This window comes from Haemaphysalis longicornis, unplaced genomic scaffold (assembly GCF_048455015.1).
Source record: "Haemaphysalis longicornis isolate Haplotype H1 unplaced genomic scaffold, Haemaphysalis longicornis Haplotype H1 scaffold_19, whole genome shotgun sequence".
Taxonomy (NCBI): domain Eukaryota; kingdom Metazoa; phylum Arthropoda; class Arachnida; order Ixodida; family Ixodidae; genus Haemaphysalis; species Haemaphysalis longicornis.
In genome coordinates this window covers 4,372,985-4,445,073 of record NW_027526288.1, presented here as the reverse complement: position 1 = coordinate 4,445,073, position 72,089 = coordinate 4,372,985, and the positions used below count along the sequence as shown (strand labels likewise).

The 72,089-nt window shown below is 46.8% G+C and overlaps 1 non-coding gene across 1 annotated transcript; it reads left to right on the top strand.

Moving 5' to 3' along the window:
* Positions 1-1,871: 1,871 nt before the first annotated feature.
* Positions 1,872-1,944, top strand: Trnat-ggu (transfer RNA threonine (anticodon GGU)). Its single transcript has one exon. It is a non-coding gene; the product is annotated as a tRNA-Thr (tRNA).
* The last annotated feature ends 70,145 nt before the right edge of the window (positions 1,945-72,089 follow it).

Sequence of the window (72,089 nt, the reverse complement as noted above, 5' to 3'; positions counted from 1 at the left end):
GGTATTTATGTGATCATGCTTAAATTAGCGTTACTTTGCATTGTATTGTCCTTGCATTGCATGACCTCGTGGACGCCTCGTGGCCGGCTGCCACGTTTTTCGCAAGAAAGCGTTTCCGCGATTTCACGCCATGTGAAACCACGTGTTTTCTTCGAACCTCTTTCATCCCCGCACCCCCCTCCCTCTGCGGTTTCCGCGTCCCTCCCGCTAATCCCAATCCCCCTCTTCCTTCCCTCGTTTTCTTTTTTCTTTTTTCCATTTGTTTATGTGTGTTAACGCTTGCACTAGGCATCCGTAATTACCTCTGGGCTTCCCACCCTTTTCTCCTCACCAGTCAATTTCCTCTGGTTCTTTGCATATTTTCTGTATTTTTGAAACTCTCACACCCAGCAGGTTGCCCTACCTGGCACCTGCCGCCAGAAACAGGTCAACAAACGAGCTAAAACGAGCCCCTCCTTAGTTCTCACCTTCTTGCTTTCCCGTCGTGACTTCAGTACCTTGCAATGCCTTCCTCTTATCCTATAGCTTCGCCTGCCTTCATTAGGCCCCTTTCCCCCCTGTTCCCCGGCAGCACTCCAAAAGCCCTCAATCCCCCCCCCCCTTTTTTTTCCACCTTGTGCGTTCTGCGGCTTTTTTGTGTCGCGTAGAGCCTACGTTTTTCTTGCCCCGCCCACAACTGAAATGTATTTAAACCCAACTGATGTGCACTATTTGTATCTTTGAAAAAGACCGGCCCCCGGTCGAAACGTTAGAATAAATGTTATGTTTTCAGTTTGACTTCTCTATCGTATATTTATATGTATATATATATATATATATATATATATATATATATATATATATATATATATATATATATATATATATATATATATATATATATATATATAGCGAATCAGAATAGGAAATGAGGGGCTTGTTGAAAATAAGACAGAATTAAGAATTGGCAGTCAAGAAGACCTCGGAAAGCAAATGGGAGGATTTAGTAGCTCAAGATAAAGAATTTGGAAAATAAGAAAGTGGAGAAAAAATACCCGCCAGGTGGGATCCGAACCCACGACCTCAAGAATACCAGTGTGGTGTGATAACCACTACGCTACCGGCGGGGCTACTTTAGCCTCCACTTTCTTGGGTATTATATGTTCAGGTGTTTTTGTTTCCTGCGCTTGGGGGTGGTAGCCAAGGCCACTCGGAGTGCTCGGGGTGAAGGGGACCTTCTTTTTAACCCCCGGGCCGTGACTCGAGCGTCTACGACATGTCGAGAGTGGTCGACCAGCATTCAACAACCTTAAGCTCCCTATGGCACCAAGACTGCCAGAACAGAGGCCCTCGCTCTGCATGTAGCGAATCAGAATAGGAAATGAGGGGCTCGTTGAAAATAAGACAGAAATAAGAATTGGCAGTCAAGAAGACCTCGGAAAGCAAATGGGAGGATGTAGTAGCTCAAGATAAAGAATTTGGAAAATAACAAAGTGGAGAAAAGCAGGCGGGCATTTTTTCTCCACTCTTATTTTCCAAATTGTTTATCTTGAGCTACTACATCCTCCCATTTTCTTTCCGAGGTCTTATTGACTGCCAATTCTTATTTCTGTCTTATTTTCAAGGAGCCCCTCATTCCCTATTCTGATTCGCTACAAGCATAGTGAGGGCCTCTCTTCTGGCAGTCTTGGTGCCATAGGGAGCTTAAGATTGTTCAACGCTGGTCGACCATTCTCGACATGTCGTAGACGCTCGAGTTACGGCCCGGGGGTTAAAAAGAAGGTCCTCTTCACCCCGAGTAGTACGAGTGTGGCGCTGGCTACCACCCCCAAGCGCAGGAAACAAAAACACCAGAACATATAATACCCCAGAAAGTGGAGGCTAAAGTAGCCCCGCCGGTAGCGTAGTGGTTATCGCACCAGACCGGTATTCTGGAGGTCGTGGGTTCGAATCCCACCTGTCGGGCATTTTTTCTCCACTTTCTTATTTTCCCAGTTCTTTACCTTGAGCTACTACATCCTCCCATTTGCTTTCCGAGGTCTTCTTGACTGCCAATTGTTATTTCTGTTATATATATATATATATATATATATATATAATGCTTTTGGTCACGTTTCTCGCGATGACTGTATGAAAAAAATTATGTGTTCCAAGTTTCCTAGTTTCTACAAAACTGCAATCATACTGGTTTACGACGAGGATCCATTTTCTAAGTTTTGACAGTCCGAATCAGGTTTCCCAGAGCGTTAAGATTTGTAATCCTATTATATTTATTTAGAATAATTGACACAACATGTAGAATTCTCCAGACCACACACGTCTAATGATGACACCTTTTTTATACGAAAATAACTCGTATAGAATGTCAATAATTTTACTAAACTATTCATTAGGAACGTTTGTTATTTGTACAACTACTGTACCGCATTCCTTGTGTATATGTTTTAAAATAACTGGTATGTTTTAAAATAACTGGTATGTTTATGCTCTCCGAAATAACTGGTATGTGCATGATGTCCCTAATTTTACGTAATTATTCATAAGGAACGTTTGTTTATGGTACCGATATTTTTCCACAATCCAAGTAAATGAGGGCAGTGTCGTCTGCTTGCCTTCAGTGCTCAACTTACACCATGTGCCGTTTCAACGGGGGCACGTCATCGAGAGTGCAGTAACCCGATAGTAGTCTAACACTCCGAGAGTTAGGACCGAGATTGTGGAGACTCACACCCGAAATGTCCATCAACCATCCTTCTTATTTGGCAACTTTTGACAGAGACGCGATGCCCAGACCGAATTGGCACATCGAGGACAGCAGGGGAAAATGATTCAGTGATCACATGTTTTTACAGTGAGCAACTACCTGGCCTTGCTAAGACAGGGGCTAGTTCGGCACGTTGGTGCATGTGATACTCCCTGGACGCTAACAGACGCCATGTCAATACTGCTTTGGTTACTCGAATACTCTGCAACACATGTTGCCGGACTGTCCAAGCATGCGAAGTGAAAAGGATCAACTTTGAGATAGGAACAATCAGGCAAATGGAGTATTACGTAAATAAACTAAGCAAGTGACAACAGACACGTGTTATGCATTATTTTGAAACAGTTCTAAATCTATAACCTTATGTTTAATGCTTAGAACACAACACACTATTTATGGAAAATTATTGGAGCACCCATAACTAGCAGGACACGTATGCCATTCACTGAAGAAGTCTAAGAAATCTGGGAAGGGCCACTTAGATGAGAACCTTTTATCCCAAAAAGGCCACGAAAGCTATTATTATAAGAAAACAGGATTAACCTTAAGGCAACGTCACCAAAACCAAACTTTCCAGAAATTCTGATCAAAGTATGCCATTAAAAAAGCCTCATATAGGCCCCCAAGTATGCAGATTCTTACAGCAATACAAACGTCGTTTTTAATATTACCAAATGAGATGGTTGAACTCTTGCTTTCAATGATCGCATCGCAGCGCAGACACTGATGCCAGTTCGCAAATTTGCGCCATTCTTGCCTTCTAAGCCCCAAAACGTAGAGCCTTTCGATCACCTAACAGTGTACCTACAGCGGGCTTTGTCGCAAAACGCGTAGCTCCTGCCATAGCCTATTCATTAAGCCCATTATATTCACTGATTCTTTTGCTGCACAAGGCGTCAACGGTACGCTTCGACGCTTCGTGAACTGCTAAATATAACAAAATATTCTAAAATCAGAAGTTCATCGTGGTGCCCAGGATACTTCCACTTTTGTCATGAATCGCAACGTGAAGTTATTCTCCTTGAAACATCTCGCTGGTGTTTGCTCAAACCAGCGTCACAGACTACTACTTCTTGCTTAGTCGAGTAGGGTTCATACATATTGCCTGAGCTTACCTAAACCGCCAGTCGTAAGCAAACAAGAAACCCATGTCAGCAAACTTTGAGTTGCGTTTGCGATACATTTTCTGCCGATTTATCCCAGAGATGAGGTTGTTTTGTACTTTTTTATTGATCAGTTTCTGAGTCTCTAAAGTTCACAGAAAACGATGCACATTATTCTCTACAGCTCAGACTGAATGTAAATTTTATTCCTGAGTGATATGTGAACATTTACATAGCGCCAGGCCTATGTGCTCTTGGTGATGCTTCATTTTACGAGCGGGGTAGTAATCCGGTATTGCATACTTCTACAACTCTCTTAACATACTTTATTGCGCCACCTATTAAAGTGTCAATTGGATCTGTAGTGAAAGAATTTCATTTTAAAAGCGTTTATTGCTTCATTAAGCTCAATTACATCATCCAGCATTCAGCGTGCTGGATAGGAAAACGGCTTCCACACTCTCTAAGACGGCGATACAAAAGAAACGCAGTTTTGAATTGGCCTGCGCTTTCGGCAGGGTTTTTTGCTTTGTGTCAATATCGGTGGCAAAATAATGTTACTCATCCACATAGCTGCACAAACCCACAAAATATGACCAGGCCGGTTGGTTGAAGTGGAGGAATGTGCGGCGCGTCGAACCCACGGCTTTTTTACGTCATGTGGCTGCCAACGTGGGTTATTACTTACTGTGGTCGGATGTGTGGTTTGTGTTTTTTAAACCATCGTTACTACAGAGCGTTGAAAGTGGCAGTGCCTGCAATAAAAAGTCACCATTGTAGTAAGTGGGTATACATGAGTGGCAAAAGGTGGTCTGCGAACATGCAAGTATAGCAGTAGAAGAATTCGAATAGTACTTAGTTAAAAAAAACGGTCGGAAATATACAACTTTTGTTAAGGCGTAAAACATGACACGAAAAACACACAAATGAATCTAAAATTGTACAATGTCAGCTGCTCTGTTTGAATGATGTGTGAAGACCAACGCTTGTGCTTTATCCATGAATTAGATAACACACGACTGAAAGCCTCGGTATAAGATACTGAAAATGTATATTTTGTTTTTGCAACGGTAGACACTCCACTAAAGTGATCCACGCAGGAACAGATACAACGCCAATGCGGAACAATCTTTAATGTAGGAAGCCGTTAACCAGAAACTTTACGTAACTGACAGAGACAAGAAATCCGACACCGGGAAGAAAACGTAATTTAAGGCTGCATTTTTGCGGTGTTATGCTGACGGTAGGATAATTGCAATAACCAACCAAAGACGGATATTCCGCGCCATTTCCAGTGATTGTGTTAAGTTCTCATACTGTGCGTCCATATTCGTGCAGGATGTCTAAGTACGTATTAAACTGCTGCCTTATGCATTTGTATTTACAGTTCACGGAGGTTTGGATATTTGCGTGGGGTATACTAACGGCCAATTTCAATTGCTGATTTCATCCTCGGAATGAGAGTTTTATGTCAGAGCAGCTGAAATCTGAAACCCATCCTAATAATATTATTACTCAAGTGTAACCCCGAGGTATGAATTGAGTCTGTATTGAATTATACGCTAATCTGATAGCGCGTACATGCTCACATTCGCATGCGCTTATTCGCATGCGCTTGGTTTTGTGAGCCAAGGTTCCCACCAGGAAAAATGTGTTAAAGTAGGACAGACGGAAATTTTTTTGTGGTACGTGTATTCGCTGATATCGGTGCCTAAAAGCCCAGTAATTACACTTCACATATTAGGTGATCGAGCGCGGCGTGACTCCGCATTTACGGCCTAGTTTATTTGTGTCAGTATACGTTTCGATAAAACTAACACGAAGGCTGCTACCATGAAATGACCGCGCTCTTGAATTTACGGTTTTCGTAGCCCTAATGGCGGTCTCGAAGCGCGCCCGCAAACATCTACACCCAGCCATGGTCACTCGCTGCCGAGCAACATCGCGTCAAGCATAAAAACTGTGACGCGTTGCAGAAGGTGGAGCAGCGTGTGCCACGAGCAGCCAGCGCATTGGCTACGTCACGTGAGCCTTTACATCGGCAATTCAAGGTGCGGTGATAAACGCGTCATGCTATTGCCGATGCAAAAAAAAAAATTTCGTTCTGGACTTCTCTTTGGCGCAAAGATTAAAATTGAAAAAAGTAAGTTATACTAAACGGTTTTTTGTTCGGACTTCTGAGTAGAATTTTTCATTTTCAAGAAAAGAAACATGTTTATGTGCGCTTTGAAATTTCGCGGCAGTATTCCTTTGGTATCAAATTTAAGAGCGAATATATCCTAATCACCGGTTTTGGCCTGTAGGCACTGCAGTTCGGCGCGAATTAGTGAATGTTGTAGAAAAGAAAAGCTAGAAAATGGTTGAGGAAAGACCGTACCCATCACTAAAACTTGCGGCAAGATTTTCGGACATATGCAAATACAAATTCAAATTATATTGAAAGTGGACATTCTGAGTGAAAACGAATTGAGAACAATAATAGACCATAATATAGACAATAATAGACAATAATAGACAATAATGACAGCAGGCAAAATAGTGTTGAGTGAAGATAAAGCGCATGCATCTTGCACTTCAACCATTTCTAACACATCTATCGAAATGCATCGAAAAAGCTACAAAAAATAAACAACCGCAAAAAACTAGACGAAATATTTTTTTTATTTTATCGATGAACTACAAGCTGCATTTTGCAGCAACCCGTTTTTGAAGCCATGTTTTGGACAAGACAAGTAGAAATTGAATTCAAAGCATTCACAGCATTAAATACAAAGTTTTTATGCGGAACTTAAGCTCAAAGGAGGCACGCACTTTCAGCAAATTCTAGAGCCTGAAGCGGTTGTTTGTTTCGGTAAGCAAGTGAATCAGCCTGGTTGTGCGCGGGCTCATCTTTCTCACGTTTGCTGCTGGATTTCTAATCGCCACTGTCCCCCTTTTAATTTTCCTTTCTAACCGTCAGCTGGCGTTTCCCGCGGAAATGATTGAACTTTCACATATGTCAGCAGTGACATATACCGTTACCACAATAGTATAGTAAAACCACATCCCCAATCAAAATACATTTGAGAAGAACGTTATGAATTGATTTCTGAATGTTGTTAGTGCTATAGAATGCAAATTGGTGCTATATATAACTTTAAATTAATCAAGGCACCAACAGGGGCTGTGGTTCCATCATGCTTTGCCTCCACAAAAAAACTCTTGTAACTGGAGCCATCTGACTGCAGTATTATTGGCTAGGTGATGGCAGCAGGACCTGAGTAGGTTTAGAAAAGTTATGCATAACCATTTTCTACAAAACTTTCAGACATTTGATAGCTCAAATATAACTCACTACAACTCGACGGGCTTTATTGTCGCCATTTTTGTGGGGCCATATGCGGCCATTTTTGGATTAGTAGCTAATTTCGCTGGAAGTGTAATATTCACAAATCATCTCTACCTTTTTTAGGGTACGGATGTAATTTTTAGATGATGCCCTGTGTTTAGCCAAGAGAAGAACACAAAGAATGCCCTGCATTATAAAGACGCCTCCCTCAGTCAGATATGCATTTTAAAGCGGTAAAATTCCATGGCGCGGTATATTTGCAGGCCATGCGGCGAGTACGATAAGCAATCAGTTTTTTTTTCATGGCAGAAGATGTATCCGATATTTTGTACATAGAAATTGTCAGAGTCAGTAAAAAAGCTGTCAAAGAAGCTGAATATTTTTGTTGCTACAAATTTGCTTCTTTAAAATGTTGAATTGTTTTTGAAAAACTTTTTGTATGGCAGACGTAGTAAGTTAGTAATATACGGTCACGTGGCTATTCAAGCAAAGTAAGTGAACTACAGTGTAACCCCGGGTATATGTCCCGGATTTTATGGCAACCCCAGTTTTACGACGGACTAGTCGAGTCTAGAGGAGGGTCTCGCAGAATCAGTTCATTAAAACTATCATTATCCGGCGGGCTTTTATACCTGCCTCGCCTAATCCGACAATCCACCCGAAGTGCGCGAACCGCCGCAGTACGAAATGAAAGTGTGGCGGACCTGATCCGCGGACCTTCACCCCGATCAATGTCTTCTCTCTGGCGCAGTTTACTTCTTGGTATCATTTCTTCTTTCTTTTCCTTCAAACCGTCACCGGCTTTTTTTACACTAGCGCCTTCCAAATGTCTTCACTGGGGTGTCGTCTTGTTGACCAGCGGTCCTGGGAGCTTGCAGGTGTTCATTTCTCCCACTCAGCCGTGAATCGCCAATGAGGTTACGCTGAGAGGCTTAGGCTTCCGCATGTGTTTGTCAGGATTCTGTGTTTTATAATTCGCAGTGGCTTTTGCCAATCGCGGCACTGGTCTGCGGAATAGAGGGATTGGCACCTGCATGGCAATATCTTTTAGCATTCACTTTTATTTGTATCTCCGAGCCCTGCAAAGCGCTAGTTTGTAGTTTACACTGAAGGTTCTTGGATATCCATCGTGCAAAAGTGTATTTATATGCGGAATTGCTTTTGTTGGAATTTTATAACGCCTGCATTTCACAACACTTTTTCACGGTCCCGAGAAATTCGTGTAGCCGGAGTTCTACTGTATTTTAATCGACTAAAGAGTACGAAAACAGCGATGCACAAAACAGAGTGAATGAAGTGATCGAGGACATGTGTTCTGGTCATGTGAAAAAGGCCCGACAAAGCGTTAGTTGCCATTTGACTCAGTTCCCTCAAGGCGTGTAAAAACGTTACAGGTAAAAGCTTGCTTCGCACGCGCTTTGCCAAATCGTTTCTCACTGCCATGGTACCAATTTCCAAAAGCCATTGAGCTCCTGCACTAGGCCTTGTATTCCTCAAATGTGGTATGTGGCGTGACCTAATATATGCTCGGAAGTATGAATTCCATCGAAAAGGTTTTTGAACAGACTCCTCAGAATGAAAAACTAGTTTTTCAGACAAGCAACGGTTGTCCACTACCTTTAAGAGATTTGATAGCACTCAGTCGTCAGGTTGGTCTTTTCCCACCCCAGAGGGACTTTCCAGAATACCAACAGAAAGGAATCCCAATCCTAGAAACGGTGTGGTGTGCCCCAAGAAAACTTCCGCCCGTTCATGGAGTGTGTAGGAGTTGTCGTGTAGTCCTGCCCACAAACAGGAAGAAATACGGCGTTGGGCATACGGGAAGTCTCCGGAATATGCCCCAGGGTGGTACAGAAAACCTGTCTAGCACAGCATGTAGCCATCTATCAATGCGTTTCTTTGATTTCGGCGGCACAACCCTTCTTACAGGGGTTCTTTTACTGGTGGGCACGGCGATCAAAAGGTTTTTGGTGGTGTGTTGAGACCCTGCGTCATGGTGTGGTAATGGTCAGGCAAAAAAGAAGCTACGTGCTCAACTGAGGCGGAAGCAGCAAATAGAATTTCCGTGTCCTTTTACATTGTGAAGAAGGATGACGATCTTCTGGGAGCGTTCAAAGAAGTGCGCGAAACGAAACACTTTTGTGTGTAGTTTCCAATTCAGTCTCCTTCCTAGCCAGTTGGCGCAATGAAACTTGCGGTTGTTCGAGATTTATTCTGGGTACAAACATGGGGCTCTCCGTTTCCCTCCCGCGTCGGAGGCGTCTTACTGTCGGTGTAACATTCTAATCGAAAGTGTTCGAAGTTATAGCACACCAGACCGCTCGTAGTGTGCCGTAAAATGCTACTCTCAAAACTTCCTAAAAAGCGCACCACTTAGCGGGGACGGCTTGTCGTCGTAGCCGGGCCGCGGTCACGTGTCCCGCAACCGGACGCACCGAAACAAAAGGCATGGTAATGTACCCGCTTGTCGCTCGATTCAGCCTTCCTGCCAAAAGTTACGAGTTTGCTTCGACGAGGGGATTATGTTGGTGAAATCATTCTAAACTCCTAGAACCGCTGGTACTGGTCATTCATGTGCCCAATATTTAGCTTAAACAAAACTGCAGGAATATGTTAATCGACATTTAGGTATTCGCCTGGCTGTCCCCGTGTACATCTAGCGAGAAATGATTGATGGGTTCGTTTTAACTATATTCAGCAAGAAGTTGCCGCGGAAAAAAGGACGCGTTCAAAATGCGACAAAAAGGCACCGGCACATGCGCGATAAAAGCAAGCACACAAAGAACAGATGCCTCGCTCGTGCTATTCCAGGAAGAACACCAAACCAAAAAAAAATTACACCATCTTCCCGTGGGGAACCCCGATGAGGATGCGAAGCATCGTGGCGGTTCCGTGTGGTTCCATTGTGTTGCCGTTTTGCTGAGTGATCTGGTTTTTACTAGCGCCAGAGGGAATTCCGCGTCCGGGTCCACCCCGGTGGCAAAGGCCAGCAAGTGCTGTTGTGTTACGGTGAGTAGGCAGTGGTTCTCGAGGCGCCGAAACTCGACCATCATGTTCTTGTCGATGTTGTCTCTGTGGTAGAATCGGTAGTCTCCATCAGCTTTGGTGAGGTAAAGGTTGTTGACATTGGTGCACCGGCTGAGAGCAATGTACACGCCCTCCTCTTCGCAACTTTGTCTTCTAGTTCTTCTTCTTCTTCGGCGGTTCCCCTACGGGAAGATGACGACGGTGGTTAAACCCGTGCCTATCTCGTGATGGATTCTTTGGTTGGCCAATCCCTAGGGGCATCTTGCCACAATCAGCATCAGAGGCGTTGCGGACGGTGCTGGTTGAGCTGCAAGGCACGTGGCGCTTCCCGCCACAGCTTTCCCACGGGAAATTCAGCATCCCCTTCTAAAGTTTTCAATTCGTCGTTTCCGTTGACGTTCAGCTTCGCGTGCCTTTGTTGTATCAGCACCTTCTTGACGTAGTTTAAATGAGTCAAGGACATAAGGCGCGTTCGTAGCACTTGCTCCTGTCCCGGATTTGTAGCGTAGTGGGAAGAGCACCGCGTACCTCCCGTTGCGGCCAGAGAGTCGTGGGATCAAAACCGGGCGCCGCTAACTATACAATAGGTTTTGATACAAACCATTATCTAATATCCGCATTGCTCTTGCTGAATATCCGAATTCAATAAAGCAAAATAATATAGCTTAACACTGGTGTTTTATTTCCGAAAGAATCTAGTGCTCAGTTAAAGTTCTGTAGTTGTCCGAGATGGATTTTTACAATATCTTATAGAATGAAATTCTAGGAAGCCCTGAAAGCTGTTTCTTTGATATCAGAGCGCGTTAAAACATAAGCATTTCACATTTCATGACGATCGGAGTAAATGAATTGCGCAAAGTTTAGTGCGCACTTCAAACCCTTTCATGATTAGGTCACATAAATAGTCTCTATGTTAGGCTCAACATGCTCTTTCTTGTACAGGCGTTGTTGGGAATGTTTAGAAATCCAAGCAAACTTACAACAATTCCCAAAGGGTTAGTCATGTCATCCCTCTTATTTATGGCTGTCGAAAGAACGAGTCGGCACCTTTCCGTCTGCTGCCGTTCGGGCGGTTCGTCGGCGAGTGTTTAGTCGCGTCACCCACAAGTTTGTCGCAAGTGTCGACTACTCCAGATTTTTCATTTGCTCACATCAGAATTTTACCCTCACCTTATCATGTGATGTTTCATTTATTTTTGAGATTCAGACTTTGTCGAGAATGACTTTAATTGCCGGATAGGGTGGTTCAAACCAATATCAAGTCAGTGCCTTTGAAGTCAAGTACAGAGACGTTGTGCCTTTGTTTTTTTTATGCAGAAGTAAGACCTTTGTTACAAACAGCTCGGGGGGTGAACTTTGGAATGATGTTCTCCTGCGGCACACTCTTCGCTATCACCCGATTTACTACTACACTACGGGTTATACAAATTTCAGCGATTACGCAAAGATCCCAGAGTGTAACGGTGCTGATAAGGTCTTCCCCGCGACCACCGGAGCCCGTTTTCTCTCATGATTGCCTCCGAAACTGTTCTGCTGCAAGTCAACCACTCCTGGTTTGACCACGCTCAAAATAAGGCCGTTTTCGTTTTTGAGTTCATGACTTTCGGTTTTTATCAAGACAGTTTCTTTCCTAAGTTCTACTACCTTATTCTTGCTTATAATCTTTTTTTCGTTGATGAAATCCATTGACTTCGTGGCCTCGTCGAGCTGATATATGGACACAGCTTTAAAGTCTTTTGTTAGTTCTGGGTTTTTCTTTTGTAGTTGAGCGGACAGGTCAGCCAGCACTTTTGCCAACTTTTTTAGGGTGTTCATACTGACAGCTTTCTATAGAGAACGTCTGGAAAAACTTTAGTACAAGCAATAGCGTATAACTCTCAAAGATATGTGTAAGCGCCAAAGCAGATAGCGGTTAATTACAGTAAACCGCTTCAGATGGAACCGCTTTCCGGCCGCACCTCGCACGCGTACGGAAATAGAGAAAGCGGGCCGCAGTCATACTGGTCACAATCATTGTGTCAGACTCATGAAATCCTACACTACAAAACCAAACAAGGCCGTTCCTCCCTCCCTCATGCAGGCAAGCCAGACGCAACCCGCAGAGGAAACGGCGAGCAGCGGTGTCGCTTCTCATCCGATGTCGCAGTATCACAGTACACAGACATTCTTGCTGCTCCGTTTTGCCGCCGAGGTGTGTCGAGGATTGTCATCAGAAAGATCTCCAAACTATGATGGCGCACCACAAATGAGAGAAAAGGCAGCAGCGATACGACGTCGGCTAGAGGAAACCTTTCACCTCCAGGGAAACGCCTTATTGGCCTCGAGGACATACTGTGGCGCCGCCTCCGAGTAACGTCATTTGTAGGACGCCAGGTCGTGTTGTCGTCTGCTACAACATATTTCCTGGCGTATGCGGAAGCGCGTTTTTTTTTGTGGCCACCATCTCCCCCCTCCGGGTGGATTTGATGCAAATTACCAAAAACGTTTTCTGCAGACTGAATAATTCGGGCATGCAGTGCGCGAGTGTCGCGTTTAGGTAGTTGCTACCATCGCGACGCACAGCTCGTACGCAGCCAGCTAACGCCAAGAACGATGCAACTGATGCCGAGAAAAGTACGCTGTAAGTTCATTATGAAATACTTGTGACGAGACATGTACGAGACTGTGTGTGTAAACACCTTATAACAGCGACGAAACGCTTCGTTCACTTGCGATCTTACTGCGCGAACTGATCGCATTGCCTGGTAAATGAATAACTAAACGAGAACGGTGATCGGATTGCTTCGCCGCACATGCTTAAAAGTATTTTTATGGCCTGCAGTTTGACTTAATCAGTGCCTATTTCCCCTACAATGTTTGTTGGACGCCGGAGTTATGATCGGATTTGATTAATGATCACTGCCGTAGCCTGTAATCTGCGCGGCTCATGATTACTTTTCGCGACACCTTGTCCGCAATGTATGAACGCGAATTTTTAACGCCTTAGAGCGGGTTTGGACATGCTATATTTAGTTTTCATTAGGAGCCCGGCGCGGGAATTCATAATTGCAACATGGGCTTTTGTCTGTCTACAGTACGCCGGCCTTTCTCAAGCATCAATTTTCGAAATTCACGACTGCTCACAGAAGGCGAAGCTGTGTACGAGGCGAAACGCGTCGTTAGTAATTTGGGGTATTGGGGGGATTTAGAATAGGAGAACCGAGCTTTGGGGGCCCCGAAAAAGTTAGGGGAATCCAAACGCAGCACGTACGCGCGCGACGGGAGGGTATTCTCAAACAGCTCGCCGCCGGCTTCGGATGCTCGTTAAGTATTTTGGGAACTTTGGGCTTCGCGTCGCGGCAGATATTTCATCCCGGCTATCGTTACAGTTGCGAATGACAGTCCCTAACACAACTTTTAAGTATGTTGGGAACTTTAGGCTTAGCGTCGCGGCAGATATTTCATCGTCGCTATCGTTACAGTTGCGAATGACAGTCCCTAACATAACTTTTCACCGCACTGTCACCCCCCTTCTCGTATGTGGAAATCTGTAACGGCGGTGATTTCCGCTTAAGCGGTCAATGATCAAGATGCCTGCCACGGCCTCGGCCGATAATTGCGCGCAGGTATCGCCACCCTTCCTTCGGCCACTCGCCACACTGCGAGTGAACGCGCCGGCGCTGCCGGGACCGACCTCCGCGGCCGGTCAGCGTAAATCGCGGCAGATATTTGAACATCGCTTTGAAAACTACAGCTGATGACCCTACCTAGCACAATTGTTCATCACACTAGCATCCACTTTCCCCAATCTGGAACTTCTTCTCCACGACTTGCGTGATTTTAAACATTGCCTCCATCTCCCCGCGAGGGAACCCTAATGTGATGCGCGCATCTGGGGGTTCAATTGGCGTTTCCATTGGGTTGATTCTCTACATCGCGTGAAACGTATTGTGAACGCGTAGGATGTCTTCCATCACATACGGATGTTCTCATACACGGGACGATGGAGGCAATTTTACATTTTCATGCACATGCATAGGCGAAATCAGAGAGTACACGTGTTTTAGCGGCCACCACCCAGCGCTATACCCGCTTTATATTCACAGCGCTTGAAGTAGAGGAGGAGAGTCACGCATGCACGCACATGCGCACCGGAGACACTGTTAACGCAGCGTTAACGCAGCGAAGCGCGCGCCAACCAAGCGCGCCAGCTGTCGTTATGCTAATGCGCCGGAGTGAGAGTGTTGAACACAGCCGTGGGAGAGGCGAACGGAGGAGGGCTGCGGACGGACGCCGCCGCCGCCGACGACGACGACGCAGGAGGGTCATGCCTCAGAGTAAGAGATGCGCCGCATCTAAAAGCGGCGACAAGTGTTGCTGCCGCGACCTGCGTCGGTTCGAGCTGCACCGTCGACCGTGCGGGCAGGCACGGCAGGTACGTGTGCTTCTGCGAGCAGTAAACGCTTCATGATTTTCTGCTTTATACATTTCTTGCAAACAAGGGGAATCTAAAAACTTGACTCGGCGATCGTCGTAGCCGACATTGTTGATCGGGGAAACAAGCCGCTGCATACGCTTCGGTCATATACGTCATACACCATCACGCCTATAACGTTTGCGGATAATGTACCACAGTTGATACAGTTATAAGGTCCCCATGAGGTCAAACTGCGCTTGCCGCACTGAAAATAGCTTCAATTTAGGGAAATCAACACGAAAATATTTTTAGAACGCGCTTCCTAAGCGAAGTGTCACTCGCTGCAAGCCACCTACGCAGCAAGATAGGAACGGTGATCCTACAAGTGACGTAAAAACAATCGCAGCGCCGGCATCTCCAGTGGTGGGCCTCGCGGCCAATACCTCAATGCCTCAAGGGGTGACATATCCGAGCTATTTAACCTCTCTTCAACGACCAGAAAAGCAGCGTTTAAAATACTTATATATTGTCCCTTTCGATCGCCAAAGTAGCACATTGTTTGATGAACGTCGAATGCTTGCGTTCACATTTCGATGGGACTACGAAACTGTGTTTTCAGTCAAAAACATAGTAACCTTACCGTCTCCCCTGCTATTAACTTTCTTTTTGCTGGCTGGTATGAAAAAACAAACTGCAAATAGAAATCTCAACAATCTTGTTTGTAATACTTGTACGGTGAAAGGTCGATTGAGTTGTTTTGTCGTGGTGAGAAATGTAGTATCATTCGAAACTAAACTTCAAAGAAATTTTCAATGGACGTGTTAAATTTTTCAATTTTATTATCAACGTGAATGGTATTCTCTCGTTGCGTAATGGTTTTTGTTTTTTTGTGCGATTTACATTGTTTTGCTTTCATTAATGCGTTTCTGTACTGTACACGACACTAGCCTATTGTATCGGTGAAAATATGGATTGACCTAATTTCCAAACCCCGTATCAAGCGGCCTGTTTTATGGTAGACGCTAGGATGCCGCGATAAAGAAGCCAGTGCTGAAGCGCGAGGGTGGGGGCTATGCGCATGGTTGATGATGTCTAGACGAGCGGGATTGTGCTAACCTGGTATCGCAAAATAAAATAGGAGTTTAATTTTTCATATTTGAACCTTTATTGAAATTTGAACCTTTATTTTTTTGAACCTTTATTGAAATTTGAACCTTTAAAATTTGAACCTTTATTGAACCTTTATTGAAAGGTATACGCACGTTAACAAATTTTTGGCTCAGGAATTGTTACAAAAATTAGTAGCAGATAAACATTAAACTAGGTAATGGATGTAATTGAAACAGCTCTTACAGGGTTAGTCAGTTCAGCCTTTGTCAGTTCAGCGAAAATCCCTTCCTGTACTTCGTCGGGCGACCGCGTGCATCGTTCAAATGACCGGCTAATTTTGACGTTGCACAATTTAAATGTCGTTGTGCTCACCGACAAATTTCGCTTTTTGATAGAAACCCAATAGGCTATTAGTTCCTTCAACAATGTTAAAGTGCTTTCCTTCCACAGCAACAAAAAACATAAACTGCTCTGGCACTGCTTGACTAATTGATTGATTGATTGTAGGCTTTAACGTGCCGACGCAACGCAGGCGATGAGGGGCGCCGTAGTGGAGGGCTCCGGATTAATTTTGACCACCTGGGGATCTTTAACGTGCGCCGAAATCTCGTACACACGGGCGTTTTTGCTTTTCGCCTCCATCAAAAAAGCGGCCGCCATGGCCGGGAATCGAACCCGCGACCTCGTGCTCAGCAGCGCAACGCCTTAGCGACTGAGCCACCGCGGCGGGTGGTACTGCTGGACTGCCTGGGCTCTGTACTTTTGATTTGATGCATGCACAGGTGGATATTATCCTGTTCTTCAGGTGATTAATAGCAGTCGGCGCTGTTGCGAACAGTCTACCTTTCATGAATCCTGACATAAGCGCCAAGTAGAGTGGAGAAAGATTAAGGAATTTTGGTGGTCAAAACATCGCTCATTCGCGCCCTATTGCACTGCCCTGGAAAGAGATTGTCTAACCAACTTTTTGCGGAGCTGGGAAACTGCAGTAGAGGTATGTCATGCTGGGATCATACTTTGAGAAAATAGTTCAAAGGACATTATAGGCAAAGTTCATGATGACAGCACTTTTATTCCATTTTATTCTTACGTTCAAGGTTGCCATAAAAAATAGGGTTCAGTAATTATTTATAATTATCATTTTTCTTTACGAGTACCTTACAGGCTCATTGGGTAGGGCATTGAGTAAGGGGGCAGAAAAAGAGAAAGTACACGTTAGCCAGGAAGATACAGATGTAAGGCGTTTTTTAAAAAGTACTAACAACAAGGAATCAGTGTAGCAAAAAAATGCATGAATCAGCATATCGCTTCAAAAGTCCCCATGTACGCCACACCGCACATTTACAATACTGCGTACTTGGTATGTTGTCGGAGGAAGTGTGCGTTTTTTCTGAACAATAATGGGCATTGTGAACAATCACGGTGCCATTGCGGCAGAACAGAGCATATTTTGTACAAAAACTGTTTGTAGGAACTCATGGTCTTCAACGATGATGTCTCCATTGACGGTTGCCAATCTCTATTCCGTCGCCGACGGTGGACAAGATCGCCGAAACGTGGGTATGAGAGTTTGTGTATGGAAAAGGTCAACCTGGGTGCGAATCCACGTTCAGCCGCGTCGCAAAATACGTTGTTTTCATTTTCCATGGTCCGCAAAAGTACCACCTCAATTTTTTTCTGTTGGCTGCCTCTTTCCAATTCAAGCCATGGCAGCACAGTGTATCCCAACACTTTTTTTATTTCGGCCCACGAACACCATAATCCAGGAGCAGTGTACCGCAACGACGCCAATACGTTGACGAGATATAGTCGCAGGGCGAGCTAAAACTGTACACAAAAATTGCCGTAAAATCATTTGCCGAGATTGGCTATTACCCGGTAAAGTTCAATAAGTACAGCCCATCATGCCATTGTTTTTATTGTTTCGGGATATTGTCATTTTTATTTCTTGGCTAAATGTCTTGGCTACGACTAAAGGCGGACGTGGCCTGACAGAGGCCTCAGCGACCCCATTTACAGTGTAGGTAATAACAGTGCTGTTCACAATACAAGCATAACAGCACAATCGTAATGTAAAAATCGCACAAAGCCAAGTCATTACTGCACTTCCTATGTATTATAGAAATCATACCCGCCGCGGTGGCTCAGTGGCTAAGGCGTTGCGCTGCTGAGCACGAGGCCGCGGGTTCGATTCTTGGCCGCGGCGGCCGCTTTTCTGATGGAGGCGAAAAGCAAAAACGCCCATGTGTTCGAGATTTCGGCGCACGATAAAGATCCCCAGGTGGTCAAAATTAATTTGGAGCCCTCCACTACGGCGCGCCTCATCGCCTGCGTTGCGTCGGTGCGTTAAACCCTACAATCAATCATCAATCAATCTAATATAGAAACCATAGGTCTAAAATTGACAGAAGGATCACAATATACACACAAACGCAGTATTTCGTATGAATCAACACTACTATCTCACAATTGCGTATTGATGTATTTTAGAGATTTTGAGGGATAGCCTTTATTACATCAGGAAGACGCTAGGTAAAGTGGGGGAAGCGGGAGTAGAACGTGGTATGTTCGTAGCTTAGGACGTCTTGAAAATGGACGGTTCAAGTTGAAGCTGGTTGGCTCTTTACGAAGGCGGAAGAGGCCGCTTGGGGTGAGGAGAGCGGACTCGCGGTTCTAAACTGGTCGCGCTAGAGCGATTTCTAGACAGTATTGCGCAATTAAAGTGAACGTAGAGGATTGCAGTGTACGAAGCTCGATGTATGAGGGGGATGCGTTTGGAGGAGGTTTGAAGGTTCTGTTACACGTAAATTTTGGACAGTGCCAAATTAGGTGCTGGATATCTGTGGGTGTGAGGGAGGAGCAGAAGAGACATATGAGGCGGCAGGGAAGGGGTGTACCTTTTTCGGAATATCTCTGGGGCTAAGCTAGCACTGGCATAATACTTGCTTATAAAAATTTCGGCTTATCTTGGGAGGGGGGGGGGGGCAGAGCAGGTAAAAAGACTTTTAATGCGAAGATGGATGCCGCTAGATTTTCGGATCTACATCTGGTGCAGGATTTTGTTCGCTATGGGATTGGTCAATGTTGGACTTTGTACAATCTTTAGAACTTTGAATGAGTCCGTCAGGATGCGAATCTTTGAAGTGACGGAGGAGTGAAATTCGAACATGAGAAAGACTATGACTTGAATGATGGAATGGAGTTCCGCTTGGAGGATGTAGCACATGGAGGGTTCGTTTGCTTTGGATGGAGGGGAGATCAGGTGATGTCCATGCGTTGCCAAGTATTTGATGAGCTATGCTTCGTCGGATTAAATATCAATTTCGTGAGGGCGTTTACTGTTCCGGAGGCCGTTTATTCGTCTTGGTGGTCACATTTGATCACATTAGGGGTCCAGGTTTACGCATAGGCACTCGGTGAGTGGCATCTACATCACCCACAGACACGTCGGTCTCGAGACAGGATCCCATTTTAGTAAAGATTGTGTGAAGGTCGGCTTTGTCATTTATCGGAATGCCTTTCACTTCTACGTTCTCCCTCCTACTGTACTGTTCCAGTTCCACTAGCTCCTTTTTTACTTCCTTAAGTTCTCTGAAAATCCTAGTGCTTTCTTTCAGCACCTCTAGTGTCTGTTGTTTTGCTTCCAGGAAATCTTAGCGCAAGCCCTTGACGTCTGCCCTACATTCTTCAAAACTTTATTTATGAATGTCATGAAGCTTTCACAGACGTAATTTCTTCCTGGATTAAAGTGTTCGAGGAGTCAACCTTCTTTAGCTCCCATCCTATTTAAGTCAATGCTTCGACAAACTTCGTAGTCATCTCAACTATACCTTGGTTATTTCTTTTATACAGCCAGGGGCTTTTCCCTCAAAGCCTTAGCCACATCGGACACTTTCCCGCAGCATCACACTTTCCCGTAACCATTTGAATAGGAAAATGTCAAAAAATCGATCTGAGCATCAGACAAGTCCAGGAGCCGCCACAACAGTACCAAATACAAAGCCGGGTAGCAACCCCAAACCCACCCGCGGTGCGTTGAATTTGTGATTAGGGTATGTTTCGACACGGCTGCTTGGACCAGTCTGAAGTGTCTACTGTTCTCGCTGTTCAATTTATGTAGGCGTCTGTGATGCCTCCCCCGCAGTGCTGAGCTGCAGTTTCCGCTGTCGGCTTGTGCGAGCATCGTTCCTCCGGTAAAAGGATGACAAGCTGAAGAGCTTGGTTGCATTGAAATTGTGATTAGGGCATGTGTCGACCCGGCTGCTTGGACCAGTTTGATCCAGCTCACGATGAAGAAGATTTGGATCTCTAAGGTGGTAGCCACGTGCAATCTGCACCACTTCAACTCAGGACTCCTTTTAGCTGCTACTTCTTTTGAAACCTACCTCTAGAGGAGGCACATCAAGTGGCCGTCATTATACTGCAATGTTAGGAGAAAAGCGGTGTGAATGTCCTAGGCAAAGCATTTCGGACGAGCAGGCTTTCCGAATGCACAAGCTTCCAGTCCCTTCTCTTCCACAAGAAGAGGGGTGATCACCGCCCCTCTGAGCTCTGTAGTAGTCTGCGGCAGCTTTTGGACGGAAGTAACGCTGACAAGAATAGTGCAATCAGCATTGCCGTTATTCATTCAGTGCTTGCCTTGGACCACCTTCGTAGTATTAGCTGCTGTAGGGCACTTTAGCCTCTACTTCAACAAGACGTGCTCTGGGATGACGTGCTGGAAAGAGGAATAAACAAATTTGTGAGCCATCTTTTTGTGCCTTTTTCTGCAAACCCTGTATGATTCCTTCGTGTTTAGGCGAAGCGTCACAACCAAAGTGAGCGCTCACCCTTCAAAGCGTCTTTGTACAAAGGCCGCTGCTGAATATCAATCAACAATTACGGGTTAGTGCCATGACTGCAACAATGATACTGTACAACAAACTGTTTCTTCTTTCAATTTAAATTTGCAACATCCTTTGGGGACTCATCTTTCAGCACCCTTTATTAAAAAGCACAGCAAAAATGTCAAACTTGAAACTTACGTACACTTAGCTAGGACGTCGCTCAAAATTTTACATCCATGCGAGAACTTCATGAGCCGCAAGTATTTCGTTGCGAAATCTAAACAACTCAAATATAGCTATCTGTTTTATAAGGTTGGCGTGTCAATCCTGTCATAACAGGAATACCAAACAATATTCAGTGTGCAATTGAGCAGAAATTTTTTATCCTAAATATATGCTTCTTGACAACTTTTGGCGGGGCCTGCACTATAGCGGCGAATACGGAACATGGAATCTGGCGATGTGTTTTCATAGAAAGTTTGTAGAACATCTTCTACGTTGAGAGAACAAACACTAAATATTTATTATAAAGTTCGCTGAAGGGGCAGTAGTTCTGAATGTTCTCGTCATCAGGTTACTTTAAAAGAAAAGAGAGAATCGAACTCTGACAGAACAAAGCGTTTAAAAATATCCACAATGAAAAGGTAACTGAAGAAGGTATCGTCGTCACCATCTCTACCACACTTACATCCACTAAAGGTTAAAACCGCTTCAGTCCTGCGCTGCTCGAATCCATTCTTTGCCTTCAAATTTTTTAATTTTTTCTTCTGTTGAGTTTTTTGCCTTCCCCGTGCTCTGTATACGACTCTCAATATCGTTCTGATGTCCTAGTGGTCGATCGGTTGTAACATCGTCTCACTACATGTCCTGGCCAGGGTTTTTTTTAAATTAACCATCACATTCATCTATCTCTCACCAAGGCTGGTCACCGTGTTCTCTTACAATTGCAGATAAATACACCTGGCTGCAAGTGCCCACTTCTAGAGCCCCTGCCCCGACCTACTAAAGAACTCATTCAAGTCGTACTTTTAACCAGTAACACGCACCCTGAAAACCACAGTGAACGGTTTAAAGCTCTTGCAAAGGCCATCTTGTGACATTCCAGTCAAGATGCTGATGCGGTCTTCACCGACGCGGTAGCAAGCCACTCTTACCTCTCCCGCGTTGCGTCGGTGCGTTAAACCCTACAATCAATCAATCAAAACTACTCCTACCCAGCGTTCGTTCTGCCATTAATCCCTAACCAAGGAGAAAAAATATCACTGACTGTATCATTACACGCGCACCAGCAGAAGCTGAACACGCGGCCATAGCGCTTGCCATCTTCTCCACCCAAGCTACTACTGTAGTTATGGAAAGCCATAAGGCCTGCAGGCAGTTGAAGGGCGGAGTGGTGCCCGCTGCGCCGCGCGGAACGGTTCGCGCCAACTTCCCGCAGCGGGAAATCCAGACCGTATAGACTCCAGTGCATCTGGATTTCAGAGGAAATCAGACGGCACAGGACCTTGCTTGAAAAACGATGTGCAACACGAGGGAGTGGAAAAAACGTTACCTCGGAAAATTTTGCTCTCCTCCTTACCTATGCATCAATGACCCAATATCTACGACTGACTCGATGCACCCTTTCCCAACTACATCGACACCAATATACTGAGCAGAAACCCAACTACCATCCCTTGCAAAAGAATACATTTTCTTCCACCAATCCGCACAAATTGACTCCCCTAGCTCCGTTTTCTGTAGAGCGGACGGCACCCTGTTCCAACCAAAGAATCCATCACAAGATAGCTTCGCGTTCAACCACCGTCGTCATCTTCCCGTACGGGAACCGCTGAAGAAGAAGAAGGAGAAGAAGACAAAGCTGCGATGACGATGACGTGTACGTTGCTCTCAGCCGGTGCACCAACGTCAACAACGTCAACACCAACGTCACTAACGCTAACGGACACTACCGATTCTACCACAAAGGCGACAACATCGACCACATGATGGACGAGTTTCGGCGCCTCGAGCACCACCGCCTACTCACCGTAACACAACAGTATTTGCGTGCCTTTGCCGCCAGTGCGGACCCGGACATGGAATTTCCTCTGGCGCTAGTAAACACCAGATCACTCAACCTAACGGCAACACGCCAGCTGCGCGATAAGCGCGCATGCGCGTCTCCTCTCTCATCTCCTCTCCACTCCATCTGCTCTTTATAATAAACCCGGTCCGCGCGTTGCTTTCCCAGTTGCTGCTTCGGTTGAGACACGCTGCACCGTCCCATGAGCTGAATGGACGCCCACAATTCTGCTTTGCGTCACCACATAGTTCCCTTTGGGGATGTAATTTTTTAACGTGCGCCGAAATCTCGTACACATGGGTGTTTTAGACACAAAGCATCTCTTGCTCGGGGCTATGTCCGGCGTCCGTCCGTTGTCTGCACCTCTCCCCCTACACTATAAAAATAGAAATAGTTAACGGCGCCCGGTTTCGATCCCACGACTCTCTGGCCGCAACGGGAGGTACGCGGCACTCTTCCCACTGCGCTACAAAACCGAGACAGAAGCAAGTGCTACGAACGCGCCTGATGTCCTTGACTCATTCAAATTACGTCAAGAAGCTACTGATACAACGAAGGCACGCGAAGCTGAACCTCAATAGAAACTACGAACTGAAAACTTTAGAGGAGGATGTTAGCGTCTCTTGGTCGAGGGGATGTCCCGCGTCCGTGCCCCGCCCGCAGCGCCTCTGATGGTGATATTGGCAGGATGCCCCTAGGGACAGGCCAACCAAAGAATCCATCATAAGATAGCTTCGCGTTCAACCACCGTCGTCATCTTCCCGTAGGGGAACCGCTGAGGAAGAAGAAGGAGAAGAAGACAAAGCTGCGAAGACGAGGGCGTGTACGTTGCTCTCAGCTGGTGCACCAACGTCAACAACCTTTACCTCACCAACGCTGACGGAGACTACCAATTCTACCACAGAGACGACAACATCGACAAGAACATGATGGACGAGTTTCGGCGCCTCGAGCACCACCGCCTACTCACCGTAACACAACAGTACTTGCGTGCCTTTGCCACCGGTGTGGACCCGGATGTAGAATTCCCTCTGGCGTTACTAAACACCAGATCACTCAACATAACGGCGGCACGCCAGCTGCGCGATAAGCGCGCATGCACGTCTCCTCTCTCATCTCCTCCTCTCCACTCCATCTGCTCTATATAATAAACCAGGTCCGCGCGCCGCTTCCTGAGTTGCTGCTTCGGTTGAGACACGCTGCACCGTCCGATGAGCTGAATGGACGACAACAATTCGGCTTTGCGTCACCACATAGTTCCCTTCGGGGAGATGGTGTAATTTTTTTATAACCCTCAGCTGTATTACTGGCCCGACTGTTGCCGTGGTGCGGGTTTCTGCAGCTTCTGGGGACAGAGGACGGATAGTTGTAAAGGTCCGTCATTAAATGTGGGGCCAAATACTTCAGCAGGGTTGGCCAGATTCTTGTCTGGTGAGGGAGTACTTTTTACATGCCGAAGAGCCTTCCTTGCGTGGTTACACATGTCTAAGTTACCCTCTTAGTTGCCCTGGATGATGGCTTCCCCCGGAGGATGCGGAACTCCGCACGTGCAGGAGTATTTCTTTGGGAGCCAGCAGAGGAACGCAGCGGAAACAACAGGACACGAAGAGCGCAAAATATACCAGAAAAGAAAACGAAGACAGGAATGAAAAAAAATGAAAGGAAGGGGAAATCGAAAACAAGATAAACAAAGAAAGAAGATAAATAAGAGTCGATGGGAATGAATGTGCCCACAGCTTAAGGGGATATAGCGAAGCTGAAAATGAAGAAAAAATGCCAGGAATAATAAGCCACAATGGCCGAGAGTCGTCAATCACGTTTCGCTGTTCACAAGCAAAGGAGGGTATGAGTTTACTACTGCTGCGTTAGATAGGTACAGCGTGTGTCAGAGTTTTGCGAGCGGTGTATCTTTCTCTCTGTCTCCAACGTAAAACGCCGCCTCATACAATAAAGTTAACAACGTAAGATTCGAAGCTTGCTTACCCTCTCAATGTGATAATCACCTAGGGAGAAGCCTCCACGTGGTTGCCGCCGCCATGTAGATATGCGTGAACAACCGGTTTCGTTCAAAAGTATTCATTGATTGTATGGTTTAACGCGCCGACGCAACGTAGGCGACGAGGTGCGCCGAAGTGGAGGGCTCAAGAATAATTTTGACCACCTGAAATCTTTAACATGCTCCGAAATCTCGTGCACACAGGCGTTTTTGCTTTTCGCCTCCATCCGAAAAGTGGCCGCCGTGGCCGGGAATCGAACCCACAACCTCGCGTTCAGCAGCGCAACGCCTTAGCCACTGAGCCAGCATGGCGGGTTTCGCTCAGAAGTAATGTAGGCTACTGCCAAAGTCTAATGCGGCATTTAATAAGAACGACCGGGACGTTCTTAAGAGGGTCGCTTAAAGGGACACTGAAATGATTTGTAAACATTGCCGGATTGCTAGCACAGATTGTAGTCTGGAGTCCATAGGCCATGTTTCGACAATTCTGAGCGCGTTTATGCGAATTTATTTAGTTGAAAAATCAATTCGAAAATCCTCTTCTCCTCTGTGCATCCTCGCCCATTTTCTGTGGCGTTTTCGTGTGACGTCAGCAGGAGATGACTCGGCTTGACTGCGTTACTGCATGGCTCGCCGACCTTCTGGCAGAGTCACACGGCCCAGCGTTTAGTCCGCCTACCGCCGACGGGTCGTCGGAATTCGTTCGATCAGCTTAAACGAAGCCCCGACACGTTTGTGAATTGATGAATGCACCATTCTTTACTTTGTTAGTTTGTACACTGTATCTAGCTCCAAATCAAGGTCACTCCACACAAGCGCAGCACACGTGCACATGCGACGCTTCGCTGACTGGTACGCTCGTAAATAATCTAAGGCCACTTGAAGGTGGGAGAAGAGTCAGTGACATCAATATAGCTACTAAGGAAATAAAATCAACACATACGTTTACCGTACAGCGTAAAACTAGGTAGCAGGAAGCACTTTTTTTCGCTAGGAGAACAAGCACAGCTGTCAGGAGCAGCACGACCACACATCTGCGAACGCTTTTCCGTCTAAGAAATGCACTTGCTAGACGTGAGATTAGTGGAAATTTTGGGGACGCTTGCTTCACGAGCGTTATACAACAAATAGTCACCTAAGCTACTTGAAATGCTAAAACTAAATGAAAGTGTAAACTGATTATACCTTATACACCTTATATTTTCTACGCTGGCAGCACTGGCATGTGGCCGAGTGGTCTGGAGTGCTAGGTATCTTACTTTGCAAGTCAGACGTTAGAATCCCCGAGGGTACACTGTTTTTTAGGTTGACTTTTCAGTTTTCGGCCGTTGTTTTCTGTACCGAGTTCACCCTTTTCGGCCGTAATGTTCACTGCTCCACGAACCAGTTCACAGAACGGACGCAGGCTGACACTGACACGCTAGCGAGTTTTCATTGGCGTGCTGTTGCAATCAGCATCGACTGCTAGCGGGCAGTGAGAACAGGCCGGAAGCAACACACCCTTGCCATGGTGCGAGCATGGTTTTTACGATACAGGCACGAGTGAGGCAAGCTCCTAATATTGGGGAAAAGCGCATGAAATTTGAACGTGTGCGGTAACGCGGAGGGCGCTCATCTACCGCGTAGGCCTCTGCTAGTGATTGCTACGATTCCAAGGCGTCCTGGGAGGCTTATCAGGCATTTTACAGGCGACAACATCGCAGAAGTGCGCTATGACGATTATTGAGATATCGATAATTCCCATCCAACGATGCCGTCGGATGTCAAGCAGGTTGTTTTACACAACCGAAACCGAAACTTGTTTGAATGCTAATCTTGGACATCGTCCAATCAAGGTGCATCCCCTCCCGTCGTCACAGCCTTTAGTTGGTGCGGCGGCCACAGACTGCGCATGGTAGTCTTTCTTTTTTCGCGTTTTATAAAATAATTACAGAGTTATTAACCGGATAAACGATAAAAAGTGTGTTAATTTGAGCCCGTATACACTGTGCAAGCAAATCTGGGAGCTTGACAAATTCATTTCAGTGTCCCTTTAAGGGGATACAGCGAAGTTGAAAATGAAACAAAAATGCAAGGAATAATAAGCCACAATGGCCGAGATTTGTCACTCATGTTTCGCCGTTCACGAGCAAAGGAGGGTATGCGTATACTCCTGTTGCGTTAAATAGGTGCAGGGTGTTTCAGGGCAGACTAAGTTTAAAAAAAAACCCGCCCGCATCTTCCCACGGGGGGAACTCGAGTACATGCGTCGCAGAGTGGTGGGGGTATCGCGTGAATGTTGCGTAATTGGGTATGGTTTGGGAATGCCTAATTGTTATTTTGTCTTTATTATTCTTATTTATTGAATGAAGGAGAAGCGAAGGCAAGGAGTGTAAAGTCTGTCTTTATTGCTTGGTGCCGTCAAGCAAAGCGTCAAGTCAAGCGAAAGCCAAGCAAAGACGCCCTTGACTGAATTCCGAACGCGCGCTCCGCCGCTCATATACACACCACCCGCGTTCGAGGGAGAGGAGTACGGGGGATAGACGCGCATGGGCACACTTCCGTACACAAGCGCGCGAACTTTCCACGCACCCACCACGCCGTTATCACGTGTACACGCCCTGCCGCCGTGTTGAGCGCGACGCAGCGCACAGTTAGCTACGACGCATGCGCCCACACACGCGCTCCCCCCGCACCGCCGCAGCTGTTGTTGAGAGCGAGGAGGGTACGGGGGAGAGACGCGCACCTGCGCCTCGACGCGACGCGCATGCGCAGTGAGCGTGTGGACGGCGCCGACAACATCGACGAGTGACATCGGGATCCTAAGAAATGCTCCGCATTTAAAATTGGCTTTAGGAGGTAAAATAATGTTTCTTGTGCGGACTGCTCAGGGGTCCTGGAGGGCACAGGAGAACGAGGTCAAATTGGTATTTGGGCAACGATTAATTTGTACTCGGTAATAGTGTTTGTAATTATAGCATTTAGGCGTGCGATTGTAATGTGGAAATTTTAGAAGCTCATCAGTCAACGAGATATCAAGCGTTATATTTGCTAAAGTGAAATTGCCCGCATACCTATATGCTCAGTACTTCAGTCCTCAGGACACGTGCAGGCGGAGCGAGGCGGCTGCAAAGCGCTACAAAGCGTAACTAAGCGCCGCAACGCCATGCTTACGTGTTGAAGTCACTCAGAGCTGCACACGTCACACGCACGCCATGCTTTAGCACGTCTGGGCCAGAGCGGCAAGCACCTCGGCTCCAGCCCCCCCCCCCCTGGATTTATCTTGCCTGGAACGAAAAATATGGCGGCATGCCCTGAGTGACGTCAACAAGTGGGCGTGGTTTTGCGCCGCTTTCCATCCGCCGAGCTCTAAATGCGCGTGTCCTGGGGACTCAACTACTCAGCCCATAGTTGTGCGGGCACTTATGTTTCGTAAATATAACCTTCAATGTCGGGTTGTGTGATGTATCTCTACAATTTCCACTGTAATGTCACAGCCCTAACTGCCCTTATCAATAGGTAATTATAAATACTAGTTAACGTTCGAACTAAAACGCAATTGGAGCGTGTTTCATTGCTTAGCATGTTCTATTGTTTCGGCGACCACTTCGCTCCAGAAAAAAGTATTTTACCTCCGAAAGCCTACTTTTTAAACTTACTTGGTCTTCCATAAAACACCATGTAGATGCCACCAAGTCAGGTCTTCCCTGAGATAATACAGTACTCGAAAGGCATCTGCTCCTAATCTACCCGTTCAAATTGCCGAAGATGCTTGTTACTGCTTGTATTAGACTGACGTCGCGCTGTACGCAGAATAATTTGCACCTTCTGTGTCCGGATCCTTTTATATACCGCGAAATAACGCAATTTGGCCTGAAGAGCGCAGCCGGAATCGCTCTTACTGTAGGTAAATAGCTAGCTAATGCTTGTTACTCGGCCCTTTTAAAGCAAAGGTTTCTACCTCTACCCCCCAAGGGTTCTTTCGCGACCGTTGGTGTCACCAGAAAACTCCCGGAAAGAAATAAAAGAATTTACTGCACCGCCAGGGATCGAACCTGGAACTAACCGAGTAACAAACCAAGAGCCCGTAGTCTTACCGATTTAGCTACGAGCCCACGCGGAGGCGGGGAAGACAAGTGATGCACTGACCAAGCACATCTACGGCTTTAACCCCTGCATTCTCGCTAAATGCTACGCGATAGCGATTAAACGAAGCACACACTAACCCATGGCGTCTCACTTCTAGTACGACGCCAATGGGCCTGTGGCTTCCAGTGTTCGCGTAAAAAAAATATCAGTTCCTTATCCGCCCTCACGCCAGACGATACCTCAAGAAACACATTCAAATACTTCTTGATGACCAGGCCATCACTCCAATCCCCAGCACCAAAATCCTGGGCCTACATCTTCAGGACAACACCAAGAGTAACATATCCTTGCAGTGCGTCAAACACAACATTAATAAATCATACACATGATCCGGCGAGTTACCACCAAGAAGCGAGGCCTCAAGGAATACGATACCTTTCGATTAGCTTTCGTCTTCTCCAGAATCACTTACGTCAACCCCCTGTCTTCTTCTCGGCAAGGAGGACATAAAGATGCTTTATATAATGATTAGTATGGCGGTTGAGCAAGCCATTTGTCTTCCCATGAGGGCACCCAGAGAGACTGCTTAGGACGGGGCTCTAAAAAACTGAAAGGTGGTCATCTTTCTATCCAGAAGCTCCGAATAAGCAGAACTGCGGCGGGTTGCCGAATATTTCACCGATTGGCTGGGCAGCACAAAATATCACTCCGCTTGATGTACTCCTGGGCTTTTGGCGACAAGAAAAAAAATATGCTCCCTTTGCTTAGAAATATGAACCCCTCAGACGACGAGGGTCACCGACAAGCACGGGCTCATGCGCTCAACACCACCCGCGGTGGGGATTATGCAGTTGTCTACACAGACGCCTCCAAACATAGAGTGCAGCAGTACGTCATCATCGTGTCTACCTCCAGAACCAACCTCCTTGCTGTGCCTCACTCAAGACCGAAGACATGATGGTAGCAGAAGAGGCAGCCATCGCCTTGGCTCTCAACCAGGGGTTTGTAAAGTAGTCACAAATTCCAAACAAGCCTAACGGAACTACACGCGGGTTTGGTGTCCCCACCTGCACTGCGTGTGCTAAAAAACCACTCCCCAAATGGTTCCATTCAGCTCATCTGGACACCTGCTCACGCTTCCATGGAGGGCAACGAATACGCCCACCAAGCCTGCACTTTCACCCCCAGTGCTATGGAGCTGCACGAGTGCAGTCACCCGCTTGTCTCATTCAGGGACATAAACCAGAATTATCGCTATCTGAGGCAGACTCTACCTTTGGCTTACCCTGACCTTTCCATAGAAGACCAAACTACCCTACGCCTCATATAATCCGGTTCCTTCCCACACCGGACGTGTGTTCACTTAATGCATCCGAATCGCTAAGACGCTGCATGTAAATTTTACTCATAAGTAGGAACACCCTGCCACATAATCGGGGTGTGCAACTTTAGCCCTGAGCACCTCCTCTCCTTGTGTCAACTACCTAACAAGAGCAATGGGCGATGCTGCTATCCAGCCCCTCTCTACCTACCCAGCTTCAACTGGTGGACAGGGCACAGGCGGCGCGTACTGAATATGGGCTACAGTGAAGAAGGAACCACTCCCCTGGACCGCACTTTGGCCGTTCAGAAGTCCTAATAGAAGTGTTTCCTCCTCCTCCTCCTCCTCCTCCTCCTCCACCACCACCGTCTATGCAACCGATCTCATCGCCTCCGTCCGCTACGGCAAAGACGGAGAAGTGAGATCGTCTGACACCGGGTTTGAGCTTTTATTTTATAAAAAAAGTTTCCACTGATGTGCTGCACCAATACAACTCAACCAACCACCGTTCATTCCTCATGCAATAATTTAACCTGAGCAAGAATATCTCTTTGAAGTAATACAGGGTGTGGTTAAGTACATTTCACTTCTCTCTGGTTTCACGATTTGTAGAGCGACGTGAGTGAATTTATGTGATGTCGCATGGGTAATCGTTGTGGGTGCCGTTCACAGCTTTGCTTTCCAACTACATTCACCGAGTGGATTGGCGCCAATTTTTTTGGCTGTTGATAAAAATTGTCAATTTTGGGAGCGCTCAATTAGCTGTGGCGGCGGGGTGGATGCGCGTGCGCGCGATACATTGTAAATGACAGTCATGCACGCCTGTTTGTTTTTCTCGCACATGCGATCGGTTTTAGGAAGATACCCTTAGTTGCTAGAAACAGGCATTGATAACAATGAGGTTTTTTGACCGACATATTATCAGATGGGGCGAAGAAGGAAGGAAAAAAATCCAGGTGTTACAGGCGCGATAACCCGCCACTCACTCAAATGTGCTACCGCAAAACTTTTATACATTGTTGCGGATTACGATATTTTGAGAACTTTCCACCTGTTTTTCCCCACCGCGCTCAAGCAGATCTACTGAGGAGAAGAAAGTAGAATAAATGAAATGTGCAGCCCACGTACCATTTTTTCTTTTTGTCGGAGGGAACAAGGCCAGCCCGGTATGCGGCGAAAAACGTATTTGGCGCTCTGGACATGAGAGTAAGGGTACTTACTGCCTGAACAGTAAGATTTTGAGAAAGCCAGCGAATCTTGAAAATCCCTGGAGAATTCCTGAGAAGTCACATTTTGTGAGAACTCACCTATTTTTTCATCATTCCCCCACACCCCGGTGTACATGTGCCATAACAAACACGTTGCACGAGAATGCTAGGTTGCTCGCCTGGTGTCAAGGTGCATACAGGCGCTGTCCTTCCTGCGAACTGTTTCCAAATGATTCGACATGGCGACCCCTTAACCCAACGCTACACATCCCTCAAGCGTGTTGAAAGTGAAGGAACAGGTTGTACCTACAAGCAGTGTTGTACGGAACGGCGTTACAAGGAACGGCGTTCCTGGCACTAGTTCCTTTTTGGAGGAACGGAGGAACGCCACCGTTCCATTAAGGCTCGGTGGAACTGTAACGGTAACTCGTTACGTTTTTGAAGGAACGGCAGGAACGGCGTTCCTGCCGTTACATCGCTAGGATTTGGCTGTTTTTGATGCCAAGGCTCGAGTACAAAAATCCACAAAACGCTTTTGCGTTTCTCTTCCTATAAGATGGTCAGTTTGCCCGCCCTTCAGCCCTACGTGCTTCCTCGAAGGTGAAAAGCAGAAGAATATCCACGCAGCAGGCCGCAGTTTGTGCTTGCTTTGATGCTGGTTGCTTACGCGGCGTTCGACGGGTGAATAGCTTAGCCGCGAGAATGCTTTTCACCCGTCATCGTTTGTCTGGGGAGGCCAGAATGCGCGTCTGGCCGATGGAATCGTTCCCTGGCGGGGAAAGAATAGAGAGTTTTAGCAGTCCGTCTGTTCTTTCGTATGCGTTGTTACTCGGTTGACCAGGACCCGGCTAGGTGCTTGGGCATTCGTCGCGGTAGGGGGATTAGTTCCGCGGGCCTGCCTTCGCCATGTCCGCGCCTCCGCAACCTTCCAACTCGCCCTTCCGCGCGCTCAGGAGCAGCCCTGTCCCGGTCAGCCCGGTAACAACGTAACCAACGAAACGGGCGGACTACTAAACGGGATCCGGACATTTCGGTGTCGTACATTTCGGTCCAGGACGTTTCGGTGTGGACATTTCTGTGCACGGACGTTTTCGTGCACGACGTCTTGGCCCAGACATTTTGAATGAGGGGATGTCCCAGGCATTCTTTGAACATTTTAGCTTTAATATTGTAATTTCGTGACTTGATATGATTTTGCGTTGGAGACTTGTGCTTGCGCCGCCGTTCGTGAAAACAAACGCTAAACCCGGGCGGAGCATTGCCACGTGAAACCCAATTTCGGTAGTACATGGTAAAAATTAACGTGGTTAATTTGGATCCGTTCAACCATTTTTTTTGTTATTTGAACATTCATGTGAACAACCCTAATACTTTAAGTGTTACCAAAGCGCTTTCCTTTCACTTCACCCAACAGTGCAAGACGCTGCTGCTTTTAGTCTATTCCACCCCCCCCCAGCTAAACTACCGCAAAAAAACAACAGAAAAACGAGGTCGATTAAGCGCGTGTGCATTTCGTTTGAATTATTCTCTGAATCAATCTCGCCTTCGTTGCATTCGGTGTCAGTTCTACTTAAAACTAACAAACCAACGATCGCACTTACGGTGGTGTTATTTAGGGGAGGGGAAAGCTCAGCCCCGCCAGCAATCATCCCTCTAAGTAGAGAGAGAGGGGTGTCACTTGTGCTTCACCATTGCGTCGCTGGACTTCGAAAACTTGAAGACGACTGTTGCCGCTCTCGTCACACTAGCCTATTCATTTTTTTTTTGTCCTTATAATGGGAGGAAGCGATGTATACCTGGGGTGTCCATGATATGCGCGACTTGATGAGTTAATTCTCAAGGGGGAGACTGAAGGAGCAGAAAGAGCGATTCCTGGAGTGGGGGCGCCGTCGGTATGACCGCGATGCGCGGGAGGGCGTAGCCAGCAGACGATAGTGGCCATTGTGTTCTCAGCGGCTTTTTGGGTGGATTTTTGTGCCACATTATAGAGGTTACGTGCGCCCATGGTGAATGTAAAGCTTCTTCTCTGTTTTAAACGCGAAGTGTGCTATGTCATTGTTCTCAATATATCACCAAATTCCTGCAAAAGCCTCCACTAAGAGGCTAGCGGTATGTTCTAAATAAAAAATAAAAAATCACTGCGGTGACGCTTCGGAGACCGTGAACTTCACCACGCCAGTAGGATTTTCAGGGGAAACCGAAAATAATATGGCTGAAAAAGAAATCTGGTCGAGATTCAAGTGTAAAGTCGGGGGTAGGTGCTTCTAGGACAAAGAATTAAAATGTGGTAAATGTAGGCTTGTAAACATTAAACGAAGGTTGCTTGTCCCGAACACAATGGGTGGAATTTGTATGCACAACCGGTACGCGCTTAATAAGCATTTATGACATTAGAACCTGCGGCTGTTTTCCAAAGCGCCCGTTTTCCCTCCCCGACAATATCCTAGACCAGTAGCGAATTTATTTTAGCAAGGCAGCCCAGCCTACGTAATACTCTTCATAAGGTTTTCTTCATTCTGGGGGGCTAGCTAATGTTTCTTACTTTTTGGATATTGAGAGTGTGCATGTAATTTCTGTAATTTGAGGGTGTGTACTTAAAAAAAATACAAAAGAGGCGGTAGACCATCGTAAACACCAGCTAATTGTCTTAGCTAAAAAAGAGCGAATATAAATTAACCTGTCATAAATGAAAAAAAAACGTGTGCTAAAGAATTCAATCGGCTGCATAACAGGTGTCCCCAGGAAGAGGTATTAAACAAAAATATATAAATGTAGAATTTCTAAAAATACCTGGCAAAGGTCGAACATGGCATCAATCAAAAAATAAATTCACTGCTCCAGATTGTTTTCCATAACCCACGTTAACAGGAAATAAAAATATAACGGCTGTCACAAAGAGGCAAGCACCGGATAATTTGGTCGCCGAAATGTCCGTACACCGAAATGTCCGTACACCGAAATGTCCGTGCACCGAAACGCCCGTACACCGATATGTCCGTATCCGTACAACGATGTGTCCGTACACCGAAATTTTCGCACTGAAATATCCTGCACCGAAATGTCCTCGAGCCGTCTGGAGTTTGTCCGGCGCTCCCTGACCCTGATAAAATTCGCCTAGGAGCGTTTCTTTTGATTATGTTTATCTCCAGATAATCTGCTGCCGGTGGTGTTAATATTCGTATAATATACGTAGTTCGAAGTGAGTTTTAAATGTCTCACTTAATTTCGACCCAGGATTATTCGACACTATGTTTACATTTAAAAAGCTAATTGTAACGTTAATGTAACTACACGTTCCAATTTTCGAAGTGGATCTGGAACGCGTTCCTTTCGCAATAAAGGAACTTGTAACGGGAACTCGTTTCAAAATTGGCAAGGAACGAGGAACGACCTTTCGTTCCTATTTCGGAGGAACGTGTACAACACTGCCTACAAGTTACAAGTCAGGTAGGGTGAAATATGCACGTGCTGTTCTTGCCATATTAAGAAGTGTACGATTTCAACACGTTACAGTTAAATAGCCACCCCTCCTCCTTACGGAAACATTCGGTACACAGAGAATCCTCTAGATTATTGAAGAAAGAAGTTGGAAGAAAGAAGTTTTTAAAGAAGAATTACCCAAGAAAGAACACTTATGAAGCTGCAGGTAGGCCTATACGCATAGCGAACCGAGTCCGTAAAGTGACAAACGTACGTTTAGTAGCGAAACTTGCTATGTCAGGCTAAACATTATAGCCTCAACTGAAGTTTTGGAGTTTTAAAGTCAGTCTGTAATCAAAAAGCACTCTTGAGATAAATTGATCTTTATTACTTTAGAAATAAAGGCGAAATTGTGTGGAAATCATGTTTTCAGAACAGCTTTCTGATTTACAAAAATATTTTCTTATTATGTTTCAGCAAAAATCCACAGATATGAGCGCCAACGGGCAGTGCTGCCGTGGAGACTGCAAGCCCTCATGTAACATGACAATTCTCAATAAACCAGAAATAGCGTAAAGCTACCCTTCTGTCGTGCAAACAAACAACAATAAAAAATATATATATCCATGGTTGCAGTCATATTGTGGTTTCGGAATAAAATTCCACAAACATTTGGGCGTTGTCGTTTTTTGTTAATGCAGTTGTACAATTGTTGTGACATTGCCACTTTCTTCTGTTATTTTCGTTCTATCTCATCTACAAGCTTGTTTTTTAAAGGTAAAACTTTGCTTGTTGTGTGCTTTCTGCTGCATTCAAATACCTTTAAACAACCTAAACTGCGAAAACTGCAGACGATTGCCCGCGTTTTGCATGGTCAGCACCACATAGAAATGCGAACAGAAAGACACTTTAACTAAAACATCTTGGGTTGAAAATTACTGTAGGCTGGTGTTTCCATTTAGTAATGCAATTTTGTGTTTTTCTACATTGTGCCTAGCACTGAAAGCATCGTGCGAGTATGTTAACTGCAGGTTAGCGCTAAAATGATAGTCCACCTAAAAGGAACTTCATCTGCAGAAATTCATTTGGTAACTTGGTTGCAGCCCTCCTCTTCTAAGCGGCGGGCATTTTTGCGAATATCTGCGATAACTGCCGCAATCTACCCCTGAACGAAAGCCGGTATACGCCTCGAGCGCGGCCTGTAGGGGCGCCACTGAAATCCCCCTAGCGGCCCGTTTCGAAAGCAGGCGCGGGAGTCCGCGCCCCGCTCCCCAGTGCCGCCGCTGCTTTTGCCGCACGTTCACGACTGAGATTTACCGTTTGTGGGCGTTTGAAATTCATGTTTGTGTGGAGCAGTCACTCTGTTCGCAAATGGGGTGTGTTTACGAGAGTGTAAATGTTTCCGACGTGATCTTAGTGTGGTATTTTCGGTCTGTATAAGCGCCAGGTGTGTGTCACAGGCCAGCGTCGCGGAACCGGTGTATGATGGAGCCGATTGTAGTTACACTGACCTGAATTTACTAGCCGTGTATCCGTAACCACCGGTTCCTCAGATGTTAATGCTACGGCTATACACTACGATTTAAATCGGTTTTGTGCGCTTACATAATCAGCGGAGCACTCATACCTGACAGCACACCAGTTACGTTTGCCAATATTATACCTCAGATATTGATTACCACCATTTACAAGCCAGTCTGTGTTAATTTCGGGAATATTCAACAAAAGTACGATGGACAATGCATAATTATACTCGGGGCTCAGCACATGAAAGAGTCGTCTTGTCGTGAGGTGCGCGCCCGCAGACCTTAATCTGCTACATATATCCTCTGCGAGCAGCGCGGAGACGGGCTTACAATATAATCCGCGTCCGCGACTAAATGCTTCTTCGAAATATCGTCATATGGCACAGGGAGCCTGCAGAATAAACCAGAAACTGAAATCAGATGGCCTTATCACATACCACGTACACTCTTCCAACGACACATTTCATAGCTTGTTGAACAGCCTACCCTGTATACTTCAAAAACTGCGTCCGCCGTACGATCAGCTCTTCGTTGAAGTAGAAAAACAAAAGGAAAGTGAACGCGAGATTTATGTGTGGGATTACTAAAACGTTCATTGCTTGATTCCGCTCCGCATTTGTACACGGCATCCCCCTCCCCGCCTCCCCACCGATTTCTCGCGAAATAGCAGTGCATTTCGCGTATAGTTGGTCTAGTGAAACCTACCTGGCTTAAGTTTAGACGAACGTCTTTAGCATGCCAGAAGCTGCATTGTTTTTTTTTTCATTTCCATTAGAGCTATTATGTTTCTAAATTCCGCATTGGCACAGCATTTATTTTTCTGTGGTTTCATTTCCTTGGTTCTGGCTATATGGCGTGTGTGGGCACACATTTAACGACGCACAGGCTTGGAGTTTACTTTACATTTTCGCATGGTTTATATTCTTATAAAAGGCACAAATTATTGTCCGGGATTGGGTAATCACATCCCCGAAACATATTTTTCTGCGGCGTATATATGCGAAACGAAGCAGCATTCGTTGTCCACGCTGCAAAATAAAGCCAACCTCTCATTGTGCCAGTATCAGGTCTAAACGAGGCGTCAGTAGAATTCATTTGTGCCTGATGTTTTGGAGGTGACATGGGTGATATGTTGCTGCCGTCGCCGACGCCCGGAAGAGCGGCGACGAAGCGCGCAGAACCGCGTCCCCGGGTAGCTCTTGCAGGCAATCGCGTACTCTACGAAGACGCAGCTGCTTTTTAAGTGACCTAAACGTACTCTTTGCCTGTAGTCGTCACCATAACAAGCTTTTTTAGGACGCGGAAAGGCGAAAAGAAGCGAAATAGAACCAAAACACTGCACGGGCCCCTATCAGTCACGTAGCGCAAATCCCGTCAACGCCGCGGAGAAGCGGCGGCAGGCGGCGCAGCGATCGCGAAGCTCGAGGCATATACGTTGCGTGTGCGTCGACGTAAATATACACTTGGTGCTAAAAGCATGGTGTTCCCTTTACATTACTTGACTATTGGCACCACGTATGGCAAGGAGAGTTTCCTTAAAGCGGTTTCTTCGCCTGTAAGACGTTGGCCTCCTGTGGTGTTTAAATAAGCGTAGTGACAGACTGCTCCGGCGCCATTTTAAAGCTGAGCCACATAACAGTTAAGCATGGCGACTACGGAGGTTTTAGCGGTACTAAGAACACTACTAAGAATACTAAGAATTAGCCCGGTTATACTCCTTTTAAAGGAGACAAAGTTTCAGAAGATTGTCTACGATTACTAAACATGATGATGTCGCGATTTTTGTAACGCTCCATTAGCAATAAAATAATGGTACGGGGGATGCGTATCAGCTATAAATTGCTAAATGAAGGTTTGGAAAGCGTAAAAAATCCAGGGCCATCTCCACTAACGTGAAATCTGGGCAGGGGTGAAGCAAGCAGCATAAAATTGTATTCTTGATGCCTTTGCGTTTTTCCCTACGGAAATGAAGCCGTGGGGGGGGGGGGGAGGCGAGGTAGAGGTACACCGTCTTCCTGTAAAATACTTGTCTTTAAAGGGACACTCAAGTGATATGTAAACATTGCGGGATTACTAGCGCAAATTGTAGTCCGGAGTCCCCAGGCCATGTTTCGACCACTCTAGGCGCGTTTACACGATTTTATGTAGTAGAAAAACTAATTCGAAAATGCTGTCCTCCTCTCTTTACGCTCGCCCATTTTCTGTGGCGTTTTCGTGTGACGTCAGGAGGGGATGAGCTGGCAATTGGCTGCGCCACGGCTGCGCTACTGCACGGCTCCCCGGCCGTCAGAGTCAGTCGGCCCAGCGTTTCGTCCGCCGGCCGCCGGCGGGTCGTCGCAATCAAGGAGGTTAAAAAAAATTGCTTGGTCGCAATTCGTTCGCTTAGTTGAAACGAAGCCAGGACACGTTTGTGAATGGAAGAATGTGCCTTTCTTTACTTGGTTTGTTTGTACGCTGTATCTAGCTACAAGTCAAGTTCGCTTCACACAAGCGCTGCACAAGCGTACATGCGAAGCTTCGCTGACTGGTACGCCAGTAGGAAAATATAAGGCCTCTTGAAGGCGGGAGAAGAGTCAGCGAAGTCAATATAGGTACTAAGGAAATAAAATCAACTGATATTTTTACCGTACAGCGTAAAACTAGGGCGCGGGACGTGCGCCTTTCTGCCATCAGGCGCCAGCGTGTCGGTGAATGATACTTTCGTGTCTCGACATGCCGGGCCAGACGCCTCGCTTTGCAACGCGCCTCCGGCGGTTGCCAGCGGCACGCCCAGCCATGCATCACGGACGCGCGCCCAACAGCCATCAGGTGCCAGCACGTCGGTGAGTCATACATTCACGCCCGGCCCAGTCGCCTCGCTTTCAACGCGCTTCAAACTTCGACGGCTGCCGGCGGGGCGAGGCATGTCTCAGCATGTTTCAAGGACACTCTCTTCCCTCTCTCGAACTCAACGTGCGCCGAGGCTACCGATGACTCACGAGCTGTGGAAAGAGCGTTGTGTGTGTCTGTGACGTTCGTGGCGTGTTGCTACTTGTTGGCGTTTTGACCGTTGCGGCTTTTGGGTATAAAATAGAAGCCGCCCAAGCGCTAAAATTCATTCCTGTTTGAGCAGCGAATCCATGTTGCCGCTCTGCTCGAGTCCTGTATTGCAACCTCGCCCGTCGGGGCATTGTTTTTTTTGGCTTCGGCTCACCTCTCGCTATGAAGTAAACAGTTACGTTGGCCTATCAGCTCTGGGCATCTTCCCTGCTGCAGTCGGCCTTCCCGGTCGCAACAACTGGTTGGCAGCGGTTGGATGACAACTTCGTAACACGTGGAGGCAGCGGTGCGAGACCCAACACCACGGACGTCAAGGCGGCTTCGGACTTCGCAGAAATCACGGCGGTCAAGGGTGAGTGCGGGACTTTTCTTCACTGAGTTTTACCAGGCTTCTGAGGATAGCTGGTAGGGCGTGTGTTTTTGTCGCGTGGGGTATTCGCGCAAAACATTTTTGGAGCAGTGGGAAAGCAGTACTCTAGACCGGCTTTGAATTTGAAAGCGTTGAAAAAAACCGCAGTTGTTGGAGCTTCCAAAAGAGTTGCGCTGTGATGTTACGGACGCACTGAGAAAGCCAGAGCTGGTACAGGCTATATATTCTCTGTTGGGGCTGACGATGACGAGCTGTCTGGGTGCATTGCGACGATCAATGGCAGGGAGACCGCTAAACGTCAGGCTGCAGAGGCAGAGGCTGTGCGCCAGCGTGAGGAACGCAAGGAAAGAAAGCGAGAAGAGGAACGCGAGGAAAGAAAGCGAGAAGAGGAACTCGAGGAAAGAAAGTGAGAACAGGAGCTCGAGAGGCAGAAAGAGGAATGCGAGGATAGAAGGCGGGAACAGGAGTGACAGCGTGATCTCAAAATGAAGCGTCTAGACGTCGAGGCGTCTCGACCTAGACGTCAGAGTGGCAGCAGCGTGCAGTCTGGGGTGACTGAGCGGCCTACGCTACGAATTTGTGACCTAATGCGATCCTGCAAGGTAGGAGAAGAAATCGGTCTTTTTTTGGTCAACTTCGATCGTACGCGTGAGAGGGTCCAGTTTAGCCGACTCATGGAAGCAAAGGCTGCTTACGCTTTTGCCATGTGAGGCATCCGACGTGATGGCCCGCTTGCCAAAGGAGGAGGCGGAGGACTACGAGAAAGTCAAGTCGAGCCTCCTGCGAAGTACAGGCTGTCAGCAGAGCCATTTCGCCAGAAGTTCCGTGAAGCCGAGAAAGCTAGGGGCGAGTCGTACTCGGAGTTCGCCTACAAGCTGAGGGCAAATATGGAAGAGTGGCTCAACGAGGCAAAGGCTTTCGGAGAGCACGACAAGGTAGTTGAGTGCTTCGGTCTTGAGCAGTTTTACCGCCGTCTACCAGAAAACCTGAGAGTCTCGGTGGACGATAGGCCAGGGGTAAATTCGGTTGATCAGGCAGCTCAACTAGCTGAAGAGTTCATCGCACTTCGAGGTGCGCAGGGGCCGAAAGGCGGCCAAAAAGAGTTCAGGCCGAGGCCTGATAAGTCAGGGCCGAAAGGCAGAGCTCCCCAGGAAGAAGGTGGAGCAAGGGAAGTCGTTGTCGTGGATAGAGAAACTGGCCACGATAACGGAAAGAGAGCAGCAGACGCTGAGGAGCAGCGCAGAATAAAGCAGCGCGCAGACAGGCTGCGTGTTCCAACTGCGGCGAGACGGGACATTTCACTGCCAGTTGTAAGGAAGGAAAACTCGTTTTTCAGGTACTACATCAGAGTGAGGACAGCAGGCAGTTTCTGGAGCCGTACGTACGTGAGCTAGTCGTCAATGGTAACCCGTACCGAGTTCTTCGCGACTCCACGGCGACGGTAGACATGGTCCACCCTTCGTACGTCGAACCGGATCAGCTAACGGGGCAGTGTGTTTGGGTGAAGCCAGTCTTAGGTGGACGACACATGCGCCTTCTGATTGCTAAGGTCAGCATCGGAGGTCCGTTTGGGGAACTTTGACGCAGGCAGCAGTACCCCCACAACTTCTTCCGGAGTACAGGTACCTATTATCGAACAGGTCGGATCAGCTGTTAAACGAAAAGGGGTACAATTTTGAGAAACTGCCGAGGAAAGAACCAGCTGGGCTCGCTGCGAAGAACTCGACTAACGATAGTATCGCCACCTCTGTGAGGAATGCCGAAACTACGACAGAAAGCGATGATTGGGCATTTTCGGAGGCTCACGACAGAGGGCAGCGTAAGTACACTGTGTGTAAGGCCCCTACGGTGAGCGGAGATATTTCGATGACATGTTCGAAGTGGGCTAGATCACGGGAGGCCTTGAAAACGGCTGTCGACCCGAACGCGCGCAGTTCGCGGGCTAACAGCATTCCGCGGGAGGGCTAAAACCGTGAGGCTACCGAAAGGCAATACGAGTCCGCTGAAACGGAGGTTGTTCCTTCGGACGGTAGTGCAGAAATTAGTGACGTGGTGGGAAAGCCTGCAGTCGAGGCAGCAAACGGTTTTCAGGGTTCAGTTGGGAGTCATGACCATCTCGCCACTGGGCAAGCCGATTCCGTCCTGCCACCAGCTCAGGTAGCTGACCTCGAGCAACGGCCAGCCGAGCTCGTAGAGATTCAGGTGTCTGGGGCGGCTGAGCCGTCTTTTGAGACAGGCCAGCCTGGTTGTAGTGCAGTTCTGGCAGTGAGGAAGGGGAACGGGAACACGCTTCGGTCTTCGCGTGCCGAGGCTGTCGCTGAAAGCGCGAGGGACGACGAGGTAGTGACTGTAGGGAACTACAAGGTGTCTAGAGATCTCGTCGTGCCCGTTTCACTACCAGCTGATGCTCCTGACGATAGGCCAACATCGGCTGAGCTAGTTGAGGTTCCGGTGTCCCCTGTGACTGAGGCAAAGTCGGGAACCGACCAGGCTAGAGGAGAGAACGCAAACGCAATCCGGCGTTTGCTTGCCCACCGAGTTCGTAAAAAGGCGAGCAACGAGGAGGTAGCAAAAACTTCCGTGGGTACTTGCGGCACGTGTTTCAGTGCGGGGACGCCGAGGGGCAAAGCCGTGAGCTCGCATCCCGCCAAGGGAACGCCGCCTCGAAGGAGTGCGCGCCTGTCGTTTGAACGACGGAAAATTCCTCTCGCTCCTCCGTGCGATCGACCCGTGTCGAACAAGACGACCGGTGTCATTTCACGCTGTCGCAGCAGCTTTCAGATAACAGCCACACCTAAAGTGCGGTACAAGAAGGGGAAAAACTCAGGGCATTGACGAGAGCTCAAATCGCAGCTCTCGGCCCGAGAAGTGGCCTGTACATGCCTGACTTTCTTTATTTCATTGTTTTCCTGAAGCAGGTTTCGCCCTTTGCGATTACATTTCTTTTGGTGTAGGACATTTGCAATAACGCGAAATGTCACCTTTCAAATTTGTTCACTTGTATAAAGTACTGCTGGGCTAAAATATAACTAGAGTAGTTAGTTATTAGCGTATTTTACCGCAACCAAAATCCTGGTAGATCTTCAGTGTGGATTTCTCTTCGCACTTGCCGGTGATGCGGTTGTGTCTTCCTGTGTTGTTCTGTTTCTTGCCTGACCATGCCAGAGATGTTCTTGGGGAGCCACTACTCGTCCAGTGATCGGCCCTGTGAAGCTCCAGCACGGTGTCGTACAGCCCAGGCCTGGAGTCGAGAGTCTGCCGAGCGCTTCACTTCGAAAGCATCCATCCGGACAACGGTTGAAGACCCTTATCCATCGGAATCTCGGACCCCCGGCAGAGAAGCTGTTACGAATCGGCCAACGCCGCCGTATTTTCCCGCATCACTCCGCGGCTGGGCGGCGAAGCCACCACGTGCGCTTTTCTACCGTCAGGCGCCAGCGTGTCGGTGAATCATACTTTCGTGTCTCGACATGCCGGGCCAGACGCCTCGCTTTGCAACGCGCCTCCGGTTTCTCTCTCTCTCTCTCTCTCTCTCGCCGACAAGGTGTGTTGAGGCAAAACCAACTTGCCCTCATTCTAATGTAGGTATCTTGAAAAAAGGCACTCTGAAATTGGCCGCTGGAACTACAAATCGGCAAAAAATCGCGCACACTAATGACTCAAGACCAGTTTCGCGATAACTAAAAGAAAAGTCGAAATTGTTACGTGCACAGCAACAGTTCAATCACAAGGGTTTTTTCCTGCGACGACAAGAAGGTGCCAAAAATGTAAACGGTATAACGCAAACTTGATCTTTGTTGAAAAAAAACTGCGTGCCCTTGGACTCTGAAAAAAGGTGGACCAACGGAGATGTACACAGTAAAAGTGCACAAAACAAACACCTTTGTAAATTGCGATTGAGCATACTTCCTAGAAAGGTGTCTTGAAAGGTGTTTTGAGCACTCTAAATGAACAATCACAACCGTTAGGTTGGGACTTCAGTGTCATCTGCGCCAAGACATCGGTTCTCGGTTCATTGGTTTCCCATGCAAGTCACAGAGCAGCAATATACTGCTAAATGAGGGCTTTTCCTTGCACTTGGTGAAGAGAGGCGCCGTTGCTCAGCGTGGACGGCTTGCGTGAGAGCATTGGTAGCCTGCAGCACCCTTCGCGCTAACGTGTTCGTCTATGTTTGTCTCTTTTACTATAGTATATTACTACGCTTTTAGTTAAGGCGCGTTCGCTATGCCGACATGACGACGACATGACGCCGACATCCACTTCGGAGTTACAGGCCGCAACGTTGACACGAACACGTCGGCTCATTAAAAGTATGCGTGTTTGTGAGACGCTCGCTGACCGCAGATGTCGACGATTCCGATCGGCCCAACGGTCGTGGCTATTCGAACGAGAGTCCAAAACTCCGCCCCGAAAACTCTTGTGCCAAAATAAACGCGGGTCGCCTTTGTTAGCTCGTAGAATGTAATAAACATATAGCCCCTACAACTCAATACTGCCCCTATTACTCTTGTTCCGGCTTACGACACTTCAGCCGTTCGCTTTGGGGACCATTAGGTTCCTGGAGTGGCAAACAACATGTTTGTTAGCAACCAGCAACGCGTGTAGAAAATATTTGCTTAACTGAAAGCAGAAGATGGGCAAGTAAGATTTATTAGGAATAAGGAATCAATATCCACCAATGTTTTCAGGGCAAACCGTAAAACAAAAGTACAGCTACCACTATTCCCGAATGGCAAAATCGCACTCACAGCCAGGAACACATTTGCGATGGCTTTTAATCCCAAAACACTGTTGTTGCTGGAGATCAGCTCTTGTGCTGCTTCATGGAATATTACAGCGCAACTGTTATTGATTGACTGCTGGGCCTAACGGGCGTACGCAAAGCAGGCGACGAGGCGCGCCACAGTGGAGGGCTCGGATTAATTTTGACCACCTGGGTATTTTTAACGTGCGCCGAAAAATCGCACACACGAGCGTTTTGGCTTTTGAACTCCATTAAAATCGGCCGACGGTGCCGGGAATCCAACCCGCGATGTCGTGCTCAGCCGCACAACGCCTTAGCCACTGGGCACCGTGGCAAGTGCAACTTTTATTCAAGAAGTGTTGAGTTAACCAGCCAGGAATCTTTGAAACTCGGTAGAAAACATTTATGTGACACAAATTGTGGGTCTCAATATAGTGTACAGGTTATTTGCGCAGACATCTCCTCTTTTTTTGTGGCATGGTGGCCTAAGTAGTCGTACCTACTCAAGCAAAAGCGGGCTCATATACCGGCAGGGTGTTGATTTGTTTTTGTCGCGATCTTCTAAGTGACAGGGTTTGCAAATCCCATTCGTGACTCCAAACAAAGTTTTCGTGTGAACTGCGAAACTGCCATATCAAACTCCAATTGATAATTTACCGTACTTACCCGATTCTAACGCGCACTTTTTCCCGCAAAAATAGGCCGAAAAATCGAATGTGCGTTAGAACCGGATACAAAACCGAAACTGCCGAAACAGCTGAAATTTCGTTCCACCCATCGCCATCGCCATCTCAAGATGGCACCAAAGCTTTTAGCAATAATTTTTCGGATCTAGGCGCCTAGGCTTTGTTCTATCGGCGTTCACACAAATCGTCAAATTATTCCAGTGCTTGATAACAGCAATGGCAGCCGCGGCAACAAAGGTGCGCCGCTTCCGCGGCTTACGAGCGGCTCCCACGCGTTCAGAACGAGCGGTTGGCTGAAGCGTATGCCTCTGGAGAAGTTCGCGGGATGGGCGTGCGAGGCGTGGGCCACGATCCCATCGAACATGGTTGAACGTTCGTTCAGAAGTGTGGCATCGCGAACGTGCTTGACGGCACCAATTACGAGATGTTGCGGTCAGCGGAAGGTGAAAAGGAGCTCTCGGAGAGCGACGAGGAGTGAGATGAGTGAGATTACTTCGGGGAATAAATCGCCCGTTTCTCTCGCATTCGTTTTTCTTGCTCACAAAGTTCCTTGCGCGTTACAAACGGAGGTGCAAGTTTTTTTTGTTTTTTGCCCGGAAAATCCGGTGCGCGTTAGAATCGGGGAAGCGTTAGAATCGGGTAATTACGGTAGTTCATTTTCGCGATTTCTTCAGTAATAAAGTCGTGCTTTGTATATATAAAAAAGAAATTGTACTTGGAGAGGAAGAGCTGCTGATGTGTGTAATTTGCAAAATTAGTCGGTCGTTATGTAAACTAAGCTTCTGTATGTATAAGGGCCCCGAATGGTTACCAAACCCTCCGCATAACAGAATTCATAGCATCGAGGACATACAAAAATAAAAATTACACCATCTTCCCGTAGGGGAACCCTGAGTAGTATGCGAAGCTGGCATTGGGTCGATTCAAGTGCCCATTTTTTTTCAGTTCGTCGTTTCCGTGAGGTTGAGGTACGTAGCTACCGTTATATTTACCCTTTGGTTTCTATGGTAACTACCGCACTTTTCACTTACCGAAACTACTAAATTGGGAATTGCGTTGAATCCATGGCTGTTTCGCATACTACTCAGGGTTCCCCTACAGGAAGATGGTGTAATTTTTTTTAGTGTTGATGGGGGTGTTAGAGTGGAGAAACATAAAGACAGAGAGAAGGAGAGACATTGTACGTGGTATGAGTTTGTGTGTTTTGAAGCATTATCATCATCACGTTAAGAGAAAGAGAGACGTTGTACGTCGTATGAGATTGTCTTCATTTAAGCAGTATCATCATCATGTTCATCTTAGGTGACGTCAAGCTATGGTTGGCGTTCCGCTTTTATTATGACGGCCTTGTGGTGTATGAAATGTAACGTCAAGGGCTGTTGTAGTGGATGAACCCTGAAGTTGGGGAAGATGAGTTCGATGCACGTTCCCCAGATGGTTGTGGGCTGCTTGTAATCAGGGCCCGCCGAGACTCGCCGACCCACGCCGCTGCGTGCGTGTGTGAAGCGTGAAGCATGTGAAGCGTGCGCGTCTTGTGCCGGTCTAGGAAGACACCGGCAACACTATCGCTCCAGAAGCCCTTAAAGGGGAAGCGTGCTCGTCTTGTGCCGGCCCAGGAAGACACTGGCAACACTGTCGCTACAGAAGCCATAGAAGAGACCGGGCTTTCAGCAAGGCGAGCATGCGCAGTGGGGGTGTGGACGGCCCAACAATGACAACGACAAGAAAGGGACATAGCCCCGACCAAGAGATACTTCACATCCAATAAAGAACCAACAGCTTTTATAGAGAGAACCACATACCGCGATACCGCGGGCCCAGAGCACCCACAAATAAGCTGGAACCAACCCTGGCGATGTGTTGTAAGGTGAAAGGTAGAAACCACAAACGGTGACCGTCGGAACTCTGGTCAAGCTCCGGTGGATGTGCTCCTTGTCTGTTTACCAGGCAGGGAGCTCCAGGACCTCTTCAGCTTCGACATGGTAAAAAGCGCACTAAAACGAGGACACAAGAAAAAGGCGGTGACACGGGACGAACAGCTGTTAGGGTTACGCTGACAATGAAAGTACCCCGGTTACCTGATTTATACTACAGCGTATGGTATTTTCTCAACACCCCCCCTCCTATGACCAGCCTCCCAATAGAGGCCGCACAGAAGTGCTTGCTAAAGAAAAGGCAGATAATTTACATAAATATCTTTTAGTTCATTCCACAGGGACAACCTGTTTCCAAGAAGTCAGTCATTCTTTTGGCCAAATCTACGGAGTCTCTTGTTGGTTCAAACTATGATGCTAAAAAGCTTTCATCGAGAGACCTACTTGTTCAAGTAAAAAGAAAAAAATCAATGCGAAAATCTCCTGAAACAGACCATGGTGGCTGACTTGTCTGTTAGTGTGACTCCACATAGAACCATCAACTCCTCTCAAGGCATAATCTCAGAAAAGGACTTACAGTCTGAGATAGCGGTGGAACGTCTTCAGGCACTTCATCCTCAAGCAGTAACTTCTGTCAAATGAATTGTAATGCAGAGAGCAAATGAAGAAATCCCAACAAATCATCTTGTCCAAGCATTTCATTTCGCAACCACATCCGAAAAGGTTCAACGTGGGCTTCCTAAGCTGCAAAGTACGACTATATGTCTCTAATCTAAGGCGATGCTTTAAGTGCCAACGATACGGCCTTGTAACTCTATCGTGTCGAGGAAAGCTGATTTGTCCTAAATTTGCAGACACTGACCATTCGTCTGATGACTGTCGAAACATCACAGTGAAATGCCCGAATTGCAGTGGCCCACACGCTGCTTATTCGCGAACCTGCCCGAAATTCAAAGCAGAAAAAGAAATTGTACAAATGAAAGTAACAGAAAACATCACCTTTGCTGAGGCACGCCAAAACCACTGGCTGCTTTCGACCACATCCTATGCAGTCGCTGCCCGCAGGGGGCTGCGGCAGCCTTTGGTAAGCTCAGCGACACAGCGCAGCCTTGTTGCTGATGTGTTGCTGCCCCAGCCCCCAGATGAGAAGCCACCTTCTGTCTCTACAACACCTGTAGAGGCTGCGGGGGCCCCGTCTTCTGCCGGGCTGCCTTCTGTAGTCCAGAGTTGTCAGGATTCGCCCAGTGTGGCAACTCCAGCAAATTTGGCGATTGTGATCGCCGCTGGGAGCTCTGCGCCTGTCACTGTTTCCTCTCAACTGGCACTAGAGACACGTGAGGGCACGTGGGATATGAAAACCGGAGGGCCCACAGCAGCGCCCATCCAAGCCACACAGCCTGCCCCACCCGCGGAGCTGGCGACTGGAACCAAAGGGACCCGAAAGGGTGCCAGGTCTAGGGGGAGCGGTCTGCCGGACACCCCCCGAACATCTGACGAGGAAATTGACGTTGGACCGTTCCTGCCGGCATCGCAGTGCAAGGAACCGGGCTGCGGCATTCAAACCAACAGAAAATGCAAAGAAAGCCGCTCCAAGAATACAAGCCCCAATAGAGAAAATATGAACCCACACAAACGTTCCAGTAGCTCTTAACTGTACATAATGGGAAAAGAAAGTATCATTCAGTGGAACTGTACAGGCCTCCTTAAGATCTTGATGATGTCTACGAGATATTGCATTCCAATCAGCCAAGTGTGATGTTTCTACAAGAAACACATTTAAACTCCAAACACACAAATCTCTTGAATAATTACATGGTATTTGGGAAGGACAGTGATGGTAGGGGTATATCTTCAGGTGGTGTGCCAATCATTGCCGAAAATAACTGAATTACTAGGAACACGCTTTTTAATCCATTACAGCATCAAAGCGGATGATTTCCAGCACAGGCACTGCTGCCCCGCACGAGCGGAGCGTAGCAGACGATGGCGGTGCGAGTCCCTGAGCCGACGTCAAAGCCAGGGGGCACCACTCAAAACATCACACCGCCAATAAGTGCGTTTACATGGATGCGACAGTAGCGTATCGCATTGGATTTGTCGCCTTACCATACCGCATCGCATCGCATGTAAGCAGGAAAGTTCGCTGGGAAGAAGCATCGCATCCGATGCGCTAAACCAGAGTAGATCAAGAATGCAAATGCGACTTCCCGAACGCATGTAGCGGCAGTCGGATCGCATTTCTCGGCTCGGCTCGGGTGTTGGGAACATTAGGCTTAGCATTGTTGCGGATATTTGATCGGCGCTGTCTGTAAAACTGCCGATGACGATCCTTAACACAACTTTTCGCCACATTACCATTCCCCTTCTCGCATGTAAAACTTTATTTCCACGATATCTTCCGTTTGAGCGATCGGTGCCCAAGACATCTGCCGTGGGCTGTCTTGATTCTTCCGCACAGGTAGCGCCATCCGTCGGCCGCTCGCCGCACCACGCGCCGCGGTGTCGGGTCCCGAACCTCCGCGGCCGTTCAGCTAAGCATCGCGGCTGATATCTGATGGCCGCTTTTAAAATCAGCGCTGACAACAATCCCTAGCTCAATTTTTCACCACACTAGCATCTACTTTCTCGCACGTGAAACTTCTCTTTCACGATCAGGTTGATTTGGAAAAGTGGCAACAAGCTGTTGCTACCGTGGTCTGCGCCGGTTCGAGCCGGTTTGTCGACCGTACAGGCAGGCGTGGCCGGCGTGCGCGCGGACGGTTACTGAGGGCAAGTAAACGCTTCACGATTGACTGCTGCATCCATTTCTTGCGAACGACGCGCGGATGGTACACATTCAGCTCAGCGATCGTCGTAGTTTATCAGGTAGGCCGGGGCACGACCCGCATGCAGGTTTCGCTTCAGCCGCGATTGCCAAAACGAACACAAGCAACTTGCCGGCTACCGGAAGCTAGTAATGCCGGAAATGTGGCCCCACAACTCCCAGATGTGACACAGTGCTGCGCTAGTCTCCAATGCGCATGCATGTAAACGCAAACGCGTCGAATTTGCCGGATTAGACAAAGCAATGCGATACGCTACTGTCGCATCCATGTAAACGCGCTTTATATGCGGCTTAAACATTAGTTTACATTACTGTTGAGACAAACGACGTGCGAAGTAACTAAAACTCATTCTTAGTTGTAAGTGCCGATTATAGATGTGTCCTACGTCATAGTCTCGATTTAACGCACTAGGCTCATATTAAGTATGCCTGACTCACACAAATAAATTTTCAAAAATGTTCTCCACTAACGTTCCCAACAAGTGGTTATGCCCATCCAGGCCCAATTGGCCGAAATTTTTCCGGGTAATTTTTTACGTATATTTTATCACCTCCTTGCAAAGAACATTTACTTCCTCCGAGCGCCGGAACTGGATGGCTTAGAGAATAAATGGGTCAGGGCTCCACTTATTGCCATCGCATTTACAACAAGTCTACGTAGCCAAAATAGACAGCGAGGATAATTTCAATGCCTCTTTCAAAAACAAACTCAGATAACTTCAAAACTTAATTTTTGGCGGGATATTAGTCGATCTGCTAAAAAAATTTTACCAACCACGCGATTTTTGGTAGAGGCTTATATGAAACGAGGCTGGGTACATGGGAGCAGCGATGTAAATAGGCTTAGCTGGCGCAGGGGAAAACAAGCGCAGGAACGTTTGCAGCGCAGTAGAGGCGGGATAGCAAGCGCCAAGCAGAGTTTCCGCGCACTGGAGAGAGGCGGAGATGGCACTAAGCGCAGGTGGGCGAAGACAGTGCGGCCAGCCCTAGGGAAATTCTCTAGCTCTAGGGGATTGGGCTGTCTTCAGGGGAAAAGAAAATTTATCCACATATAGGGAATTTTGTGCGTCCACGAGGTCTTATGCCTTCAGTCATGTAGAGGTGTCATCTAATATAATTAACAGTCATTATTTTTACACATATGCATTTCTGCTTCTCTATGAAGCGCAGACATCTATTTCACAAAAAAGTGCATCCAGCTGAGCTATCGCTCCTACGTTTGACATTGTTGGTGTAAATTCAAAACGAACATGACTGATGAATTTTATAAAATTGCTCGCTCGAATATCTCACGCACTGCGATCGCCTGCGCTCGTTCAAATTACTCTTCCTTCTTATATTGTTGCGTGCTATTACAAGTGCACTGTTTCGTAATGCGAGGTTTTTTTCGTCAAATGTTGTGTAGTGCAAGATATCCGTTTTGGTGCGAATACGCGCATAAAAAATCTTGCGGCTGTGTGAACTTTGATAACCGTATTTTGCGCTGGGTGGCAATATTGGGATTGCGTTTCACCGCCGTCCGCGCGATAGTTCTCACGTGGTGGCCTCAGGCTACTGGGCCGCGAGCGATTGCGGATCCTCTTCCCATCGTTCGTCGTGTCGCTCGCAAAAATCTCTCCATGGAGTTACCGCTACGCACATTAGGTGTCTTCGATTTTTCTGGACTCGCTGCACTCATTCAGGTAGTGCAGCACTCGCCTCTTCGATTTCCGAGTGCAGCGCGCGGCGCCTGAACTTTTCCCTTCTATTTGCCGACGGTGCAGGGAGTGCAGGACGAGTGAGTTCACGGCTTCCCCTGCACCTCCCAGGAAGGAGGTGCAGAAGCAGACTACAAAAGTGCAGGACCGGTTCTCCGGTGGTGGCGCCTGCACTGAACTGGCTGAACTCATTCTGAACCCATGGAGAAAGTGCACGCCGAATCGAAGAGACCTATTACCTAAGAAAAACACAACCTCGATCAGCAAATTCTAGGGAAATCCAGAGAATTTCTTCAGCAGAGCTAGGGGAAAAGAGGCTCCGCAGGATGGCAGCACTGGTTGCAGCCGAGGCGCCGTCGAGAGCACTGTGTCGAGCGCAGGTGGGCTGAGTCCAGGACTGGAGGGGAAGGGTCGGTCAAGTAGAGAGCCGCCTCCGATAGATGATTCGGAGGAACGCGCATATTTAGAAAAGTTCGCTGGACGGTCGTTTCTCAAAGTTCGGCAATTGGCTCATGGTGTGAGCTCTAAGTAAACAGAAGCCGCGCGTCGGTAGCGCTACGAGAGTTGGTGTAAGAACAGGCTTGAACAGCTATCTATCTACTCGGTTTGAGAAGGTCTATAAAGCTTAGTCTTGCGATTACTGACACCAGGTAGGTTCTTTTTATATCAGCGGCGTGACATTGTCAATGAGGCACAGCAAATTGTTTGTTGATAAAACACTATTTTTGAGTTAGACAACTTATGAAATAAGCTAAATGAGCAACAGTAAGGACTATTATTAAAATGGGTAAACCCTTAAAGGACTCAATATTAACAAAATCATTTTTGCGTAAATGCTGTTTTGAGCTCCTCACAATGCTCCTTAGGCCTTGATACCCGCAAGTACAAAAATTCTTGCAAGGCGAACCTTAAGTGACTGAGTAAAAAACGCTGTGTTTTAGCCGCTCAAAGTTTTAGAATAAATTAAACGTAAAGGTGGAATCGAATTTAGAAGGAATGGAATTTACTTACTGACATTTTCATTGTGGGAACGCTACCTCGGAACTCTCGAAAAAAGGTTTGCGGAACTAGGTTTTGTTCATGTCGGTCTGTCAGCAAAGAAGTTGTATAAGTTTACAGAGCGACAAAGTAAAAGAACCAGGCGAGAGAACTGCTTTTTTGATAAGAGATAGCTATCTGCGCCACACTGGCTACGTTGCAGATTCAGAAGCTGCCTAATTTATCATTTAGTTGTCAATACGACACCAGAAATTAGACATAAAGCATTGGCAAACCAACAACCGCCACTACGACACAAGGAAGATGCTTAATTTTTTTGTTCACGTTTTTAAAAACAAAAATCACAAGGGTACAAGCGCTCTCTGCTTGTGCCATGTATGCATGCTTTCCTCTCGCTGGGTGCTGACAATCCAGCGGTGTATGGTGCTGTTTGTCAGTTCATCCTGACCATTTCTCTCATTTGATCTAGTGACAAATGCACCAAGTATTCATCACAGAGACTATAAAAATTGTAAAAGGTTAGGGGTACGTCCTGACATATCCTTGTAAACCGACCTTGAAAACAACTTTGGAAATTGCGGGGGTTTTTCCCACCGAAGATACAGCCCAGTTATAAAGCATGCCGTAGTGGCCGCATCTGGAGCTCGACACATGGGCGTTTTATTTTTCTCTTCTGTCTAAAACGCGGCTACCACTGGCCGGAATCCAACCCGCGTTCATTGGCTTAGCAGTACAAAACCTTAGCCACTGAGGCACGGCGGCGCATAGTGGAATGAATCTTGCCGTAATATTCTTTGGTCGGCATTTTGCCGGCTAAACACAGGGTATTGTCATGTTAATTTTCACCGACATAACACTTTTGTCGAATGGGCAGCACATTGTTCTTTGTTCACGGACTCCCCACCGATTTCACAAATGATGTCAAGAGAATTTGAAATATTTTTGCGGCCTTTGAATCTTTAAAGTTTGATTAACGCAGAGGCTGTTCAAATTGAACTTGGTAGTAAACCACTAAATTTATCATCGTGAACAAGCCTCTCAAAAGTCACTGGCAGCGTCAGTGGAGTAAATCACATGTGTTAAATGGAACTTTCTAAGTGATTTTTCTGATTGAAAATACTGTATGTCATTCGGAAGACATAGAGCAAGCCGTGCTTACTGTATGTTTTAGTAGGGTAATGTGTTGAATTATGTTAAGAAATCTTCTTAGTGCGCCTTTACACCTTGGTATATCTGCTGAATCGTGGCTGAAAAACAAACGCGTAATTGTAATGGAATTTTGGGGCATCAGAATTTCCACGCGGTCAGAATTATTCTAGAGCCATTGAATGTCATATGCTTCATAGCCAAGGCTTACCTCCAGCAAGTAAAACTCTTAGAATTTTAATGCTTATTGACCGGAGTAACAGGAACTGACCTTATACACTGTTCCTTTCCCTTTCGGAGTGGGAGTGATCGCCAGTACGATGACGATGGGTTGGCAATGAAGATGTAACTTAATTATGAATATACTTGTATACGGTTCTCTATTTGTGTTTTCAAACGGGAATTTGCAAGAATGCGTTCACATGCGTTTATATATGGATTCTGACTGCGGTGAATTTAATCCCAAAGGCTGTTTTTATTGCAAATAGCGGCAGGTTGTTCCACACTCCGCGACACAGTGTTGGTACTTGTTCTGATGTACGGGTAATGCAGAAGAACTGCTCACACGTGTTTTTCTATTCCTAAAGATGTCGTGACTATTTAAAACAACGTTTACTCCCATAATTAAAGCTCAAATGTTTTCCGAAACTGCTTTCCAAACATGGTGTTACTGTGCCCTGGTGCCATTTGGAACATGTTTTTGAGGGTGATGAACTGTTTACACTGTCATTTCACTGTTCCTTTTTTTGCCCAAGTGCAATTCTCTTCGCTAAACAAGACGGCCACACCGTCACCCTTTTCTAATTAGAACGGCAAATAGTTCGCAGAAGGCGACATTCTGCCTGGCTTGGGTAAAAACAGCCTTATCTAAGCGTGCACAAAATAAAACCAGATAAAGGGCCCGTAAACGAAGGTCTCCTATTTCTATACCGGTAGGTTCCCGGTACGGGCGCTCCAAGGAACCACCTCGGGAAGCGGTAATGGTCACCCGGCCCAATAGTCGAAACACGTAATAACGGCCGTTTCTTCAAGTATCTGGGTTTAGGAAAGTTTCAGGAGGAGATAACGGGGGTGAAGATTATTTCTGTGGGATCCCTGGTCGAGTAGAAATACCATTGCGGGGTACAGCGAAGCACAATTTGGTAGTGTTTACCTTTCTGGAAGGCTCTCAGGAGTAAAAACACCACTCTCTCTTTAGAACATAACTTGATCACCCTATTGCAGTTGTCAGCTCGTAACGTAAGCACAGGGAAGCAAAGCGCAGATCCATTGTCACTCCTAATCTTTCACTACTAATCTGTCTCACTGTCCGCCAAGGTCTTGCATAACCAGCTGCAACATTTCAAACATTACTACCCCTTTCATCATAGCAGCGGAACACAAAATACAGCAGTATAGCAGCACAAACGTTACTGGGATAAAACTTAGATAACCCTCATTCTGCATTAGCATGAGTGGTGGTGCTAACAAAAGAAACTGCTATAATTTTCCTTCAGTGAGCCCTTATAAATTCACTATAGTCAACAGTCGCTGAAACGTTGTGATTGTAGAAGAGGTATAACCTATCTTGCGTGATTAACCTCAAGTGTTTTGGTTGGCCCACTGTTGTATTTCTTGCATTTAAATGATGTTTCTGCTGCTGCAACCCCACCAATAAAGAGAAAACTTCATGCTGATTGTTTAATTGATATACCTGTCTGCTGTACTAATCAAATGAAATTGAACAAGTTCTTTTTAGATTTGGAACTCTTGTGTCGTAAACATGGCAAGCAATTTAACTCCAGAACAACTTATACACACATCAGTCACAAAAATATTCTCCATTTTCATAAAGGATCGGGAGCAGCAATCTGTATGACGCCTCTCATTTTAAATACCTAGGAGTGTCAATTACGCCCCCACGTAACTTGACATCGCCATATTAAATCTTATCTTGCCTGAGTTTTATGAGAAGACGGCTTTCGTCGCGCAAAGCTGCATACAACAAGAAAACATAGTAACGTGCTGGCGCATAAAGAGTTTTTTTTCGCCCTAAATGAGAGTATGACTCTGTAGCTTGAATGCCTTGCCAAAAACATGTCATCCAATGTTAAAACACTTTAAGATGCTGGCCACTTTTTTGTGTTCTAGATGAAGAAGGCTGGAATAAAAAACAGATTTTTGGAATTCTTGCTGTTTAAAATTACTGGCATCAAGTAAAAAAGACATAAGGAAATGGTTTTTAAAACCAAAGACGATTGAAAACTAAAAAATGCATGTACATACACCTTAGAGTTAAGCTGCGCGTTAGAATAAATCTTCATGCACCCAATAAAACATCCAACGCTCTAACGCACAAATTCTCGCTATCAGTTGAAAAAGGTTGCCGCGCCGCGTTGCTAAAAGGGGCATTTTGGCATCATTACTTCGGGCATCAATACTTCGGTCAGCTGCATTACAGCCGCAAAACACAGGCTTTAACTAAACAACGCAATATGTATTGAAGGTTATTTACCTTTTGTTCCACCGTAACGTGTTTTGGAAATAGTGAGGTCACATGGGCAAGTAGTAACAGCATAAAAAAACCAAGTTTTGGGTTTTCACTGATGGCCTTCGCAGCACGAAAACGTTGCAAGCGAACGAAAAAACACTTCCCGTGGCGGGACTCAAAACTGGTCCCTCGCATAAGGGAGCCGGTGTCTATTCCGTTTCTCCATGTTGAGTAAAGATGACGCTGTTCGTGACGAGAAAGTTTCGCTGTCAAGCTTCATCATCGTTAGATTGAGGTGTGCCTCAATTTTATCAAACAGATATCATCGGAAATAAAGGTCCCGCTGCAAACGCCCCATCGCGAGTGTCGGCGGTGGCTTTTGTTGTCAGCCGCCAATCGCTAAAACAAGTTTCTTTGACGCAATAAAAAAGTTGCCTTAAAGTGGCAGCATACTCGACACTGCTTCACGTTATCTTTATTATCGCTAATATTGCTATGATGATTACCCTAAAATAAATTCCATGGTTATGGGCACAAACCAGTCTTTTTAGAAACAACACATCATTACCTTTCTATTGTGTATACGCAGATTAGTGCAGACCTCTTGATAGTAAAGTTTAGGCTTATTTTAGCACGGTTAAACTACTGCCGATTGTGCGCCTCTGCGTCCATTCTTTGTGAGTTCTTCTCTATCTGTTACAGGTAAGTACGCACTTTTGTAATACCTGTAGACATTTGTATAACTCAATAAAAGGAATACTAAACTAAATATGTGAAAAAATACGACAGCATACACGTCGAATATCTTTTCTTAATAATGGGTTTCCTGTTCGCTGGGAGCATGCAATACATACACATTGAAAAATCAAAATGTCTTTTTTTTTGCTATCAGCAGCGTGAAATTGTGATAGTACAATGGCGGTGTGCCGTCACTAGGCTACATGCCGATAACAGTTGGGTTAAAAGTATCGCCCCATTTTATTCTAACCTCCTTTAAAATAATTTTGATTTTATTATTACACGTTAATTAAAACGCGTTAATGAAAAACGCGTTAATATTACGCAACCTAAGATAAATTATCCTGCATACCATCGCGAGTGTGATACGTGATAAACGTTTCCACTACGGTTTTAGCCTTACAGTGGTCTTGAATATTACATTTTCTAAGACAGTCACATCATTGCACATCTAGCAAATGTGGGCATATCTTTTAGCACTACTGCAAAGGACCATTGACACTTAGTAGCGTAACTCACCGCAGACGTTATAGCGCAGTGGATAAGTTAGACGCCTAGCCATGGCAAGAACCTATTTTAGGTGGTGTTCCGTAATTACAGAGAGATATGGCCCTAGAAAAGCAGGATGCTTGTGACACCAAAAAATATGTCAACGGCCCCACAAGGCCACTCTTCTCTCAATAAAAGTTATTACTACTACAACTACCTAAACAACAGCAGACACAAAAAACAGAGTGCTTAGATGGGTGCGGATGTTTTTTTTATATTACTCGATGGGCGTTAGAAACCAAACGGATAAGCTCGTTTTATTGATAAATTTGGTGAGTACCGTATACCGATTAACCATTAGCCGCCTCCAAGAGATAAGAGCGCTTGAAATGTTAATGTTGACATATCACGGATTAGTGCAAAAGAGCTGATTTGGATGGTGTCTTCCTATTTTTCGCGTTAGACTATACCATTATGTCCAGCTAAATCCATATGACAGGGTGTTAATCTGAAAACACTGGGCCATCATGAAGTGATATCGAGTTGTTTTTCATTTGTTGCGTTCCTTCTTTGCCCTCTACTGTTACGTACCAGAAGCTATTTTTGTGCCCAGCTACTCTCTGATGGTTCTTATGCTTCTGATGCAGTTGACGTAAAACATTTATGTACTCATTTTGCGAAAAGCTGGCGTTGTGGCCGAAGTTGTTTAGTTGTCTAGTAAAGAATAGAGCTCATGTGTATTAAACAGCAAAAATGTGCCCGTTTAGACTAAAACGTGTGATACTGTGGCCAAAGAGGCACGAATATTCATGATGGGCGTTTAGAAAATGTGCCCGAAGATGACGGGAAGATCCCCAACGGGGAATGACCTGGAGAGCCGGCACTACAAATAAGAAAGAGGGCACATGGAGGTGCTGCAGGAGCCGCGGATGGAACGGGTGCGGCTGTACGTGGTCCGTGCTTCAAAACGCAAGGACTAAGCAAGACCAAGGCGTTCGTGTTCGTCAGCTTGGTGCCTGGAGTTCCTGTGGGTGCTCAAGCCTTGGTTCAGTTCTCTGAAGCCCCACTGCCATCGTTGCTCTGGGACCAGTAACCCTGGTCCTGTGTCTTCACCGCTTCCGAGTGCGACGGCAGCGACAAGCATTACTACAAGCAACTGGCTGCCACGCGGTGCTTCGCGGAAAGTCACCGGCAGTCCATCAAGACACATGTAGGACGTTTCGGCTGCGTTTATTTTTTAAATTTATCCTCAGTGTTTTGTGGACTGTCGAGTGCCATACGGCCGCTGTGTCTGCAGTTACGTGTTTGTCCATATCGTTATGTCATCCATAGCGGACGACATAACGGTATGGACCGTCAACCCAGACCGGCATCGGCGAAGCGTGGGCCTTCAACAAGCCCTGACAGACACGCAGACATAATGCCAATACGCTGGATTGGCACTTTCAAATCATAAAACAGCCGTTATGCCTGTGGCCAACACTTGGGGCCGTCGCAAAGTTGCGATTTCTCTCCTCACACTCCAACTTTCCAGCCAACCCGTACGCATTGCCACGTCTCTTCGCGTGCTAGGGTTAGAAATTTCTGCGTTTGGGGCGGCTGCTATGTGGCTTCGATCTGCCCGACAAAGAGCAGGCCAGATGCTTCACCTAATTCGACGCATCTCGCAGAAGTCTGGTGGCTCCTGGTCCAAGATGGCTCGGATCATGGTGAGGTCAGTACTGCAGTCTCGACTGGTTTATCAGGCCCAATTCAGACGGAGTGGGCCCGACTTGAGACTATTAACACAGCCGTGATGCGCATCATCACCTGCCTCCCTAGAATGACCCCAATACTATTGCTCCAAGCTGAGGCTTAGCTGAACACGCTTGACAAACTGGTGGAACAACGTCGCTCACCCCGTATGCACAAACGTACTTTAGTTGCGGAAGCAGCGGCCTTAGCTAATTATACGGTCTGTTTCCTACCTGCTCCACCAGATCGAGCTGTAACTGGCCGCCATGGCTGTATCAGCAGGTTACCGACAATCGACCACTGACTCGATTTCATACTTGATCTACCGGAAACGCATCTGCGTGAGGATCACTACTTACGGCGGAGTCCCAGCACAAAGCGGTAGAGGCCTTTGTGGACGCTGGGGCCCAGAATGGCGTTTTATCCACTGTGATGCAGTGACCCGTATACCCTGACGCCTCTCAAACGTGCTTCTACTAAACCATGCGCACGCTGCCATCTCTACTTGCAGAGCTCACTGGTATCCGGGATGGCCTCCAGGCACTAACGCCGGCCTTACAGCACACCCCAGTGGGTTCCATCCTGCATCTTTATAGGGCCTCAACGGCGTCGATACGGGATATACGCTGAGTATCGAACAATTGAGGTATTTCAAGGGACATCCACACACTACTGGACACGTACCCCTGCCCTCTCCGGATGTTGTCGGTTCGGCGGAATACGCTCCCGGCTCATATTGCAGCGGATAGGGCTTGTCACCTTATGTCTATTCCTCGGCCGCTGCCAATGTTAACAACCGGTCCAATAGAAACCTTTCTCCAACAGAAGGACGATCTGCGTCGCGCCACACGTGCCCTCATCCCACCGTGTGGAACGGACTTCCCCAGTAGACTTGCTCACTGGGAAGAGCTTTTGCTGCGCAGACTTCACGTCGGAGTGGCGCTTTCACCTGCTGTGACCTGGGCGTGGCCACCACGCTACCATGCCCCGTTCGATGACCCCTGCCCCTTCTGCACAGCTTCTGCCACACAAGCTGACGCGAACCACTTATTATGGGCGTGTCCTGCACTAAACGCAGCCAGAAAGCCACACCTCAGAGGCAGAGGCCTCCATCCTAGAAGACCCCCCGATCTTCAGAGGTGGCTCTGGGGACCATATCACCGCACCCTTCTAGCCTTCCTCCTAAAGACGGGTGCCCATCTGTACCTGTAGATAGGTTTTTGTGCAAACGGCATTCTATCGCAAATAAAAAAAATCTAATAGTAATTTTTAATGCAGTGGTTCTCAAATGGGGTTCAGCGGACCCCAGGGGGTCCGCGATAGCATTCCAGGGGTCCGCGAAGCTCCCCGCAAAACTTTTCACCCGCCCTTTTTCTCTTGAATTCACCAGCATTTTCTGATGATAATGATGATGATTGCTATTGGTTTCCTTTTTGAAGCGGGGCGATGACATGTCATCTTACCAAAAAAGGACTAATACAACCATGTTTTACACTCTTGGTTTAATACTAGCGCTGCTTAAGTTTAATACCAGCGCTGCTTTCTTGCAATGCAAAAAGGTGGCTCCGCCGCATTACATGTACATTTAGCTTCTCCGCGTGGCACATATTTTAACATCTGCATGTTTCACAACACGCCAGCTATGAAAGAAAAAGAAAACAGACCCACAAAAGGCAGCATATAGGTGTTTACAAGACTTATAGATTCAAGTACAAATCGCTTGACATTATGGCACCGATCAACATACGCTCCATCGTGGGGTCCCCCATCACTATCGCAAGCCCAAAAGGGGTGCCCGGGGCAGTCATGGCTGAGAACCACTGTTTTAATGTATATACGTGACGGCCCGCTGTATTTGGGCGGGAGAAAAACGCACTACTCGTGCTTTTTTTCAAACCCCGTCGAATTATTTCTCAAACTAGGCACTCTCTCAGCAGTTTTATACAAAGTTAAATTTATCAATCACAGTTCGTTTGGCAGCATTTTTAAACAAGAATTTCATTCCTGCAGCCAGTAAGTCACTTCCGGTCGTGCAAGCTGAACTTCCGGCCGAGAAACCGGGTAGAATGTTTCCAAACGCTTCGCGGCACCCACGTGACATATGTCATGTCACTACGCCCGCTATTCTTTTGAGCGCCTGCTAATACGAGCCCACGTTTTGACTAGAAGAGTTCCCGAAACATGGATGGCTGAAAAAGGGTTGTTTGTGCCATGGACAACAGTATGTCTTTTGTGTAAAAAACCCGAAACAATAGACCACGTTTTCCTAGACTGCTGGGATGCCGTCTTTTTTTGGGACGTTCTTCAGCGTACCCTGAAAAAAGACCTGCCTGTGACACCACATGGAATCCGTTTCATTCCCGTAGACAAACATGACAGTGTGCCGTACGACCTGATAATGCTTTTGGGCCTACACGCCATCTGGCTGAGTCGTATGGCGGTGCGCCACTCTGATGCTGACGCGAAGACTGTCAGCAAGTACTTTGCTCAGAATGTCAGTATGCTGAAGGAAGTCATTAATATGCAGTGCCCGGAGCTTACGTGGCTACCCATTTTGGAGGAATTGTCTTCTTTCGATGTTTATAATAGTTTTCGCCAACCGAAGTTCAGTGAGCGGGTTTTAAACCGACACTGATGCGTTTTAGAATAGCATTGTAGACATTGTAGGGACTGTTTGTTCAATGTGCAATAAAGAAAAAAAAAAGAAAAATAATACGAGCCCACAGTTTGGGCTGTGTGGCTCCGCTGTTGAGTACTGAATACTCGCGCTGACAGAATGGGTTCGAGACCCAGCTGGTATTTTCCATTGATTAATTTTTTCATAAATATATTTTTTCTAAACTCATATCTACCCGTTGTTTTTGTTAATAGTGGTGTGTTATGTTTTAGGTCACTTTAAGTTTAGGGCGCAGCCAATGACCACTCTAAATTACCGTACTCCATCGCGCAAACAGACATGTCACGTTGGTGCTCTGTGCAGCGAAGCGTTTGAAAATACGCAACCGGGTATGGTGGCACCTACGGAGACACGGAGCGCTTTAGCAGAATCATGAGCGCCGTATTCCACTCTCGATAAGCGAGTGAGAAACTCTATGCTTTCCCCTTACCGCACTCGCTAGCCTGTCCTTGTACTGCCTGCATCACCACTGTCTGCACGGACGCGCCACCCCACAAAAGCTTTTAAAAATCATTTACTTGGTTTTGGCTCCCTGTGCACGTGCCGGTCCTGCCCTTCTATGTTTATGGCCACTAGGAGCGTGTTTTATTTGTTTATACGTGGTGTGGGGCGCGCCGGCAGACTTGCTCGGGCATTCCTGCTGCTCCTTTTCGAAAGTGGGTGATGGGGTAGGCGATGTCCTACAGGCGGCGTTGGCTGAGCTCATTAAGGATAAGATAGCCTCGAGCGACCATGCGCCAGAAAAAAAAAGCGGAGAAATTTACGGCGCAATAGCCGATGATATGAGCATCCTGTCGCATATTGCCGTTCCGACAACACGACAGACATCCTTAATATGCTAATAAAGGTGCTACGTCATGAATGCAACCTCACACAGACCGGCACTGTGGACGTTCTTGAAATAATAATATAACAGAATTAGAAATGGTCGTGAGTTAAAAAATCAACTACGCGGACGGGGTACTGGACACTTTTATTGAAAGTCAGTAATTCAAGTTTGCGGCCAGACAGCGGTGTGGTAGGGAGGAGGGAAGGTGTGTGCGGTAAACCCGTCGGCTGGTAAGACGTCTGCATCAGGCTGTCGGAAGACGAGGAAGTATAGGGCGAAGAAGGGACGGTCTAAACCAAGCTGCTCAATGAGTGGCTCGCGATTGGTTTTCGGACCTCCGGGCCCGCGAGTTGGCCGGGCGTACCTCTGGTTCCTGTTCCTGAGGAGCTGTCATAGGGCCCTGGTGCCCGCATGCCTTTGGGGTGTAGGCCCGAGCAGCACCATCTCGTCAGCAGTCTGGGCCAGTCACATACGCAGACATCCGCGAATGGACTGTGGTGTGGTGAGACGGCGTCGGGACATTCTCAGGAGACATGTGTTTTGCATAGCTGCCATCGTATGTCTGTGATGTCCCGGGAACTATTCGCAAGTCTTTCGTTTTGTGGTTTTGTTTTTGTGGTTGGAAATACAAGTGATGGCAACGTACGACAGAACGAGTCATTAGGTCTGGCCCGAGGTGCTAGTTGGACCTCTGAACCTTAAAAAAGTAGGGAGCCTGCCAGGATCCTGCTAGCATACTGACAAATACGACTTCCGTACCGTGCAGAAAGGCCTCACCATGGACCTCGAAAACCTTACAGCACTAGGCTTCCAGTACAGCTTATCTGGGCCGGGGCTCCGCGAGTGGGTTGAGAAAGAACACGCCGACCAGCGCGCGGAACGAGTCGCTCAACGGGAAGCAAGTCGCAAGGAGGAAATGCAGGGTTACAGGGGAACGCCATGCACGAGAATGCGTTGGGCAGATTTGCACGCCGCCCCCTGGGGTGATGGTCAGCCCCTAGAAGCTTCTTCCCATCTTTGACGAGCGCCGAGATGACTGACATGCATATCTACAGCACTTTGAGCGGGTAGCTGCTGCAGAAGAATGGCCACCAGAGAAGTAGGTCACGACAATCAGATAGTGGATTTCTGGGGAAGCTTTGACCGTGACAGGCCGAATGACAGCACTGGAATCGCCGGATTACGCGATGGTCAAAAATAATCTGTTGCAGCGCTGGAGAAGTCGACGCCACAGCAGAAGTCGACGTCATTTGCATGGCAAACCCCACGTACGATATCGTTATTCGTAACTTGCCTGGAGTACGAGCAGGGCTGAATCCAGACCCAGGCTGGGAAAGCACAAGCGGCCGGTGCGTGGTGCTAGTTGGACCTGTGATTCTTACATACGGCCACAATGCTGTGGGTATGCAGGAATATCGCTATTATAAACGAGTAAGTCAAACGACTGCACGGGGAGCTTGTTTTGATATCAACCTGAAATGCTGCCGTAAGACTGCAAATGAGCCTACGAAATGACGCGCAATCAAAAATTGTCAGCGCATCTTCCAAAAAGAACATGAATTTAGAACTCTCTAGCGGACTTCTAAATTATGCAAGGGAGTTATATGTGTGTATTTAAGTGGCAGAACAGCCTCTAGACCACGTCAACGTAGACACGTTTCGTGTATATGAAGCCACGCATCGTGGAAAACAAACAGCCGAATTAAGTTGCGCAATGCACCCACTCTTCGATATGGCTTTCGGTAGCTTGCACCTGGAAGAGGCCCGCCCGAGTTAAGATCTCAAATAGACAAAAGAGCTAAGGACGCAACAACATGCCAAGAGAAGAAAAGTAATCGGCAGAAAGTTGTACACCGCAGGCGCAGAGGTGCCAGCACCCGCTGCGAGAACAGACAAAATGTCAATACCTCCTTTTTAAAGAAGGAGGGTCACAATGCGAATCTTTCTCTAATACAACCTGACTCCAAAACGAAGCCCAAACTTGAAACTGGTTAAACCATGTCTGAATGGCGCAATCAAATAGGCTTTGGAAATGCTTCAATTTTGAGCATCGTCGTCGTTATCGGAAGGGTGCATGATTCTTCTGACTAATTTTGCACGTCTATATACGAATAAACCAATACTGTGACCGTGTTGGAAGGGAGTAATCGGATAGATTTCGACTTCATATCATGGGGACCCAGGTCCAAGTTTGATATCGGGAAGCGTTTTAACTGCAGAGCTTTGTGAGGTTTAGCTTGTTTCTGTGGAAAAACATACCAAGAAAAATGCTCCCCGGCGCGAGGTGCGCAGTTTGACCTTCACGCAGTGGCTTAAAGGGAAGGTGAAGCGGTTTTAGAATTAAAAGAAAAGTTGACTAGCAGCAAGTACACATTACAGAGTTCATTTGTACGAAATATTTTTGCAATACATGCAATAGAAGCGGCGCAATGAGCAAACAAAAGTGGCCCGATGCCCCGCCCCCATCTCGCCGTGCGATGCCGGAAGACCGAAGAGCGCGGGCGAAAACCGGCTGAAAAACGTCATACCTGGACTTCCGGCCGGATCGGCCGCCTCGGCCATGCTCTTTTTGCCGTGTTTCCTTGTGAATTATACTTGTTGTTGTTGTGGTTGACAGCACTCATTTGTACAATTTTCGTGTTCAAAAAGTATGCACGAACGCCAAACGAGGCATACGTTATCATGCCGTATTCCTAAGCAGAATAATGCCACTCCGGGATGCTTGATAACATACGGAAGCGACAGCCGAGGTGGCTGTGCTGATGACAGAGAATATACTACACTACGTTAAATACTTTGTAAACCGCTCCAATGCGGTTTTTCTTTTTTTTTCTTTTTTTTCTTTTTGATGCGACGGACGTGAATGTTGACATTAGATTCTAGATTTAGGAAGGATGGGGAATACTGCTGTACTTTGGCCGGGGATATTTCCTTCCATTCCAGAAACCAAGTCACATTTGTTCAGGAAATACTTGTTTCGTTAAACGCGTCGGTTTTCTTTCCCTATGGGCTCAGTGTTCAAAAAAATAATTTTTTGGCGAAACTAAAACAAGGGGCCAATCCTGATAGAAGTTCTCTCCCGGCTAAGAGGAAACAGTATTCCTACAAAGTAAAAGAACCAAGACAACCAGATTACTTATTTTGCAAGTATACATGTCACGATAAGGTGATGTTTGTCTGGAATTGAAAAAAAACACCACTCCGAACCACCCCCGTGTCATAATTTGTGTTGACTGCGGGGGCCTAATTTTTTGCCCAAGATTCCGTGTGGCTGCATATTATAACCTGGCAAGCACTTGTTGTCACTGAACCTCAAGTATGCTCCAGTGATAGTCGGTGATATATATATATATATATATATATATATATATATATATATATATAATGATGATACTAAAAAAATTAGGAGCGAAGAGTAAATATACGGCCTTTGTCCGACTAGCGCGGTAAATGCTTAAATCTAGAAATGCTGAAACAGGCCAACGATTCATTATCACAAACGTTTGGTGATTGTTACCTAAAGTAACGTAACTACAACGTAACTGCCTTGTCCGACTGGTCTGTTAATTATAACGAGGTGGCCGTAATATTGTAGCAGACTGCGCAACGCACAAGCGAAAATCAAGCCCTACTACAGCCAATAATGCTGAGCAGGCACTAGTATGCTGCAGTGTTTTCAGAATAAATGCATGTGAAGCAGTAAGACGCCACTCATCGAAGTGCAGCTAGCAATCGCGGAGGCGCCGTAGCGCCGCTGCCGAAATGGCGCGCGCGTGTGGGTCTGTGTACGCGGGGGTGAATAACGGGGCTGGGGTGGGCGACAACGAACAAAGGAAATGCGGAAGCAGAGTCTGCTTGTTGGTTTATGCGTGTACCGGCAAGATGTGTCTCGCATATACGTTTACAGCGCATGAACGCTATTTTTTCGCGCAGTGCACGTACGTTGTTTTCGCTGGTACATAGATTGTTTATAAAACGCCCATTAATCTCCGGCATAAATGTTTTTTTGTATAATAAGAAACAGTTAAGGCAGTGCCTAATATTAACATAAGGTATAAAATCCCCCTATACTGGTTGCCTAATTCAAAAATATTTTGATGGAACCCACTAGTCGACGTCACAGTCACTGCTTCGGGGTTCTCTGTCGTGTAAAGCAAATTTAGGCTCCGAGATAATTGAACCAACAGCACGGGAAATTATAAAACAAACTTCCAGTCATGTGCGAAAATTAGACTGCAAGCTGAATTGCCGCAAAGGCAACCATGCGATCGTTCGCAATGCTTCCGACAACCCGCGCGGCCGAAGGGTGTCCTCCTTTGACGTCATGACGGGCGCAACCAATCAGGGGCGTCAAAAGACGAAAAGCGCGCGTCTTTCAAACGGGGCCGCGTTTTTTGCAAGATAAATGCAACTTGGACTCATGTACGATAAATTTCAATGTGATATTCGGAATCAGCGTGCAAGAAACTATATAACTGTTAATCTAACTCAATTTTTTTGGAAAGCGCTTCAGCTTCCCTTTAAGGAAAATATTACCTAGAGCACGTAATCGTGCTCCTTGTGAGGACAGCTCGGCGTAGTTCAGGCTTGCGAGTGTTGTTGCTGTTGGTCCAAAAAAAATGGCTCGTACCCTCTCAGGGGGATTGGCCAGGAAATGGGCGCTAACTGAGAGAAGAGGGAAAACTAATTTGGATTAAAAGAAGAAAAGTGAATAAACACAGAAAAAAGGTGAATGTAAACGGGAGTAAAAAGAAAATAAGTAAACTGCCAGAAAATAAGGTGCGGTAGCAGATAGAGCTCACCAACTACAAAACCAGCACGAATGAATAAGGAAAGGATTGGCCGAAGGACAATCGTGGAAATTATGTAAGAAAATTAAAGAAAGAAGATTCGGCAGCGAAGGGGAGGCAGTGAGCGGAAAACAGAGGATACAGGCGCAGACATGTTTTTAAGAGTAGCCCGCCATCTTGAATTGGCGGCTAGCATGGTAGACGGCGTGATTCAAAGATGAATGAATGTACAGCGCGGCAAAGATCCCCGAGTGGGCTTGCGCGACGTGAGGAGCTGCTTCCTTCATCGTTGTCTTCTTCGTCGCGGCGAAACCCTGGAGCACCGGTCGCTGAGCTGCCTCCCCGAGTAGATCGTGAGGCCATTGTGTAGCCCACGTGACGTATTTGTTAGGTTTAGGTTGGGAATTCTGACCTATGGTCGGAGGTGCGGCGGAGCCCTGGGTGGGTTGGATGGAGGCGACGTAAGCGGGCTTAACCCGGTCTGAGGTGGCGACGCCTTGGACGTCGTTAATCTTAGGATGCCGCTCCCTGTACTAGACTTGCTCTTTCTGCTTCCTCTGTCTTGGGATCCGTTTGAGTAGGGGAAGAACCTAGGTAGACCACTGCTATGCAGTTGATGCTGCCTTGCACCGCTAGTGTAAGCTGCGCCCATTTTTTCTTCACTTCGCCTGATCATTATTATCGTCAGAGAAAGTCGGTTTCCTGCAGCGCGTTTTGTGGTGCAGCCGGATGCCATCAGCCCGGCATAGAGAGGTTTGCTTTAAAATAAAAGGTGACTACTCTGCCCGTCAAAACAAAACACTACGGTGGTTTTTTTCGCAAACGGAAGCATAGAAAAAGAGAAGACCAGTGTCTGAGGCAACCGCATCCTTAAGCAAGAAAAAGGGATGAGCCTAAAACCCAAGTTTAAGTAAATTAAAATTGCGCGGAGTGTGAAAATAAACACTTTCATGAAAAGAATGTGAACATTTTGTGCTCGAACAAACTGCATTATCTCTCTCTCTGCTTGCTACCGTAGGGGAAACTCTGAGCTTTTATAGAAAGTAAATCCATATGCGGTATAGAAAATAATGTCAAAGATGCTAGTATCGTTGATATTCCCTGTTTATAACAGTACAAATCATGGGTCACGGGATCACCTTGCCTCGTAGCACCTTTTGAGTAAGCAGAAGCAATGCGCTGCCTTGGGCGCAGCCTCCCTGCCTTTCACCCGGCCAACACAAATATTTCCTCGCGTGGCGAGAGCACTCGCATACAGGGGACGCCGGAGCGTGGCAGCTCGAGGAGTAGGCAGAGGCCGCATGCAACGTGTAATGCTATCACGTAAACTCTGCACTGAGGAAGGAAGGGACACAAAATGGCCGCCGTGGAGACCAAAACAAAGTCGAACACCAAAATGCAACAAAAAAAATTCATCAGTCGACTTTCGTTCTGCTAATTCTGGCGACGGTGCCTCCCCACTTTGCCAGCGAGAAAACATGCTGGTAAGCAAGAACAGCATGGCAATCTGGCAATAAAACACGAGAATAAAGGCAGTAAAACCTATTAAAGCGATCTTCTTTACAAATCAGGACTATGGTTGGAAATGGGCACACGCAATTTTTTATTCATGCTGAAAGCATGAAGGTGACACATTTCCAAAAACTAAGCTAAAAGATGTCATGAGCACGTCATAAATAAAACCTCGTTATGTGTAACTTCAATACGCCAGAAAAATCACCACAAAAAACAATAACCAGGACCTCGGGCGTTAAAGAATGTTTGTGAAGACAATAAAGCCCACTGGTCACAGCTGTATTTACAGATCTGAGACTGGCGCCAGAAAGGGCCAGACGCATTTTTTTATGTGTCTGTACTGCATCTATGTCTGTTGACTTCAATGTCCCTCGATTCCTTTCCACCCCTGAGGCACTTATAAATTTTTCGTCCTGCTAACTTTATGTTACTTGGTATGGGTATTTTCCTTCGGTTGGACAACCTAATTCTGTCAAGGGTGCGGTGTTTTTCGGGAGTGAGCTTGTCTTTGGAGAGTTGGGGGGCGCCATCCGCCTCACGACAACTCGCTTTCTGTTGGCCGTTGTTGCAAGGGCATGAAGTGAACGGATGTGACGTCCTAAACGCTTGGTCGTACAGGTAGTGTCCCCTTCCAATAAAGTGGGGCTGCCTATAAACGCACATACAGCCACTTTTTTCAGTTTGGATATTGAAAGAGCTGGGCAGTGAAGCTGAAACATTTGACTGTGACTTGCCCGCTGACGCTGCACTAGGCTGACTTGTCAGCGCAATGTATGATGCCGTGCACTTGTCAAGAGCTGTCACTGGTGAAAATTAATCCAGTCGCGTCTCTTCGATGATCGTCGCAGCCGGTGACGTGTCCGAGTTGCGAGTCTGTTCACGGCTGCAGGGGGTGCCGGCAGGTGGGGTCTGTCATGGGAACGAAGCCACCTGCGAGGTCGCTGTGGTGTCTAGAGGCAGTTAGTGAATTTTGCCGGCCGCCTGTGCGTAAAACGCCACATGTAGGCATCTGGCCATGGCGTAATCTGCCTAATAATGCCGACACCAATCCGAGCACTAGTTTAGCTCGTGGTCATATGTCTCAAACCGGTGGGACTACGTAGTCCTTGAGCCTTTGTGGTTCGGGCCCACCAGATAAGAACTGGAGCGCACTCAATCCACGCCCCGCTACTCGCCCTGTAGATTCTTACCTCCACCTACCGGAAAGGAGGGGTGGTCATGTGTGGAAAGTTAATCCATTACAAACCGCGCATCATGCGCAATGACTAGTGGTAACAGCTCTGTCATAAAAACACAAAATTACCGTATTAGTTTCCAAGTGTCCAAAGCATGCAGCAGACTACAAAAAATAACTGGGGTGGGGAACAAGCTACCACAAAATTAATCCACAGAAGCTTCACAACTGTTGTAACAAGTCAGAAACTACACTGACAACCGTAAAAAATACATCAATTTAGACTTTTTTGTGTTCTTCTTCCTGAGAAATGTGAAGCGCGTAGATCAGCCTAAAAGAGCGGCTTCCTGTCTTAGAGCTGCCAGCGTGACAACTATATGACTCACGACAACGAGTACTACATGCCCCAGAAGTGGGAACACCGATCGTTTCAGTAGGGGTCGTGCGGCATACCAATTTCGTCAAAATAAAAAGCACCTGCAAACACCACAAGCTTTAACAATACAACAATCGAAAATGGTCTCATTCAAAGTTCTAGAACGAACAGCCCGCTTAACACAATCGTGTTGAACATATTACAAAAAAGACGTGTCAATTGACATGGGGCTCCCAGTATAAACATCATTGTATTGCAGTTTCATCCGCCTTCTGAAGAGCCTATCAGTTCCCGCAACCCGTTCTTCGGTTTCTTGAACAAAATGGTGGCGTGACCAGGATTGAAGGAATACATAGTTCAAGAACTAAGTGTTGAACACGATACAATGGTGACATGAAGGACACGGTTGGGATGAGACGGACCTGCTATCAGTGATCACTGACCGCAGGAAGACGTGAAGGAGACCGAAACGCTAATTTATAGCTTACGAAATTGGCCACCCGATCGGAATCCCTAAAATCTACTAATATTTAAAAGACACCTTGCCGGCACTAACGAAAAAACGGCTTATATTTGAGCGACCATAACTCTTGTCGAAGACCCACAGACATTAACGTCACTTAGCACTGACATGGCACCCCTTCACAAACGGCGAAAGGTATTCCAAAACAACACAACCACACTGATTGACGACTATGAACCATAGATCAACGACGAGACACCATAAGTTGGTAAGTTGGTAAGCTGATTTTACTAAAGAGCACCTAGTCAAAAACAAAATTTGAAAGAAGCTATACAGCGAGATTACGGAGCTCATCGAACAGAGTGATTTAACAAAAGTATTTTTAAGTGCAGATCACTTCCAAACTTCTATGCTGTTTACAAAAGGTAAAATAATCGATTGTTTGCGGAGTTGAAAAAGTATTATACTAACAACATTTTAAATGGTACGGACGAACAAAAAATTACACCATCTTCCGCTAGAAAAACCCTGAGTAGTATGCAAAGCAGCCATGGGGGCGAATCAAGTGCCCATTAGTTTTCAGATCGTCGTTTTCATTTGGTTGAGGTTCGTAGCTACCGTTATATTTACAGTTTGGTTTCCATGGTAACTACCACACTTTTCACTTATCGGAACTACAAAATGGGAAATTGCGTTCAGCCCATGGCTGTCCCGCATACTACTCAGGGTTCCCCTAGGGGAAGATGGTGTAATTTTATAAGATGCGACAGGGGCTATGTCTCTCCGTTGTCGTTGTTGCGCCGTCCACACCCCCACTGCGCATGATCGGCTTGCTGAACGCCCGGTGGTGTCTTACCCTCTATTGGCTCCTGGAGCGACAGTGTTACCGGTGTCTTCCTGGGCCGACCCGAAATGAGCCGAGTATGCGCAGTGGGTGTGTGGACGGCACCACAACAAGGGAGGGACATAGCTCCGACCATGGGATGCTGGAGCGACAGTGTTGCCGGTGTCTTCCTGGGCCGGCACTTAAAGGGCTCCTGGAGCGGCAGTGTAGCCGGTGCCTTCCTGGGCTGGCGGATGGATGGACGACGAACGACGGACGACGGAGCCGATAGCAATAGATGCTTTGGATCTAAAAAGTATCGTAAACAACACTGAATCCGAAGCGAAGACCTGTATCCCTCTCAAGCAAAACCGCGATTAGTGGCACCTTTCAAAGGAACTCATTAGGATCCTGAAGTAACTTAAGAAGCTGTATCCTTAAAACAAGGGATTAATTCATCAACTCACCAACTAGATTCACCCGTTACTGCTGCTC